This window comes from Coregonus lavaretus (genome assembly GCF_964263955.1).
Source record: "Coregonus lavaretus genome assembly, chromosome: 28".
Lineage (NCBI taxonomy): Eukaryota > Metazoa > Chordata > Actinopteri > Salmoniformes > Salmonidae > Coregonus > Coregonus lavaretus.
In genome coordinates this window covers 3,789,333-3,850,280 of record NC_140015.1, presented here as the reverse complement: position 1 = coordinate 3,850,280, position 60,948 = coordinate 3,789,333, and the positions used below count along the sequence as shown (strand labels likewise).

At 41.6% G+C, this 60,948-nt stretch overlaps 4 protein-coding genes across 4 annotated transcripts; all 4 read right to left on the bottom strand.

The window, feature by feature from the left end:
• Nucleotides 1-10,473: 10,473 nt before the first annotated feature.
• Nucleotides 10,474-15,418, bottom strand: LOC311103679 (synaptotagmin-2-like; the record flags this gene model as incomplete). Its single annotated transcript, XM_084145294.1, has 9 exons — nt 10,474-10,683; nt 10,894-11,027; nt 12,045-12,162; nt 12,290-12,457; nt 12,620-12,787; nt 13,424-13,513; nt 13,713-13,891; nt 15,112-15,126; nt 15,265-15,418. The coding sequence occupies 9 exons, from the start codon at nt 15,416-15,418 to the stop codon at nt 10,474-10,476; spliced, it is 1,236 nt and encodes a 411-aa protein (XP_084001420.1).
• Nucleotides 15,419-23,494: 8,076 nt separating this feature from the next.
• On the bottom strand, nt 23,495-26,384 carry LOC311104078 (ferritin, middle subunit-like). Its single transcript, XM_084145740.1, has 4 exons — nt 26,055-26,384; nt 25,396-25,542; nt 24,315-24,440; nt 23,495-23,971 (listed from the first exon to the last, which is right to left on the bottom strand). Exons 1-4 carry the CDS (start codon nt 26,154-26,156, stop codon nt 23,816-23,818), a joined length of 531 nt encoding a protein of 176 aa, XP_084001866.1. The 5' UTR covers nt 26,157-26,384; the 3' UTR covers nt 23,495-23,815.
• Nucleotides 26,385-34,862: 8,478 nt separating this feature from the next.
• Nucleotides 34,863-37,618, bottom strand: LOC311104076 (ferritin, middle subunit-like). Its single transcript, XM_084145738.1, has 4 exons — nt 37,277-37,618; nt 36,613-36,759; nt 35,701-35,826; nt 34,863-35,357 (listed from the first exon to the last, which is right to left on the bottom strand). The coding sequence occupies exons 1-4, from the start codon at nt 37,376-37,378 to the stop codon at nt 35,202-35,204; spliced, it is 531 nt and encodes a 176-aa protein (XP_084001864.1). The 5' UTR covers nt 37,379-37,618; the 3' UTR covers nt 34,863-35,201.
• A 13,018-nt stretch (nt 37,619-50,636) lies between these two features.
• On the bottom strand, nt 50,637-53,640 carry LOC311104352 (ferritin, middle subunit-like). Its single transcript, XM_084146167.1, has 4 exons — nt 53,146-53,640; nt 52,591-52,737; nt 51,469-51,594; nt 50,637-51,135 (listed from the first exon to the last, which is right to left on the bottom strand). The coding sequence occupies exons 1-4, from the start codon at nt 53,245-53,247 to the stop codon at nt 50,980-50,982; spliced, it is 531 nt and encodes a 176-aa protein (XP_084002293.1). The 5' UTR covers nt 53,248-53,640; the 3' UTR covers nt 50,637-50,979.
• Nucleotides 53,641-60,948: the final 7,308 nt, after the last annotated feature.

The following is a 60,948-nucleotide window of genomic DNA, read 5'->3' as shown; positions in this document are numbered from 1 at the left end:
TTTATTTTGCTCATTTGCACCCCAGTATCTCTATTTGCACATCATCTCTTGCACATCTATCATTCCAGTGTTAATACTAATTGTACATATTTTGCACTATAGCCTATTTATTGCCTTACCTCCATAACTTGCTACATTTGCACACACTGTATATATATTTTCTGTTGTATTTTTGACTTTATGTTTTGTTTTACCCCATATGTAACTCTGTGTTGTTGTTTTTATTGCACTGCTTTGCTTTATCTTGGCCAGTTCGCAGTTGTAAATGAGAACTTGTTGTCAACTGGCTTACCTGGTTAAATAAAGGTTAAATAAAAAATGTAATAAAAAATTATGAAAATATGATATTTCAGTTTTTTATTTGTAATAAATTATCAGCAATTTATAAAAACATGTTTTTGCTTTGTCATTATGGGTTATTGTGTGTAGATTGATGAGGGAAAAAAAAAAACAATTTAATCAATTTTAGAATAATGCTGTAAAGTAACAAAATGTGGAAAAAGTCAGAGGTCTGAATACTTTCCGAATGCGTGGTATTTCTATCTCTCCCCCTAGCTCCTCCTCCCCCCTCCCTCCCTCCTCTCTCTCCCCCTCTCTCTAAATCCCTGCTCACATGTTTGGCTGAGGCCAGTCCAGCGCGTCAGACAGACAGACAGACAGAGAGCAAAGAGGACACAGAAATAATCCAGTCTTTTCGCTCTCCCCTGCAGCCATCCCACAGATTTCGCTCAGCTGCTTAAATTGTAAATACAACTTGACCACTGTGGAAAATTCACCACCCATTTTTAACAAGATAGAAAATACTATAAGATACAGCACTGAACACACTTTCTACATTGTTTTAATGCTGTCATTTTGGTAGCGGTATCCCTCCTTTTTTGATCTGAGTGGGATTACTTGGAGAAATAGAGGAGAAATAGTAATATAATGATGATATGGGATTGGATCAAATGTAAGTTTGAACACCATTTCTATTTCAGTGAGATTAAGAGCTGGGTTCAATCCGTATCGCTGAAGTATCGCGGAAGATCTGTGTTGTAGCTCGATTTAAATTTAAAGGCAATGTTCCCGCATTCATGGAGATTGCATTCATGGTAAAGGCTGCATATGCCGGCATAATATGAAATTATCTTAAAATGTTAACGCGGATCTTCCGCAATACTTCCGCGATATGGATTGAACCATCCATCAAAATTCGGGCTCTATTCAATCCGTATCGCGGGAATTCAGCGTTACAGCGTGATTGACTTTTAAAGGCAATGTTCCCCCGTTAGCGATTGGTCCAATGTCAGTGTAGCGTGTGCATGTGTGGCTGCGGGTGTGCGCGTGTTGTGTGTCCCCTTACAGAAAAACACATGATTTCACATGTGAAAACGTGTTTTTGGAACACTTCACGTGACATTTCACATGTGAAAACATGTTTTTGGAACACTACACATGAAAAAATGTCATTATGATACACACAGTGTTTTCGACTTACACATTTGACATACAGTACCAGTTAAAAGTTTGGACACACCTACTCATTCAGGGTTTTTTTCTTTATTTTTACTATTTTCTACATTGTAGAATAATAGTGAAGACATCAAAACTATGAAATAACACATATGGAATCATGTAGTAACCAAAAAAGTGTTAAACAAATCAAAATATATTTTATATTTGAGATTCTTCAAGCAGCCACCCTTTGCCTTGATGACAGCTTTGCACACTCTTGGCATTCTCTCAACCAGCTTCACCTGGAATGCTTTTCAAACAGTCTTGAAGGAGTTCCCACATATGCTGAGCACTTGTTGGCTGCTTTTCCTTCACTCTGCGGTCCGACTCATCCCAAACCATCTAAATTTGGATGAGGTCGGGGTGTTGTGGAGGCCAGGTCATCTGATCAGGGGCGGTGTGTTCAATAGGGCGATATGGGCGACGCACTGCCAAACGGGAAAAGGAAGGGATTTTTTTTCTAATCAATTATATCACGGCAACAGTAGTTATCAGTGTTGTAATCTAGACGTCTGATCTGCCACAGTGCCACTAAATGTCCAATCAGGCTAAAGTCGTGCTTCAAATGCCCCCCCCCCCCCCCCTTTTGGGGCGATTTCAGTCAGGTTGAAAATCGCCCAGAAGTCTGTCATAGACTCCCATGTAAAATCTATTTTTTTCAAATATCAGAGCTTTCAATACAATCTCTATGGGTTTCTGAGGGCTTGCACTTACGCGCTTTCGTCATACGTAACATAACCATGAACGTAACTAAGAAAAGAGCGGGTAGCCTCATCAATCAATTCACGTACTACTATCAAGATGGCTATAGCGTTCAGTGCAACTCGATTGTCTCTTTGAAATAAGTTACTTTTTGTCGGCGAACAAATGAAGATAAATTGGCAACGAAACAATTAGGACCTCCCAGACCAAATTTAATAATTCAACAGGTTTCTACTAAAGGGGGGAAGTCCTACACCCGAGGATTTTCCAAAAATTGGTACGAACGAAAAACCTGGCTAGCAGGCTGCGATGTAGCTAATGCAGTCTTCTGCTACCCCCTGCTTACTCTTTCACCCTGAAGGCGGCACGGCAGATAGCACCGCTTGGACAGCGACTGGTGTGTAACGGACATGCACCATCTTTCAGGAAAGATTAAGAAACATGAGCTGTCAAAGACCCACATGGATAGCTGTTTGAGATTGTCTGCTTTGGGGAGAGTGAACATTCCCACTCAACTGGATGAGGGATACAGGCTAGCTGTCCGCCGCCACAACGATGAGGTTAGTGTTGATAATCACAAGTTTACTGGAGAACTGAAACTGACAAGGCTGACAAGATAGGACCCTTTTGTCCATTGTTATTGGATAGGAACAGAACTTATAACCAGCTCCTGACCTAAATAGATCTTAGCACAACATTTTACTCAACATATCATATTCCATATTCACTATAACAAATATATTTACTACGACATTAGCAAGAACCGCCACATCCTCAGCCGGCTAATCCAGTGTGTGAAGTTTTGCGGAGTGTTTGAGTTAGCTTTGCGAGGCAAAGATGAAACTGAGGGCTCCACCAACCCTGGTAAGCCAACACTTTTGAGATCAGTCAATAAATGCTTCTGGTATTGACTTATATGCTGCCCCTGTCTTCATGTTGTTGCTGGACATATCTTTTTTAAAATGTGTGTAGGTCACCTAAATCATCAGAAAAATTGCCCCCCCTGAGAATTTTTTCAGGAGCCGCCACTGCATCTGATGCAGCACTCCATCACTCTCCTTCTTGGTCAAAGAGCCCTTACACAGCCTGGAGGTGTATTGGGTCATTGTCCTGTTGAAAAACAAATGATAGCTCCGCTAAGCCCAAACCAGATGGGATGGTGTATCGTTGCAGAATGCTGTGGTAGCCATGCTGGTTAAGTGTGCCTTGAATTCTAAATAAATCACAGACGGTGTCACCAGCAAAGTACCCCCACACCATAACACCTCCTCCTCCATGCTTTACGGTGGGAAATACACATGCGGCGATCATCCGTTCACCCACACCGCGTCTCACAAAGACATGGCGGCTGGAACCAAAAATCTCAAATTTGTGTCCATTGCTCGTGTTTCTTGGCCCAAGCAAGTCTCTTATTCTCATTGGTATCCTTAAGTAGTGGTTACCTTGCAGCAATTCGACCATGAAGACCTGATTCACACAGTCTCCTCTGAACAGTTGATGTTGAGATGTGTCTGTTATTTGAACTCTGTGAAGCATTTATTTGGGCTGCAATTTCTGAGGCTGGTAACTCTAATGAACTTATCCTCTGCAGCAGAGGTATCTCTGGGACTTCCTTTCCTGTGGCGGTCCTCATGAGAGCCAGTTTCATCATAGCGCTTGAGGGTTTTTGCGACTACACTTGAAGAAACTTTCAAAGTTCTTGAAATGTTCCCTATTGACTGACCTTCATGTCTTAAAGTAATGATGAACTGTCGTTTCTCTTTGTTTATTTGTGCTGTTCTTGCCATAATATGGACTTGGTCTTTTACCAGATAGGTCAATCTTCTGTATACCCCCACTACCTTATCACAACACAACTGATTGACTCAAACACATTAAGAAGGAAAGAAATTCCACAAATTAACAAGGCACACCTGTTAATTGAAATGCATTCCAGGTGACTACCTCATGAAGCTGGTTGAGAGAATGCCAAGAGTGTGCAAAGCTGTCATCAAGGCAAAGGGTGGCTACTTTGACGAATCTCAAATATAAAATATATTATGATTTGTTTAACACTTTTTGGGTTACTACATGATTCCATGTGTTATTTCATAGTTTTGATGTCTTCACTATTATTCTACAATGTAAAAAAATACTAAAAATAAAGACAAACCCTTGAATGAGTAGGTGTGTCCAAACTTTTGACTGGTACTGTACAGTCTGATCTTTCTGCTACACCACCACGCCTCTGTTAATAACTCATTACACCTCTATTCCTACACTTTAGGCTTCAAAGTGAATCTCAGCTTTGTTAAAAATAAACTCAAGAAAAACGATTATATTTATCATATTGATTCAGGAGTAACATTTAAACAAAATAATATGCCCCACTGATATTAGACAACTATACAGAAAACTCTCAAATTGCTGAAATAACAAGTAAATGAAATCAATGATGAGAGAATAGTCAGATTAATTGATAACTAAAATAGCAGTGCAGATGGCACACTTTTGCTCAGTTGGTAGAGCATGGCGCTTGCAACGCCAGGGTTGTGGGTTCAGTTCCCATGGGGGTTCAGTTTGAAAAATGTATGCACTCACTAACTGTAAGTCGCTCTGGATAAGAGCGTCTGCTAAATGACTAAAATGTAAATGTATTATATGTAAATTACATATGGTAATGAATGTGTATGGGAATACTACAGAATTTGGGGTGCAGAAGAAAGATCAGTGCACCTCAAATCCTGACGACTGGTAAATCAAATGTCTTGAGCAGCTCTTACAAACATTGTAACATGTTCCTCATCCTTACGGAAACACCACATACATTTTACATGATCACATGTTTTCACATGTGAAGTGATCCAAAACCAAGTTTTCACATGTGAAATGTCACGTGATGTTTCCCAAAAAGACGTTTTCACATGTGAAATATCACATGTGAAGTGTTCCTAAACCACATGTTTTCACATGATTTCAGATGTGAAATGTCACTCGATGTGTTCCAAAACCACATGATTTCACATGTGGAAAATCACATGATTTCACATGTGAAATTTCACGTGAGGTGTTCCAAACCACATTTTCTTATGATTTTACACATGTGAAATCATGTGGTTTTCCACATGTGAAATCATGTGGTTTTGGAACACATCGAGTGATGCCAGCAATCTGAATTTCCTGCTGTGCCACCAGGTCTGTGGCCAGGTCTGTAGCCACAGATTTATTGGCAAGAATACATTTCAGCATTTCTAAAAGTTGCCCAGAATCGACTCAATAATTGTGTGATTATCTGACAACACCAACGAAAATGTAGCAGTGCTCAGGGACACTTGACATTAAGTGTGCCCAAATGTTCTCGGGATTTGAACTTGCAACCTTTTGGTCCAGGCATTAATGTCTCAGCAGTGCCACTAGATGGTTATTTGTTACCAAGAACATATATCCACACACTCTTGAAAATAGGAGCATGGTTAAGGTACAATAAAGTTCCCTGGTTTACAAAAATGTCAAAGGTACACATAAGGTACCTTCAGAGGTACACATAGGGATTCACATGGTACCGGTCGGTACCTTTAAGGATACATGTGCAGATAATCTAGTATAATGGTAAATTTGTCTACACATTATATTAAATATAAGGTACAATCATTACTGAACTTCAAATGTAGGTGAGGGCAATGTGCTGGCATATGTTATATTTTGTGCCAACCGTCAGCTGAAATGTTGTACGAGTTTAAGTGGTTTACCTTTATGTTGATGAAGGTTGAGCACCTCTTTTATACTGTCAGTGCTGCAATCTTTGTAAGAACTTGTGACAATCAAAAGCTGCACTGTTAAGAGGTTACTGTTTATTTTCCAGTAGTTTAATGGCAGCTGATTGAAGGAAAGTTAATGTAAAAAAGTGATTAACTTACTGTAGGTCAGTTACTGTAGAGTTCATAGTAATTTACTGTAGCTAATTTGTCATGATCACTGAATTGAGTGTGTATTACAATGACATGGTGACCAGATATATCGTTCGGCCTTTCTATATCATATGCACTTACATCAGCCTTTGAATTGGCTTGAGAACCTCCACTGTACAAGTCTATTGTTTGACCAGAATACAAGAGATCACATTAACTTGGATGACATTCCCTCTCATGGGAGACCAAAAAGAGCTATCTGGAAGCCACGCCTCCAATAAGATACACCTGCAATATTCTGATAGGCTGCAGCTGCTACAGTATGCTGCCAATTAGCAAGTAATGTTGCATGTTGTCAACAGAATAGTCAGTGAAGGCACAGTAGGTTACTGGCATGTATTGCTAGTGGCACCAAGTTGCTTGTAGGTTACTGGCAACATTTTGCCAGTAAGTTATTGTGAACTACGATCACGGATATCCTACCAACGGGACATTAAAAACTGTAGTACCTTATGTTTCACTGAGTCGTGGCTGAACGACGACATGGATAACATACAACTGGCGGGATATACGCTGCATCGGCAAGATAGAACAGCTGCCTCCGGTAAGACAAGGGGTGGCGGTCTGTGTATATTTGTAAACAACAGCTGGTGCACGAAATCTAATATTAAGGAAGTCTCGAGGTTTTGCTCGCCTGAGGTAGAGTATCTCATGATAAGCTGTAGACCACACTATTTACCAAGAGAGTTTTCATCTATATTTTTCATATATATCTGTCTATTGACCACCACAAACCGATGCTGGCACTAAGACCGCACTCAATGAGCTGTATAAGGCCATAAGCAAACAGGAAAACACTCATCCAGAGGCGGCTCTCCTAGTGGCCGGGGACTTTAATGCAGGGAAACTTAAATCCGTTTTACCTCATTTCTACCAGCATGTTAAATGTGCAACCAGAGGGAAAAAAGTCTAGACCACCTTTACTCCATACATAGAGATGCGTACAAAGCCCTCCCTCATCCTCCATTTGGCAAATCTGACCATAACTCTATCCTCCTGATTCCTGCTTACAAGCAAAAACTAAAGCGGGAAGGACCAGTTACTCGGTCAATAAAGAAGTGGTCAGATGACGCAGATGCTAAGCTACAGGACTGTTTTGCTAGCACAGACTGGAATATGTTCTGTGATTCTTCCGATGGCATTGAGGAGTACACCACATCAGTCACTGGCTTCATCAATGAGGTCATCGATGACGTCGTCCCCACAGTGACCGCAAGTGCATACCCCAACCAGAGGCCATGGATTACAGGTAACATCCGCACTGAGCTAAAGGGTAGAGCGGGACTCTAACCCGGAAGCTTATAAGAAATCTCGCTATGTCCTCTGACGAACCACCAAACAGGCAAAGCGTCAATACAGGATGAAGATTGAATAGTACTACACCGGCTCCGACGCTCGTCAGATATGTCAGGACTTGCAAACTATTACAGACTACAAAGCGAAGCACAGCCGCGAGCTGCCTGGTGACACGAGCCTACCAGACAAGCTAAATTACTTTTATGCATTCTTCGAGGCAAGCAACACTGAAGCATGCATGAGAGCATCAGCTGTTCCGGATGACTGTGTGATCACGCTCTCCGTAGCTGATGTGAGTAAGACCTTTAAACAGGTCAACATTCACAAGGCCGCAGGGCCAGACGGATTACCAGGACGTGTACTCCGAGCATGCGCTGACCAACTGGTAAGTGTCTTCACTGACATTTTCAACCTGTCCCTGACTGAGTCTTTAATAAAAACATGTTTCAAGAAGACCACCATAGTCCCTGTGCCCAAGAACACTAAGGTAACCTGCCTAAATGACTACAGACCCGTAGCACTCACTTCTGTAGCCATGAAGTGCTTTCAAAGGCTGGTCATGGCTCACATCAACACCATTTAGACCCACTAGAAAATTGCATTCCGCCCCAACAGATCCACAGATGATGCAATCTCTATTGCACTCCACGCTGCCCTTTCCCACCTGGACAAAAGGATCACCTACGTGAGAATGCTATTCATTGACTACAGCTCAACGTTCAACACCATAGTGCCCTCAAAGGTCATCACTAAGCTAAGGACCCTGGGACTAAACACCTCCCTCTGCAACTGGATCCTGGACTTCCTGACGGGCTGCCCCCAGGTGGTAAGGGTAGTTAACAACACATCTGCCACGCTGATCCTCAACACGGGGGCCCCTCAGGGGTGCGTGCTCAGTCCCCTCCTGTACTCCCTGTTCACCCATGACTGCATGGCCAGGCACAACTCCAACACCATCATTAAGTTTGCCGACGACTCAACAGTGGTAGGTCTGATCACCGACAACGATGAGACATCCTACAGGGAGGAGGTCAGAGACCTGGCCGTGTGGTGCCAGGATAACAACCTCTCCCTCAACGTGATCAAGACAAAGGAGATGATATTGACTACAGGAAAAAGAGGACTGAGCACGCCCCCTTTCTCATCAATGGGGCTGTAGTGGAGCAGGTTGAGAGCTTCATGTTCCTTGGTGTCCACATCACCAACAAACTATCATGGTCCAAACACACCAAGACAGTCGTGAAGAGTGCACGACAAAGCCTATTCCCCCTCAGGAGACTGAAACGATTTGGCATAGGTCCTCAGATCCTCAAAGAGTTATACAGCTGCACCATCGAGAGCATCCTGACTGGTTGCATCACTGTCTGGTATGGCAACTGCCCGGCCTCCGACCGCAAGCCACTACAGAGGGTAGTGCGTACGGCCCAGTACATCACTGGGGCCAAGCTTCCTGCCATCCAGGACCTCTATACCAGGCGGTGCCAGAGGAAGGCCCTAAAAATGGTCAAAGCCTCCAGCCACCCTAGTCATAGACTGTTCTCTCTGCTACCGCATGGCAAGCGGTACCGGAGTGCCAAGTCTAGGTCCAAAAGACTTCTTAACAGCTTCTACCCCCAAGCCATAAGACTCCCGAACAGCTAATCAAATGGCTACCCAGACTATTTGCATTGTCCCCCCCCCCCCACCCCCTCTTTTACGCTGCTGCTTCTCTCTGTTTATTATCAATGCATAGTCACTTTAACTCTACCTACATGTACATTACCTCAATTACCTCGACTAACCTGTGACTCTGTACATTGACTCTGTACCGGTAACTCCTGTATATAGCCTCGCTATTGTTATTTTACTGCTCTGATCTATTTTTTTACTTAACACTTAGTTTTCTTAAAACTGCATTGTTGGTTAAGGGCTTGTAAGTAAGCATTTCACTGTTCACCTGTTGTATTCGGCGCATGTGACTAATACAAATTGATTTGATTTGAAATGGTTTCCAGTTAAAGAAATTACAAATTCACAGCAACTTCTAGCAACAACTTACCGTTAAATTACTGGAAAATACACATTAACCTCTGCTCTTACAAAGTTTGCAGCACAGACAGTGTCAAAGGATGTGCTCAACTTGCATCGGCATAACCATCAAAAGCTTAAACTCCTACAACACTAAATGATGCCTTTTAATGTAAAATATTCTCAATTACATTTGACATCTGGGTTTTCACATATGCTCAAATGTTACATCCCCATGTTGTCACATTTATTTCAAATGAGATCATCTTTTCACATGTGCTATCGTTTTCACGTTATCACATTAACTTCACCTAAAATCACATGTGATCACGAGATCACATGAGACCACGTGAAATTCATGTGTTTTTTCCGTAAGGGGTGTGTGCGTGACCTTGAGCGTGTGTTCATACTCTTGTGCTTTCCTTTCTTTCTGCTTGCATTTTGTTTTTATATTTTGATGTTTATTTTCTGTCATTTATGTAATTCAGGGCTCGCTCATCTGTAATAAAGGTTAAATAAATAAATACTCAAGCTTCCAAATCTATCTGACAATCCATCTGGTAATTTTTTGAAATATTTATTTAGCTATTTACAACCACTCACATTACATTCAGGAGGTAAAACAGAGAAAGCTTTCATGTACTACGGTTTAACACAAAAAAAAGCAGAAAACAGTCAGCCATACTCATAACTTAACATCAAAATGGACACAATAGTAAAAACATACAGTACAATTAGTTAATAGGCCAAAAAAGATTTTCTATGGAGAATAATAAGGAAGGAGAGAGTACTCAAAAAACGTATCAGAAATGTCATTCCAGCACTGCAGCGATGTACAGGTGGATTGTAGTGTTTGGGCGGTAGTTACATTTTGTTTCCTTGGAGTTTCTACGTGAGTAGTGTGTTGTGTCATGATCAGCACTATTGTGGTCTTCGGGTGGAGCTTATCCACTGTTGTTTAGTTTTCAGGTCTTATGTTGTTTGTTTTAACATGTACAGGAATGTTCAGTGGCTGGGTGTGCGTTTAGCGGATAGGTTTCTTCAGGGCCTCATCCACTTCCTCCTCAGGACACAGGGCGTGCCACTGGGCCACGGGACGTCTTGGATTGGCCAGCATGTCTGACCAATGGCGGAGGCCCACCCCAGAGGCGCCGAAGCCGATCCAAACCTTCCCGATGGCGTCGTTGCTGCCCAGCTTGTCGTAATCGTACACCGTGATCAACACTTGGACTTTCTGCAAGAGGAAAAGGAAGAGTGGAAAAAGCGTCAAGTTAAAAAAGTCAGCTGAAATGTACAGTGCTGTTCAACATACAGCAGGAAATGGCGGGAGAGTGCAATGTTCTAGAGAAACGACGGGAGAGTCCTCAAACACAGGTCGCCCGACCCACAGGAAAACCTGTTATCACGACCCCAAGATGTCTTATGGGAAGTTTGGTGTACATACCTGTATTTGGCCGAAGGGGATCTCGAAGCTGAAGCTTTCGTTGAAGTAGGGGTTCAGAGTGTTCTGTTTGACTGTAGTCTTCTTCTTCTTCAGCCGCTTGCCTTGGTGCTGCAGCACCACTTTAACAAAGGGATCTGGTCGGAGAAGACATGGGGTAGAGAGGAATGTCAGTTACAGAAAACAGAGGTCAAACAGAGTGTGAGCCACTTCGATGAAGAAGATTGCGGTCAAATCTGTACCGTCTGCAACTCTGTAATGCTTCCCAGTGGTTTAAGTTTAATTACTTCAACAAAATGTAGGCAACCAGATGTCATTAATAGGTCACAGCATGGCTAGTATTGACTAGGAGAGTGTAACGCCACAGCATGGCTAGTATTGACCAGGAGAGTGTAATGTCACAGCATGGCTAGTATTGACTAGGAGAGTGTAACGCCACAGCATGGCTAGTATTGACTAGGAGACAGTAATATCACAGCATGGCTAGTATTGACTAGGAGAGTGTAACATCACAGCATGGCTAGTATTAACCAGGAGACAGTAACATCACAGCATGGCTAGTATTGACCAGGAGACAGTAACATCACAGCATGGCTAGTATTGACCAGGAGACAGTAATATCACAGCATGGCTAGTATTGACCAGGAGACAGTAATATCACAGCATGGCTAGTATTGACCAGGAGACAGTAATATCACAGCATGGCTAGTATTGACTAGGAGAGTGTAACATCACAGCATGGCTAGTATTAACCAGGAGACAGTAACATCACAGCATGGCTAGTATTGACCAGGAGACAGTAACATCACAGCATGGCTAGTATTGACCAGGAGACAGTAACATCACAGCATGGCTAGTATTGACCAGGAGACAGTAATATCACAGCATGGCTAGTATTGACCAGGAGACAGTAATATCACAGCATGGCTAGTATTGACTAGGAGAGTGTAATGTCACAGCATGGCTAGTATTGACTAGGAGACAGTAACATCACAGCATGGCTAGTATTGACTAGGAGACAGTAACATCACAGCATGGCTAGTATTGACTAGGAGACAGTAATATCACAGCATGGCTAGTATTGACTAGGAGACAGTAATATCACAGCATGGCTAGTATTGACTAGGAGAGTGTAAGGACTAATAGAGGGTCACCTGACAAGCCTCCACAGTCCATCGCCTTCAGGTGCTTGGCCTCCATGATGTTGATGGTCAATTTACCGGCTGTGGGGACGTAGCGCAGAGAGATACAGATGTCCCCTAGCTTCTCTACCTGTGACCAGACAAACACACAGTTATAGGTTGGTATACAGAGACAGACAGACAGACAGACACAGATAGGTAGATGTAAAAAAAACATGCACCCAAAACCCAAACAGACTGTATTCATCCTTTCTCACCTCCTCTTTCTCTCCTCCAACCAGATCCCTCCATTCGTGGAGTGGCTGAGCCAGGTCCACACTGTTCATGGAGATGGAGATCTGTCCAATCACATCGTGTTTACCAAAGCGATCAAAGTCAAAGACCTGCAGGACCAGAGTCTGACCGCCCAGCTCCTGGTAGGGGATCTGTGGAGGGACACACAGAACAGGGAGATGACGGTCAGGACAGAGAGTTCTCGACTACAGAAACCTCAGTACTGTAAGAGCTTTTCTAAGGCTTTTACATATACACATTAATGAATACCACATCTCACTATCGCCATCTGTTCTCCAGCACCACAGACTGACCTTGAAGATGAAGGTCTCATTGAACACAGGGCAGAGGTTCTTGCGCTGGACTTTGGTTTCAAACTTCTTCTTCTTGTCTGGCAGCATGTAAACCTTGACATAAGGGTCCGAGGTGCCGCCCATGTCCATGGCTGGCAGGTTCTCAGCCTGCAGGATGCCCACGATCAGCTGGAAGAGGGGGCAGAGAAGGGTAAAAGGTCAGAGGTAAGCAATGGCCTTCCAAATATTTTTAACAATGTCCGTAGGAACTGAACGCAGTGATCATTTAGGCAAATGTAGGCCTGGATTCAATCCATATAGGGCTATTGCGATTCTGCTTTTAAAGGGAATGATAAACGCAACAAATGACGTCTCAATCGGAAATTACATTTAAAAGTCAGTTGAAGTGCACTGCGCTATTATGCGGCTTGAATTGAATCCCGGTAAACATTGCATATATGTGACAAATGAGATGTGTACTGCAGCAGCACTCCAAACTCAAGTGCTGTGCCGTTGTTTTGAAGTGTTACGTTTGTGTTTGGTAAAATCTCAGGTATGTTGCGCATCTGCGTTTTAGCAGATAGAAAATGTCCCCTGTAAAGGTCACAGCTTAAAGCTGAGCCATTAAGAGGAAAAGGTCAAAGGTCACTGAAGACACAAATAAGAGGTCAGAGGTTAAAGCTGAGATCTGAGCAGACAAAGAGCAGAGATCAGAGAGCCTTTAGACATGTCAATAGTCAGACACTTCGCATCCAGAAGGTCAAATGTCAGGGAGGACAAGACACACACGCACACGAACGGACACACACACACACACACACACACCTGGTTGTCAGTGAAGTTGTAGTCCAGGGTGAACTCCAGTTTTCCAAAATTCTCTTTTTCTTCCTCCTCTCCTTCCTTACCCTCTCCATCCTTCATGACAGAGAACATCACATCAATCATTAATCACAGGTATCATTACACAGCCACTGCATTAGTCTCTCCCTTCACACAGATACTGTCACTACATCTGGAAATCACTTCAGATCATTTGAAAACCAGTTGCAAATTAGGTACTTGAACCCATTACACCACCCACTATATTGCCCTCCCTCCCTCTGTCTCCTCTCACCTTGCCCTCCTCTCCTTCTCCGCCTCCCTCCTTCTTCCTTCTGCCTCGGCCTCCTTTCCTCTCGCGTACTTTCTTGGGCTTCTTGCCCTTGTTGATGCACTTCTTCCAGATACAGAAACCTAGACAGGCCACCAGAGCCAGCACCACCACCACTATGGCTCCTATTGCCCACATGGGCACTGGGGGAGAGACAGACATAGGCCTTATGTAGCCTTATGACATCTATAATACAACATACATAACAACATACATATAATATACATATCATACTTATGTAGCCTTATGACATATATAATACAACATACATACCAACATACATATAACATATATATAATCCTTATGTAGCCTTATGACATATATAATACAACATACATAACATACATATAACATACATATAATCCTTATGTAGCCTTATGACATCTATAATACAACATACATAACAACATACATATAACATACATATAATACTTATGTAGCCTTATGACATCTATAATACAACATACATAACAACATACATATAACATACATATAATACTTATGTAGCCTTATGACATCTATTATACAACATACATAGGCCTATGTAGCGTTATGACATATATACTGAGTGTACAAAATATTAAGAACACCTTCCTAATATTGAGAACAGCCTCAATTCTTCGGGGCATGGACTCTACAAGGTGTCAAAGACATTCCACAGGGATGCTGGCCCATTTTGACTCCAATGCTTCCCACAGTTGTGTCAAGTTGGCTGGATGTCCTTTGGGTGGTGGACCATTGTTGATACACATGGGAAACTGTTAAGCGTGAAAAACCCAGCAGCGTTGCAGTTCTTGACACAAACCGGTGCGCCTGGCACCTACTACCATACCCCATTCAAAGGCACTTACATCTTTTGTCTTGCTCACTCTCTGAATGGCACACATACACAAGCCATGTCTCAATTGTCTCAAGACTTTAAAATCCTTCTTTAACCTGTCTCCTCCCCTTCATCTACACTGATTTGAAGTGGAATTAACAAGTGACATCAATAAGGGATCATGGCTTATTTTTATTTTTTGGTAAAGCAATTCAAAATGTGCAATATAGAAAAACAAACAAGAGTATACTACAGAGTATCCAAACATTGCAAACAACAGTCAGGGAATACAGACTATACATTATATAAAGACTTTGTAAAACTTACAAACATTCAAAGGGATCATATCTGTCAACTGTATTTCCCTGGACAGTCTATGTCATGGAAAGAGCAGGTGTCCTTAATGTTTTGTACACTTAGTGTATAACACAACATACATAGGCCTTGTGTAGCCTTATGTTATGGAATAATAATATTTGAGATGTTATTTTGAGGAAGGATGGAAAGGAGAGAACAAGCAATGGTAAAACAATATTAACTTACTTTTGAGTTTATGATCTGTGATAAGTGGAGGAAAAGCAGGGGATGAAATGAAAGAGAGTAAATGATGAGAGGACATTATGTGAAATGAAATGACACACACAGAATGTGTGTGTGTGTGTGTGTGTGTGTGTGTTCATTGTGTTCAGGGCTCACTTGGCATGTGGGTGAGTTCGTTGAAGAACTTGCTCTTCATGTTCTTGAACTGGTGGTCAGAGTGGTGGGTGGAGGGAGGGGCGGGGCCTGGGGGCGGCTCTTCTCTCTCCTCAGCCGCCCGACGGGCCCGCGCTTGCACACTGGCCAATCGCATCGCAGCTTAGCTAAAAGGCAGAGGAGACAGAAGAGCAATCACTTTGGAGCAGTGTAAGAAATATTTTAATATGCCATGAATTCTAAACATCCTGGTAAGTAAGTAAACTGGATAGGGTTAGGGTTGCGGCTAACCAACTCAGTGGCCTTGTGGTTTGAGTGTCCGCCCTGAGACTGGAAGGTTGGGAGTTCGATACACTGAAGAAAATAAAGGTTTTTAAATGGTTCTTCCTCAGCTCTTAAGGTTCCTTGGAGAACTTTTGCCCGTTAAAGAACCTTTGAGTCAAGTGTGGGGTCCTTGACCTGGCATCTACAGTTCTTCAGAATTCTGAAAGGTTCTTGAAATGTGTGGAAGCCTGCAGATGTGTCCCATTCACAGCAAATTGGTTAGTGTTAACTAACTGTTTATTTTCCAGTGTAACATTTCTTGTGTTGATTCAAGAGTTAAATTAACACTCATTGGTGTAAAGGAACCCCAGTGTTGGTATTATTATCATATTTCCCAGCATGCTCTATTGCAGGTACATTTTTGCATGAACATTGATAAATTAATTAATCTTATGCTACTCAAATATAAATAACATACATTTTTCTAAACTATTCCATTCTGTTACTTGGACTTATTGCACCCGTTACTGAAATGGTTGTTCCAGTTTAGATGTTTAAGGTAGTCTCATATCTTAGTCTTCCCAACCGTGGCAGTCATTCTGAATGCAGGTTGCGGGTTGGAATGTTGGATATCCCCAGTCTGACTGGATTCCAATAGGAATTACACATCACTTTGCAAGGCAGCATAATGTGTCATGCAGGCCTGATGTGGCCTGAAAACAATGAATTCTAGGCCACTTTATTAGGATAAAACTAGGTCTTCAGAAGAAAACCTTATGAAATACGTATTCTTATGTCTTAAATAATTGTATTTTAATGACAAAATCTTTAACTTAGGATCTCACTTGTTGAAGGCCACAGGATTGAAAATTAATGAATGCAACAACCACGTCTCTGTCACCAGCAAACGGCGTCATAGGTGGTACTGGTAACTACAATTCACTGGAAAGGCACCCTGGGAAATAAGTCTTAAACCCAACAGCAGGGCTATTCAATTCAGGTCCTTGAGGGCTGAAACATTTCTGGTTTTGGATTTTTGTATGATTCTTCAAACAACCATCAAATTCATGGTTCTCTAGAGACCATAAAATAATTCCCCTATGAAATCGCTCTCAATAACCTTATTTGGTTCCAACTTGCACCTTTATTTTAAAGAGTGTACCCTGCTGAGTCATGCCATTTTTCCCGGAACATGGTAAGTAAGTAAGTAAACTGAGTCAGACCAAATGCACCTTTGCTTGGCACTCAGCTTTAAAGAGACAGATTGGTAGGTAAGGCCCTGTGATAGAATAGCGTCCTGTCCAGGGGTTGTACTTGTAACACACTGTAAAAAAGCCAACTTAACCAATTGTTTAATCAGCATTATTCTGTGAGTTTGGTGGACATAAGAAAGACAATAAATTGAGCTAACGTGTGAGTCAAAATACAAATTCATGTTTGTCTTCAATGTAGAAAAACCAACTTAACTTAATCAGCATTATTCTGTGAGTTGGGTGGACAAGAAATGTAGCTAATATGTGAACGTTTGTTCACTCTACAAACGTTTCTATAAGTGAGCTGAATTTGAAAAAGCTTGTTGAGTAAGATTACAAATGTACAGTATGTTTGCTCAAAACCACGACCATCGTTATGTTTTCCAGCATGCTCTATTGCAGGTTGATTTTCAGAATTGTTTGTTTCAATACCTGTGTTTTTGCATATACATTAATTGGTTGATTACCCAAACATAAATAACATACACTGCTCAAAAAAATAAAGGGAACACTTAAACAACACAATGTAACTCCAAGTCAATCACACTTCTGTGAAATCAAACTGTCCACTTAGGAAGCAACACTGATTGACAATAAATGTCACATGCTGTTGTGCAAATGGAATAGACAACAGGTGGAAATTATAGGCAATTAGCAAGACACCCCCAATAAAGGACTGGTTTTGCAGGTGGTGACCACAGACCACTTCTTAGTTCCTATGCTTCCTGGCTGATGTTTTGGTCACTTTTGAATGCTGGCGGTGCTTTCACTGTAGTGGTAGCATGAGACGGAGTCTACAACCCACACAAGTGGCTCAGGTAGTGCAGCTCATCCAGGATGGAACATCAATGCAAGCTGTGGCAAGAAGGTTTGCTGTGTCTGTCAGCGTAGTGTCCAGAGCATGGAGGCGCTACCAGGAGACAGGCCAGTACATCAGGAGACGTGGAGGAGGCCGTAGGAGGGCAACAACCCAGCAGCAGGACTGCTACCTCCGCCTTTGTGCAAGGAGGAGCAGGAGGAGCACTGCCAGAGCCCTGAAAATGACCTCCAGCAGGCCACAAATGTGCATGTGTCTGCTCAAACGGTCAGAAACAGACTCCATGAGGGTGGTATGAGGGCCCGACGTCCACAGGTGGGGGTTGTGCTTACAGCCCAACACCGTGCAGGACGTTTGGCATTTGCCAGAGAACACCAAGATTGGCAAATTCGCCACTGGCACCCTGTGCTCTTCACAGATGAAAGCAGGTTCACACTGAGCACATGTGACAGACGTGACAGAGTCTGGAGATGCCGTGGAGAACGTTCTGCTGCCTGCAACATCCTCCAGCATGACCGGTTTGGCGGTGGGTCAGTCATGGTGTGGGGTGGCATTTCTTTGGGGGGCCGCACAGCCCTCCATGTGCTCGCCAGAGGTAGCCTGACTGCCATTAGGTACCGAGATGAGATCCTCAGACCCCTTGTGAGACCATATGCTGGTGCGGTTGGCCCTGGGTTCCTCCTAATGCAAGACAATGCTAGACCTCATGTGGCTGGAGTGTGTCAGCAGTTCCTGCAAGAGGAAGGCATTGATGCTATGGACTGGCCCGCCCGTTCCCCAGACCTGAATCCAATTGAGCACATCTGGGACATCATGTCTCGCTCCATCCACCAACGCCACGTTGCACCACAGACTGTCCAGGAGTTGGCGGATGCTTTAGTCCAGGTCTGGGAGGAGATCCCTCAGGAGACCATCCGCCACCTCATCAGGAGCATGCCCAGGCGTTGTAGGGAGGTCATACAGGCACGTGGAGGCCACACACACTACTGAGCCTCATTTTGACTTGTTTTAAGGACATTATATCAAAGTTGGATCAGCCTGTAGTGTGGTTTTCCACTTTAATTTTGAGGGTGACTCCAAATCCAGACCTCCATGGGTTGATACATTTGATTTCCATTGATAATTTTTGTGTGATTTTGTTGTCAGCACATTCAACTATGTAAAGAAAAAAGTATTTAATAAGATTATTTCATTCATTCAGATCTAGGATGTGTTATTTGAGTGTTCCCTTTATTTTTTTGAGCAGTGTACATTTTTCTAAACTAATTAAATCTGTTAGTAGTTGGACTTTTTGCACCCGTCACTGAAATGGCTGTTCCAGTTTAGATGATTTCGATAGTGTCAATAATTAATCTTCCTTACCCCGGCAGTCATTCTCAATGTAGGTTGCGGGTGATTAAACATTCCAGTTGTTGGATATCCTCACTCTAGATTTCAATAGGAACTACACATGACTTTGCAAGTCAGCATTGAGGTTTGAATAAATGTACAGTGTAAGGCAACCAGCTGCAATAGGATTGTGTGTTTGCTCAACAAAATGGCATTGAGGTTGATTCAACGTACAATTGTAAGGCAACCATCTCTCGCGCTCGTGTTGTCCCTTCATTTAAAGCAAAGCCTAAGGGATAAGGCTTTGCCTTGGCTTCCAATCTGTCTCCCTCCAGCTCTCTTTCTATCTCTCTCTCGCCTACTATTTGTGTGTATATACTGACATGTATGTGTAACTGATAGATACACACACACACGTCTGGAATGTCTACATGTTAATGGTTTTAAATGTACCTAGATTGTAAAGTATTTTTGTCTGTAATGTCTTTTTCATTATGTGTCAGACCCCAGTAAGTAGGATCCTAAATAAAATCTCCCTCTCTGTCTCTCTCTCCTTCTCTCTCTATGATTTTTTTAGTCTGCGGTCCCCTTTCTTGCAATCCATTATCCAGCTCATCAACATATCTCTCTTTCTCCTCTCTGTTTCCTCATACTCCCTCTCCCTTTACCTCCCAACTTCCTATACACTCTTTCCCCCCTCCGATACTAAACTTCCTACTCATCCCTTTTGAGACTTTCTTCCCCCATCCTCACCCACTGCCTCCCTCTCACTCCACCCCTTTCTCTCACCAGTTACTCTCTCTATCTACTCCCTCGCTCTCCTCCCATCTGTGTCCCCTATCCCCTCCCTCCCTCCATGCCTCCCTCTCACCACCCCTTTCTTTCATCAGTTACGCTCTCTATCGCTCTCCTCCCTTCCATGTCCCTCTATCTCGTTCTCCCTCCCTCTCTCCCTCCCTCCTTCCTCCCTTGGTTCATGGCGTGAGTGTGTCGAGGTACAGTGAAACTCTCCTTCCTGTGCCCACTGTGTCCATCACTAATCCCCCACACACTCCGACCCTGCTACATCTGCTGTCCTCCTCTCACTGTGCACAGACACGTAACAAGATGAATTGCCAAAGGTAATCCCCAAATCCCAGAGCTTAACTAAATTAGGGACAGTTCAGTTCGCTCTCTACTCCCGTCCCTCTCCTATCCCCTACTATCCTTTATCCATCCTAAGCCACTACCATTAACCCCCACAACATCACCTGCTGTCACACAGAGAGATCCCACCTAGTTATCCAACCAACAATCACATTTCCATAACAATATCTAATTTGTGGCTTGTCAAATGAACCTGTTAAATCCCAGCAGATAGAGTGAATAAGCGCAGGATTAGTAAGCACAGCTATGTGACGGTGAGTGAGGGGAGGCAAACATAAGAGACTGCTGGCTAATAGGCTTGTGACTTCACCGGTGAAGGTCACACACACGCGCACGCACGCTAACACACACACGCACAGTGCGGTGAGAGGGGGGCTAGCTTGGTTGAGTAGCATACGGTCGGCCACCACTTCTCACTCACTGTGGTATACCCCCTTAAGCTGATCATGGTGGCAGAATGCAGGGAGTCAGGGCCGGACCTTAATGATTAAATACGGGTTAACTGGTAGATCACTGTGTCAGTGATTTGGGGCTTTCATGCCTGACTGACCACTCTGTTGGAGGGTTCTTTCTTCACTTCCGGTCTTGGCGAAAGTCACTGTTATTCCAAGGGTTTTATGGTCACATACTAGTATAAGCCTTTGCATTGGTTTGTGCTGGCCAAGGTCATTGGAATAGGCCTAGCTAAACAGGTTAATGGTTGATTCTATTGGGCAATAGGCAGTTAAAGTTATTCTGGAATGAAATTCAGATAAAATAATCTCCTTAAGAATTTGGATTGATGAACTCATGTTGGAAAGTGCCTGTCTAGATTCAGCTGTAAATTTGTAGTTCACAAAGGTTAAGGTTTGGATTGGGGATGCGAAGACTGATATTGTGACCAATACCTCACATGACATACTATATATACATACAGTACCAGTCAAAAGTTTGGACACACCTACTCATTCAAGTTTTTTTTATTTTTTTTTACTATTTTTTACATTGTAGAATAATAGTGAAAACATCAGAACTATGAAATAACACATATGGAATCATGTAGTAACCAAAAAAGTGTTAAACAATTCAAAATATATTTTAAAGTATATACTTTACATGTTGTAAATGCTTGATTATGAGTTGATTATTTGAATCAGGTGTGCAGTGTTAGGGCAAAAACTAAAATGTGCACCCCTTGGGGTCCCCAGGACCAGAATTGGGAAACACTGCAGTAGGCCTGTACTGGGCCATCTGTTACAGGTGGTAACATCCTCACCCCTAATAATAGGCACTTACCGACACCTTTCTGCAGACCTGAAAGAATTGGATGGCTATCAGGGATATGGTTAGCCCTCAGGTACCCTGGTCCCCAGGCTACTGCCAGCTGGTATAGGGGATGCTGCTATTGTTTACACCCATCCAGCTGTCTTTTAACTGCAGGGGGAGTGACTAGTTTTGGGATTGGTGATTTGGGTCATATCTCCATGGGAGAACAGACCAGACAATGCCAAACAAGTAGGTACAAACATGGAAACTGAGGACAGAGTAGCCTACTAGTTTTGTTAGAGAGATGACAGGAGAGGTGAACAGCTGGCAGTGGGATTTTGAGAGGGTTCAAGGCTTAGTAGCTATGTGGTGATCTAAGACAGTTCCATTATGGTCAGGATGTTTATGGCTGACTGTATGGCCCTCTCTTTTGTGCAAGTCAGTGAAATAAAATAGAAGTTGACCATCTGAGACTGGAATGCACTGTCTCATCTTCATCATCACCATTGTCATCATCATCAAGCCTGCCTCGTGCACAGCGCATGCATGGTGCAAACTGTATCCAACATCATAGCAGTACATCTCCTCTAATTTGGTGCTTTTGCCCCCACTAACAGATACAACTACAGGATTTAACGGCTTACCAAGCAAACATGGCACAAGACACAAATGTACCCGTCCAAAATTATTAACACCCAAAATAAGCGCCAACTTCAATATTTTATATTGGCTGATTGTCACGCACGCAGGGAGCTTTGGAGGGGGGAGGGGGTGGACATTAGCCCCATGCAGACAGAAAATCAGAGGTGAGGTAGCTACGGTAAAATAATTGTTCAGAGTTGTTTTTCACCTAGTGAAAGTAAACTGGGATAAAAATACATGATCAATCCAATTAAAGAAGTGTCGCCAACTTTGGACCAGTGGAAACGGCTAAGCATATTATGCGTAAAGGCTTGGATAGGCCTATGGCTCAGAATATGGAATAGAATGTGAATGGTAGGCTACTCAAGTATTAATTCAAAGAAGCAGTAGCATATGTCAGTTAAAAATATATATATTAATCAGATATGGCAAATATTGTGCCCATCAATCGGTAACCCCGGACGTCCCATGCGCCATAACCGCTCGCTTGCGGATTTACCGAGCATAGCAAGGGTTTGAATGGCCATCTAATTATACACTTTTAAAATGCAGTGTAGAGTATAGGCTACGCCGCGAACATACACCAACAGAACTCACCCGATTGAAATCCCCAATTTAAACCCAAACGTATTCCTTTTGTTAAAAACGATGAATTGTGGACTCCGTGTTGGAGAGAACTGTTGCGCTGCGCACCACCCACTCTATCGTCGCTCTTTCTCCCTCCCCCTGTCGGTTAATCTCGCCGTGCCAACTACTTACCATCCACGTTATAATCCATTGGTCACCATTGCTCTCCCTCACTTGAAACGCATGTGAAACACCAAAACCCGACTTCACTCAAATTAAGCTTTCCATCCCCATCTGTTTGGCTATTATTTATCGCGTGCAATGCCTGGAAACTACAATCCATTGCTTTGAAAGAGAACAAAACTACTTTAAAGGCCATTTGTCAGTCTGGGCTTTTTTTCCCTTGGTCTATGGTCATCCTTACTGTTTGTCATGGTTCATCTTCAGACTGTGGGAACCAATGAATTGGGTAAAGAGCCCAAGTTATTGATAGCCAATTTCAAAGGATGTCTGGTATCATGTAAATATATAGTTATCAAATTGTTTTATGCATGTAATATACGTTTCCACAGACCACTAGGTGCTCTAGTAAATGTGGTTACCCTAGTTGACGGTTGTTTTATGGGCCCTGTATTAACACACTATGACGATATGTAATGGCGCCCCTCTGTGGTCATCAGAGGGAGTGTCCCTTAAACCTCATGTCAACCTTTCCCCATTATGATCCTCAGTCACTGTAGTAGGCCTACAATTGTCAGTATTTATCATTTCTATGAAGAAAAAAAATGCACACTCATGAAGTACGCTTTGGGCTCATGGCAACCAGCATTTGCATTTGCTTCTACACCTGCATTACTAGCTGTTTGGGGTTTTAGGCTGGGTTTCTGTACAGCACTTCGAGATATTAGCTGATGTAAGAAGGGCTATATAAAATAAAATTGATTGATTGATTGATTAAACGAACAGTCAATCCAGCTCAAAATGTTTTATTCTTCAGATTCAGGGCAGATTGAAATAACCAGTTATACTTAATGAAAAGTACACTTGTGTTGGGTATTAAACAAAGCACCAGAATAAACTGATACAACATCCATTACTCCACAGCAATATTTTTGTGATCTTTTTGCTCATTCATTTCACATGCCTTGCCTCCCAAACATAGTGTAGTCAAATTTAACAGCTGCATTGCTCTGTCCCAGCTCAACACCTTCTCCTCCTTATAGATGCAAAGGCAGCAGAATAGAGCAGAGAAGCCAGGAGTCCTTGTATGAGGCTGTAGCCTGTATGTGGTTTAGCTCTGGCCTCCCAGGGTGTGCTTGTCAAACAGGTACTCGGCCATCTTGTTTTTGACAGCATCCATCTTGGTGAGGTTGGTGACGTGGTCGCCCAGCTTCTTAATGGCCTCCACCTGCTCATTCAGGTAGTGGGACTCCAGGAAGTCACACAGCTAAAGGAGGAAAACACAGGTCAGACAAGAGAATGCCTACAGACACTACTGTAGATGCAGTAACACACAGCCTGGTGGTAATGACATAAGGGCAGATAACTAACTCAATGAGGTGTTTGCAGCTGTCCAACTTATGTATTTGCTGCATTTTTTGTATAGTAGGCATTCTTGTACATCTGTGGGCTATTGTGTTTGGGTGAAGAGGCAGGTCACACAAGCCTGTGTCATTAGTTAGCAGAGCTACAACAACCTGATCAGCTCCTGGGACAGTACAGTAGCTGTATTCTATGTGATGTATACATGTGACGTGTAGTTCCCCCATAAAGAGGGGGACATTACTTACATGGGGGTCAACCTTGTCGGAGGCAATCTTGTGCAGGTCCAGCAGGGCCTGGTTTACATTCTTCTCCAGCTGCAGAGCACACTGCATGGCCTCCAGGCCATTGCCCCACTCATCACGATCTGGCTTCTACACAGGACAGAGGGAACACAGGAGGGTTAGGGACTACTAGCAGACGTTCCTATGTATACCTACTAACAGTCAACAGTTAGCCAGTATATCTGGCACATAGAGATTAAACGAACTGGAAACAATTCAGCAAAAAGTCAAGATGGGGTCAATTTAACACAGTCAATAGGAAAAACCACAAGTCACAGATCCGGTGTGGCTCAGTCGGTAGAGCATGGCACTTTCAACGCCAAAGGTAATTGGTTCACTTCCTGCTGGGGCTACCTATATGTAAAATGTATACACGCATGACTAAGTGGTCCTCTGTAGCTCAGCTGGTAGAGCACGGCGCTTGTAACGCCAAGGTAGTGGGTTCGATCCCCGGGACCACCCATACACAAAAAAATGTATGCACGCATGACTGTAAGTAGCTTTGGATAAAAGCGTCTGCTAAATGGCATATTATATTATTATTATTATTATTATAAGTCACTTTGGAAAAAAGCACCTCTTAAATGGAGTAAGCCTATATATTAACATTGGCAGAGTCATGGATAGTTATACCCCTCAGGCTGTTTTAATTCAGTGGTTATGGAGGCAGTGCGTTTAGACATACGCAGTCAGGCCATTTCTCATCTGAGCACCTTGCTGTAATACCAGGGCAGCTACATAGGGCGTGCCTTACAATGAACTCTGCATTAACACGAATACTCACTCAAAACAATAACGCCAATACATCAAGTCTACAGTATTAGAAAGAAAGTTACATCTAGAGCCATAGAGGGTTCATCAGCTTGTCCCTATAGATTCTAGATTCACCATTTGGTTCCTGGTAAAACCTTTTCAACTGAGATCTTGTTCTTAAAGGATTCTTTCTACCAGAGAGAAGATTTCAGACAACCCTCTATGTAGAAGTTGAAGAACACTTTTTGCCCTTCTAACAGTCTACAATGTAAATTAGTGTTTCAACACTCACCTTGATGTCCTGAAGGACAATGCGTCCACCTCTCTTGTTCTGGAAGGAGAGCAGCTTGTCGGCGTGCTCGCGCTCCTCGTCGCTGTTCTCCTTGAAGAAATGAGCGAAGCCAGGCAGAGCCACATCGTCACGGGAGAAATAGAAAGCCTGGGTGGATCGACATAAAACAGTGTGGTTAGAAAAAAACATGCCAAACATGACTCAGCATTCCGTTCTTGTTGTGGCAACTAAGCATGACTAACACAGCAATACGATCCGAGAAGTCATTAGCCTACTTGGTAACCTGCCAATTAACCTGTCAAGATGTTACACTCCGTCCTAGGATAGATCTCAGTTTAATTTGAATGGATAGGTCTACCTCAAGGTTGATAATTGTCTAGCCAACTAAAACAACCACACAACTTACAAAAAAAAGATGGCACATTTTTAAACTGCAGTAAAATTGCAGTAACTGCTCTCGACTGTGGTATTTTAGACGCAGTAAGAGCAGTGTATTGCACTGCAATCTTTTTTCGTAAGGGTGTACTCCAGAGTTCAGTTTTACTTGGCTATTGCCTAAGCCTACAGAAAGGTAAATAACGTTTAGACCCAGGCGTAATACACAATACTGCGTAGAGCAAGAAAATGGTCCTCTTGGTAGCCTATTGTAGTCTCCTTACCATTGAAGTGTAGGTGTAAGAGGCAAACATCTCCATGTTGATCATCCGGTTGATGGCAGCTTCGCTGTCGCGGTGATAGTTCTGGCGGATCTGAGACTCCATTTTGGCAGATTTTCTTATTTTATATCAAACTGAACGGTACAAAAATAGAGTTTCTTAGACTATGTTGCTATTAGAGTTCAAGTACGTGTTAAGTTATAAATCCGGAATGTTATATAGTGCTGGAGGATGGCAGAAGAGTTCCGTTCAATCACTGTTGAAGCAAGAACTTCTAGATGCGTCTTCCCAGAGTTGTGAAATGGAAGGAGCCTTGTTCGCTCTATTTATTGTTCCAAACGGAATGCGTCAGTGAAATCGAGCCTCACAGAGCGCAGCCAATCACGTTTAGAATTTCAACAGCAAATAGGCGGATCATTTGATGATGATCTCACCCACTCATACACAAATCAATGTTTGTTACAAAGTAACATTTTATTAGTAACATCTAAAACAGTATCAACCAAAAGCAGTGCTACAGTTTAAATACAGCTGTTATTGTTGCAAAATGTGTGTGTATTATATCCTTTGAAGAAAATAGTAGTAATTTGACAGTTATTTCTGATAATAGGCTAATTAATAAATATTTAGGCTATGAAAGGAATTGAACTTGCTCCTCTATGGTTGTGACGCAGTTCTGAAACTTCTGTTTCATTCTGTAATTGCGCATGTTTCAATAGCATATGTAGCTTAATTAGTTACCTTTTTCAGAATGCAGTCAAAATAAAAACTGTAGGGTTTATCACACTTTTTTATATAAACTCAATTTGCAGTATGAAGTATGGGAATACAGTACGTGGACAGGGACAGATATGATGGCTTTTGTATACATTTTATTCGACAATACACCTTTCGGTTTTGAAATGGCATATTGTAGTTGACAAATGGTTTATCAAAGTTGATCACATTAGCCTCCAATAACTACACAAAATTAGTACCATACCAATAACCATACACAGGTTATTAAGCTAAAACGGTGAAGTGGAAAACAGTTATCAGCTAATGAAATAACAGACCACAGTAATAAGGTAACCTTCCTAACAACTTCAGTTCACATGACCTGATCTTCCACAACTGCTGACATGGTGCTTTCACGGTGCTGGGTTATTGCTCAATACAGCCATGTAGTTGCAACATCATTGGGATTCATAAGAACTAGGTCTTCTGGGGCAGTATGCATCAAGCATCTCAGAGTAAGATTGCTGATTTAGGATCAGTTTTGCCTTTTAGATCTTATTGAATAATATCCCTTTCATACATAAACCGAATCCCACTAATTGACCATGTCTGCTCCTTTTTGCCTGATTTTTTGTGAACGGGGTAGGTGGTAAAAAAACAAGGAAAAATAAAACCCACCTAAAGACCTAGTCATGAATCCTGCATTTTCACAGACCCTGTAACCAAAATACAGGTATCAGGTCTGTGTGAATGGTTCTCTGCTTTTTTTGCTGGTAAATTCATTAACATTTCCATTGTGTAATATCTCCCTAATTTGATGCAAACAGCCCCCATGGTTTAACAACACCCCCCTGCTCCCACCCCTCCCAATTTGCCAGTTACCCACTGATATGTATAAAAAGTGTATACCTGCAAGGAAGTGGTAAATAAGGGGCAGTTTGAAATGGAGTCATATAAACATAATATGTTTTACAGGTAATGTACCCAAGAGTACGTGGACAGGGAGGACCTGATCCTAGATCAGCACTCCTACTCTGACAACAGGCTTGCTAAATGTTATACGGACCCTGGTCTGTCCTGGCCTAGTATGTAAGGTAGCAACTCTACTCCAATTGTTTGAGAACAGAACCCCCTTTTTCCTAATATGTAACCCAAAACAGAATCTATCTATCAGGCGCTACTATCTAGGTTTATTGTTTGTTGAAAAATGATAAAGCTGCTTCAAATGGGGTGAGGATCTTTGAACATAGATATCCCTTGAAGTGTGTGCTCTCTGTTTGACAACCTGTTCTAGACTGAACCTCACTTTACGTTTTCATTATTAGTGCAAACAAAGTTTAGGAGGCAATGAGACAAAGCCCCTTCAGACTGTTGGGAGTGACAGTAGACGTATGCTTAAACCGGTGTTACAAAAGGGCTGTGACATACTTGGCATTCCTTTTTTTGCGAATAGTCAAGCATATAGGCCTAGATATAAATCCTTACCCTGACAGTAGGCCTAGTCTATGGGACAGGAAAGACTGTAATCCATGGTTCAGATCAGGAGGATTTTGAGAGTCATTTTCATAGTGTCACAAAAGGACAAATGTCCCTGTCATTTCTGTCATGTCAACTGTTTTTAGTCAGCAGCAACCCTTATGAACTGTTGTTAGTCAGCAGCAACCCTTATGAACTGTTGATAGTCAGCAGCAACCCTCAGTCATTCAAAGTGACCTTGTTTTAGCAGAAGGGCAAACATAGCATTAAAACCCTGGGGACCTGTGTTAAGTTGTTAAAGTCACAACCAGGTCCATCATGTGACCAGCCGCACAAAGTTATAAACAGAAGTGATACCAATACAGTAAATTATTAACCATTACAAAACTCTTTCTATTTCAGTTCTGAAGGGTGACATAATGTTTTTAGTCTGTACTTTTCCCCCCTCTCCCTATTTCTCTCCCTCCATCCCACTATTTTTCCTGTCATAACCTCCTGTTTGTTCTACTACAGTGTGGACTGACTCAGGCTATGCCCTGGCTGTATTTCTGCCTTGTCATTGTGACTCAGCATTCTGGAGTCTCAAGCAGAGACGGAAGAGGAAGCGAAACATCCCACTCCCTAATGTTTTCTGTTTGGTGTCTATGGGACAGCCACCCCCTTAAGCAGACAGCGATAAACGGCCTGAGTGAACTACCTTCATTATCCACCATATTTGGTCTCAAGGCCATTCTATTCTGTTATCACCGTGACAATGGTGGAAGGAGGCTGGGTCTCATGACTGTGCGTAAACCGACTTGAGCGGTGGTGAGTAGGTGGTGAGAGGGTGAAGACCGGCTGAGACCAGATTTGAAGAAATGGAAAAAGGGAAGAAGGGAACAGCAGTTACATATACTATACTATGCAACTTCTATATACTGTGTAAGGCATTTTTTAACAAATAGCTCTGAAATGATTGTTTCTGTTTAATTTTGGAGGGAAAATACATCAACAACTTTCCTGATAATTTGGTCAATATACCACAATCACAACTCAAATACCAATATTTTCTGTATTTCTTAAAACTGTTGGTCTAACTCTAACAATTCAGAAAGTCACCACCAAACTCCTCATTTAACAACATTTAAATGTCAAAACCCAGTTTTCTATTTGTGTCCCCTTCACATTTACCTAGTACATTGTCTTGAAATTAAATGTTTTTTAAAATATATATTTATTAGTATTTTCTCTCTCTTTATTGAGATATAAAGTTATGAATGAGAAGGGGAGACATACAGATATGAGGGCACAGGCAGAATTTGAACCCATGGGCCTCAAAGGGCAATGCGTGGTCTGGAGTCAGCAGCACTACCACAAGACCAGGACCTGGCACAAAATTGCTCATTTCTAATACCCAATTAACTTAAAAGGAGTCGAGGCAATCTAAGTCAACAAACTGTTGACTTGATTACACATTTTAATTACAGTATCAATCCATAAAAAAGTATATGCAGTATATATACATTAGTCATGTAGGAAATCATGTCCAGTCCTGATAGGCTGAAGATTCTATCATGAATAAAATTATACAAGTATTGTGTTGGTCTACCTGGAAACAGAGAAGCTGATTACTTTGTTGTAGTGAAAGTGAACTAGGATAGAAAAACAATATAAATCAAATCGATGCCAACTTTGGACCAGTGGAAAGACAAGGGGAGTGGTCAAAATGTACACAATTGTTACCCGGAGGAAAATGGGAGGGGGTCATGTTTTTCAATTTAAGTGAGGGGGAGGGTTTAGTATTTTTTTATTTAGTCCAGGAGAGGGTCAGGTAATTTGTAATCGATTATCAAACCTAATGCAATGGTACTATAAAGCGCTGGCGGTAGTGCTATAGGTTTGGGGATGTGTCAGAAATATATTTGCTATTTTCACAACCAAAAATGATCGCCGTGATGCCGGCAGTTGCACGAAAGGGCTGAATAAACCAGTTGTGGGTGTGTCGAGGCTTGCCCCTTACTGGCCAATCAGAATGTGCTTCATGGTTAAATATGTGGTTGCTTCAAGTTATGTATTTTCTCTAATTCCAATGTTTCTTCGTTATACACTAAACAAGTATATAAACGCAACATGTAAAGGTTTGGTCTCATGTTTCATGAGCTGAAATAAAAGATCCCAGAAATGTTCCATACCACAAAAACCTTATTTCTCAAAAATGTTGTGCACAAATTTGTTTACATCCCTGTTAGTGAGCATTTCTTATTTGCCAAGATAATCCATCCACCTGACAGGTGTGGCATATCAAGAAGCTGATTAAACAGCATGATCATTACACAGGTGCACCTTGTGCTGGCCATGATAAAAGGCCACTCTAAAATGTGCAGTTTTGTCACACTACACAATGCCACAGATGTCTCAAGTTTTGAGGGAGTGGGCAATTGGCAAGCTGACTGCAGGAATGTCCACCAGAGCTATTGCCAGAGAATTTAATGTTCATTTCTCTACCATAAGCTGCCTCCAACATTGTTTTAGAGAATTTGGCAGTACGTCCAAACGGCCTCACAACCGCTGACCATGTGCATGGCATTGTGTGGGTGAGCGGTTTGCTGATGTCAAAGTTGTGAACAGAGTGCCCCATGATGGCGGTGGGGTTATGGTATTGGGCAGGCATAAGCTACGGACAATGAACACAATTGAATTTCGCAAGACACTGTAGCATTCGCACTTCTATATGGGCTAGGCCTACTGTAAATTACATTATAGCTGAGCATTGACATGCCAAACATTGTCAATAAGCAAGATAACATTCATTATTGATAAGGCCTAAAAAGAGATCGAAAATGTGTTTTAAATAGGCTAAATGTAAATACACTTACAGGCACCATAATTGCTCCCTTTGGGAGTTAAAACAATGTTAAAACAATGCAGACTATGGACGGTTTTAAGCACATCCAAATTAGCTGGACAAAGATCCAATATAAAGAGAAAGGGAGAATGTCCACTCACTGTTATACTGCTTCCAAATATAATGTTTATATAAAAAGTTTGGTTCAATAAAAAAAAAGCAATCTATTATGTTTTTTTTCAACAACAATCAATAAATGTCAAATGTAATGAAATCATAAAATCGCCAGGATAAAAAAGACGCAAGGCATTGATGTTGAACCAGCCTTCATTATAGCAGGCCTAGGGTAAGGGTAGCCTAGGGAGGGATTCATATGAGGCTGGTATTCACCGAGGTTCGCATCTCTCCTTTCATGATGGGCATGGACACATGTAGCCTACATCACCGAGTGGGTTTTACGCACCTCCAAAGCATGGCTAAAATAATGTAGGACTGTCTACAATACATAGATAAAAAGGGAATGTCAGCTCACTGTTTTTCTCCTCTCAAACGTGATCTTTTAATAAAGCTTTGGTGATAAATACTTTTTTCCAAGCGGTCTCACAAGCAAAACCCATTATCGACTGTCTTGACTAGCCTACTTGATTGCATTGGGCAGGACAAAAAGAAAACAGCCTTCATTTAGAGGAGGGGATGCTTGGTTTTTAATCAAATAAAACGAAATGGGGAAAAAAACTAAGTTTTTTATGTTTCTAAATACCAAGTATACAGGCACCAAAAGCACATTACTCTTGTTCCATGCGCATATGGGCAGTGTGCCTCACGGCTGGATAGGCTGCGTTTCCGCTGTCAAAAGTAAGCCAATTCGAGAAGTCCTAATTCATTTAAAGCAAGGTTCTTCAATTCCGGTCCTGGAGGGCCGAAACACCTCTGTTTTTCATCCTCTCCTTCTAATCAGGGGCTAATTCAGACCTGGGACACCAGGTGAGTGCAATTAACTACCAGGTAGAAATAAAAAACAGAAGTGTTTCGGCCCTCCAGGACCGGAATTGAAGAACCCTGATTTAAAGTCTTCATTTTAATTTGACTTTAAGCTACTAACAACAAGAGGGCTTTGTGTTGGAGCCTATTTCTTCCTATTCAATAACAGGCCTACCTGTTTGACAGACAAAATGATAGTCTTAAAACATGTAATGGATCTGATTATATAAAGCTATCTATAAGGACGCCTTTAGTCCAGTATGCTTTATGTTAGAAACAAGTTGTAAAATGCCGGGGAATATGTGATATATTTGGTTTGTCTCTATGACATTCAGAGGCTGCGCTACAACCTTTGCCAAGGAGGCAAAAAAAAATACTTTGCTTGGGAAGTAATGTGTGATTCTGTCACTATCAATTGACATTCAACATTTCAACAGGTTATTACATACTTACTCTAAATCAGTCAGGAGCAAGCCAGGTAGCCTATGAAGGAACCAAAATGAATTATTTAAGCTATATTATTATTATTTCAATTATTTCATTTGTGACAAGCTACAGGCTGGCAGGCGCACTCAGCATTTTAACAACACTTCAACAAAAGCACTTCAACAACATGCCTATACATTTTGCATCTAGGCTGTATAAAACAAAATCTAAAAAAAAGTGTTACTTAGAATTAAATTATAATGAAATTCTTTAGGCTATACAGTCATTGTGCCGAGTTTGGCCAGTCTTTGGTTTGAGGATCATGCAGTGAGCTATGCATGCCTAGTTTGTTAATCATGCTTGAGATGTTTCTACATCTTGGTTGGAGTCCACCTGTGGTAAATTCAATTGATTGGACATTATTTGGAAAGGCACACACCTGTCTATATAAGGTCCCACAGTTGACTACGGGCCCTTTGTAGCTCAGTTGGTAGAGCATGGTGCTTGCAACGCCAGGGTTGTGGGTTCGATTCCCACAGAGGGCCAGTATACACTCACTAACTGTAAGTCGCTCTGGATAAGGCTAAAATGTAAAATGTTGACAGTGCATGTCAGAGCAAAAAAGCCATGAGGTCAAAGGAATTGTCCGTAGAGCTCCGAGACAGGATTGTGTCGATGCACAGATCTGGGGAAGGGTACCAAAACATTTCTGCAGCATTGAAGGTCAACAAGAACATAGTGGCCTCCATCATTCTATAATGGATGACCATTAGACTCTTCCTAGAGCTGGCCGCCCGGCCAAACTGAGCAATTGGGGGAGAAGGACCTTGGTCAGGGAGGTGACCAAGAATCCGACAGAGTTCCTCTGTGGAGATGGGAGAACCTTCCAGAATGACAACCATCTCTGCAGCACTCCACCAATCAGGCCTTTATGGTAGAGTGGCCAGATGGAAGTCACTCCTCAGTAAAAGGCACATGACAGCCCACTTGTAGTTTGCCAAAAGGCACCTAAAGGACTTCTAAAAACCTGTTTTTGCTTTGACATTATGGGGTAGTGTCTAGATTGAAGAAAAACAATTGAATCCATTTTAGAATAAGGCTGTAACGTAACAAAATGTGGAAAAGTTCAAGGGGTCTGAATACTTTCCAAATGCACTGTATTCGTTGTCATGCTCTGTTGTGGTATTAAAATATTCTGCTTGTCTCCAGTTATGCAAAATGTGGAATTGCATGAAATTGCTATTTTTTCTTGGACCGCAAATTAGATAGATTCATGCGGTGCTTTAATTATAAAGGACATCTTTTCACCCCTACCCTTGTCAGCAGTGGAATGTGAATCCACACCCTTCTGGCTACTTTGCCATGTAATGCTTACAGGACGAAGAACTGTTTCTAAAACTGCATATCTATAGGCTCTAGTATGTCCTAGGAGTGAAGGTAAATGGTAGGCATGTTCTCTGCTATCCACTTTGTACTAATTATTATTTTGGGTATAGGGGAGGGTCACTTTTTTTTTTTCAAGCGTTCAGGGAGGGTCGAGTAAAAATATATTTTGCTTAATAATAATAATAATAATAGCCATTTAGCAGACGCTTTTATCCAAAGCGACTTACAGTCATGCGTGCATACATTTTTGTTTTTGTGTATGGGTGGTCCCGGGGATCGAACCCACTACCTTAGCGTTTCAAGCGTCGTGCTCTACCAGCTGAGCTACAGAGGACCACGCTTAAGTGAGGGCTATCCATTTATTTCAAAGCCGTCCAATTTTCTCCAGGTATCCCTCAAATAACATACAGTCCCTAAGCGCCTAATGAATCAAGGCTTGGATAGGCATATGGCTCAGAATATGGAATATAACGTGATGAATAGTCTACTCAAGTATTAATTCAAATAACAAGAAGTAGTGTGTCTGTTAAGAAATATATTCAGAGATAGCAAATATTGTCCTCATCAACCAGTAACCCTGGGACGACCTGTGTGTCATAACCACTTGCTAGTAGATTTACACACGGGTTTGAATGATCTCTAGGCCATTTAATAATCTGCTTTTAAACTGCACAGGCTAAATCGACTAGTGAATGTGGTTACCCAGTTCACTGTTTCAGGCCTAGAGTTGTTGTTTTATGGGACCTGAATAGACATGGCACTATTACAAGATATGGTAATAGCCCTTATAAACCTCATGTCAACCTTTTCCAATTATGACCCTCAAAGTCACTGTAGTAGGCCTACAATTGTCAGAATTTATCATTTCTATGGGGAAATGAGAGAATGAATGCAAAGATGTTGGGCTTTGGGCTCATGGCATATGTACACTGAACAAAAATATAAATGCAACATGTAGTGTTGGTCCCATGTGTTTGAGATATATAGTAACAAACTGTGAATCCAGCTCAAAAAAGGTTTTATTCTTCAGATTCTGTGCAGATTGAAAATGACCAGTTACACCTAGTGAAGAAAACCCTCATTTTAGGTATTGAAATGCTCAGTAAGACAGCACAAAGACAAAGCACCTGAATAGACTAACATCCATTACTACAGCTGGCAACATTTAGAAAACATCAGCAACTTGTGATCTTTTAACAAACTTGTCAAAATTACAGCTGTTGTGCATTGCGCTGTACCAATTCAACACCTTCTCCTCCTTATAGATGCAAAGGCAGCAGAATAGAGCAGAAAATCCAGGAGTCCTTGTATGAGGCTGGAGGTTGTAGCCTGGACGTGGTTTAGCTCTGCCCTCCCAGGGTGTGCTTGTCAAACAGGTACTCGGCCATCTTGTTGTTGACAGCATCCATCTTAGTGAGGTTGGTGACGTGGTTGCCCAGCTTCTTAATGGCCTCCACCTGCTCATTCAGGTAGTGGGACTCCAGGAAGTCACACAGCTAAAGGAGGAAAACACAGGTCAGACAAGAGAATAACTACAGACACTACTGTAGATGCAGTAACACACAGCCTGGTGGTAATGACATAAGGGCAGATAACTAACTCAATGAGGTGTTTGCAGCTGTCCAACTTATGTATTTGCTGCATTTTTTGTATAGTGTGCATTCTTGTACGTCTGTGGGCTATTGTGTTTGGGTGAAGAGGCAGGTCACACAAGCCTGTGTCATTAGTTAGCAGAGCTACAACAACCTGATCAGCTCCTGGGACAGTACAGTAGCTTTATTCTATGTGATGTATACATGTGACGTGTAGTTCCCCCATAAAGAGGGGGACATTACTTACATGGGGGTCGACCTTGTCGGAGGCAATCTTGTGCAGGTCCAGCAGGGCCTGGTTCACATTCTTCTCCAGCTGCAGAGCACACTGCATGGCCTCCAGGCCATTGCCCCACTCATCACGATCTGGCTTCTACACAGGACAGAGGGAACACAGGAGGGTTAGGGACTACTAGCAGACATTCCTATGTATACCTACTAACAGTCAACAGTTACCCAGTATATCTGGCACATAGGGATAAAAGGAACTGGAAACAATTCAGCAAAAAGTCAAGATGGGGTCAATTTAACACAGTCAATAGGAAAAACCCCAAGTCACAGATCCGGTGTGGCTCAGTCGGTAGAGCATGGCACTTTCAACGCCAAAGGTAACTGGTTCACTTCCTGCTGGGGCTACCTATATGTCAAATGTATAGACTCATGACTAAGTCGCTTTGGAAAAAAAGCACCTCTTAAATGGAGTAAGCCTATATATTAACATTGGCAGAGTCTGGATAGTTATACCCATCAGGCTGTTTTAATTCAGTGGTTATGGAGGCAGTGCGTTTAGACATACGCAGTCAGGCCATTTCTCATCTGAGCACCTTGCTGTAATACCAGGGCAGCTACATAGGGCGTGCCTTACAATGAACTCTGCATTAACACGAATACTCACTCAAAACAATGACACCAATACATCAAGTCTACAGTATTAGAAAGAAAGTTACATCTAGAGCCATAGAGGGTTCATCAGCTTGTCCCTATAGATTCTAGATTAACCATTTGGTTCCTGGTAAAACCTTTTCAACTGAGATCTTGTTCTTAAAGGATTCTTTCTACCATAGAGAAGATTTCAGACAACCCTCTTCTATGTAGAAGTTGAAGAACCCTTTTTGCCCTTCTAACAGTCTACAATGCAAATTAGTGTTTCAACACCCACCTTGATGTCCTGGAGGAAAATGCGTCCACCTCTCTTGTTCTGGAAGGAGAGCAGCTTGTCGGCGTGCTCGCGCTCCTCGTCGCTGTTCTCCTTGAAGAAATGAGCGAAGCCAGGCAGAGCCACATCGTCACGGGAGAAATAGAAAGCCTGGGTGGATAGACAAAACAGTGTGGTTAGAAAAAAACATGCCAAACATGACTCAGCATTCTGTTCTTGTTGTGGCAACTAAGCATGACTAACACAGTAATACGATCCGAAAAGTCATTAGCCTACTTGGTAACCTGCCAATTAACCTGTCAATATGTTACACTCCGTCCTAGGATAGATCTCAGTTTAATTTGAATGGATAGGTCCACATCAAGGTTGATAATTGTCTAGCCAACTAAAACAACCACACAACTTACAAAAAAAAGATGGCACATTTTTAAACTGCAGTAAAAGTGCAGTAACTGCTCTCGACTGTGGCATTTTAGACGCAGTAAGAGCAGTGTATTGCACTGCAATCTTTTTTCGTAAGGGTGTACTCCAGAGTTCAGTTTTACTTGGCTATTGCCTAGGCCTACAGACAGGTCAGAATAAAATAACGTTTAGACCCAGGCGCAATACACAATACTGCGTAGAGCAAGAAAATGGTCCTCTTGGTAGCCAATTGCAGTCTCCTTACCATTGAAGTGTAGGTGTAAGAGGCAAACATCTCCATGTTGATCATCCGGTTGATGGCAGCTTCGCAATCGCTGTGGTAGTTCTGGCGGACCTGAGACTCCATTTTGGCAGATGTTCTTATTTTATATCAAACTGAACGGTACAAAAATAGAGTTTCTTAGACTATGTTGCTATTAGAGTTCAAGTACGTGTTAAGTTATAAATCCGGAATGTTATATAGTGCTGGAGGATGGCAGAAGAGTTCCGTTCAATCACTGTTGAAGCAAGAACTTCTAGATGCGTCTTCCCAGAGTTGTGAAATGGAAGGAGCCTTGTTCGCTCTATTTATTGTTCCAAACGGAATGCGTCAGTGAAATCGAGTCTCACAGAGCGCAGCCAATCACGTTTAAGAATTTCAACAGCAAATAGGCGGATCATTTGACGATGATCTCACTCATACACAAATCAATGTTTGTTACAAAGTAACATTTTATTAGTAACAGCTAAAACAGTATCAACCAAAAGCAGTGCTACAGTTTAAATACAGCTGTTATTGTTGCAAAATGTGTGTGTATTATATCCTTTGAAGAAAATAGTAGTAATTTGACAATTATTTCTGATAATAGGCTAATTAATAAATATTTAGGCTATGAAAGGAATTGAACTTGCTCCTCTATGGTTGTGACGCAGTTCTGAAACTTCTGTTTCATTCTGTAATTGCGCATGTTTCAATAGCATATGTAGCTTAATTATTTACCTTTTTCAGAATGCAGTCAAAAGAAAAACTGTAGGGTTTATCACACTTTTTTATATAAACTCAATATGCAGTATGAAGTATGGGAATAAAGTACGTGGACAGGGACATATATGATGGCTTTTGTATACATTTTATTCGACAATACATCTTTCGGTTTTGAAATGGCATATTGTAGTTGACAAATGGTTTATCAAAGTTGATCACATTAGCCTCCAATAACTACACAAAATTAGTACCATACCAATAACCATACACAGGTTATTAAGCTAAAACTGTGAAGTGGAAAACAGTTATCAGCTAATGAAATAACAGACCACAGTAATTAGGTAACCTTCCTAACAACTTCAGTTCACATGACCTGATCTTCCACAACTGCTGACAGGGTGCTTTCACGGTGCTGGGTTATTGCTCAATACAGCCATGTAGTTGCAACATCATTGGGATTCATAAGAACTAGGTCTTCTGGGGCAGTATGCATCAAGCATCTCAGAGTAAGATTGCTGATTTAGGATCAGTTTTGCCTTTTAGATCTTATTGAATAATATCCCTTTCATACATAAACCGAATCCCACTAATTGACCATGCCTGCTCCTTTTTGCCTGATTTTTTGTGAACGGGGTAGGTGGTAAAAAAACAAGGAAAAATAAAACCCACCTAAAGACCTAGTCATGAATCCTGCATTTTCACAGACCCTGTAACCAAAATACAGGTATCAGGTCTGTGTGAATGGTTCTCTGCTTTTTTTGCTGGTAAATTCATTAACATTTCCATTGTTTAATATCTCCCTAATTTGATGCAAACAGCCCCCATGGTTTAACAACACCCCCCTACTCCCACCCCTCCCAATTTGCCAGTTACCCACTGATATGTATAAAAAGTGTATACCTGCAAGGAAGTGGTAAATAAGGGGCAGTTTGAAATGGAGTCATATAAACATAATATTTTTTACAGGTAATGTACCCAAGAGTACGTGGACCGGGAGGACCTGATCCTAGATCAGCACTCCTACTCTGACAACAGGCTTGCTAAATGTTATACGGACCCTGGTCTGTCCTGGCCTAGTATGTAAGGTAGCAACTCTACTCCAATTGTTTGAGAACCCCCCTTTTCCTAGTATGTAACCCAAAACAGGCTCTATCTATCAGGCGCTACTATCTACGTTTATTGTTTGTTGAAAAATGATAAAGCTGCTTCAAATGGGGTGAGGGTCTTTGAACATAGATATTCCTTGAAGTGTGTGCTCTCTGTTTGACAAACTCTTCTAGACTGAACCTCACTTTATGTTTTCATTATGAGCGAAAAAAACGTTTAGGAGACAATGAGACAAAGCCCATTCAGACTGTTGGGAGTGACAGTAGACTTACTGTATGCTTAAACCTGTGTTACAAAAGGGCTGTGACATACTTGGCATTCATTTTTTTGCGAATAGTCAAGCATATAGGCCTAGATATAAATCCTTACCCTGACAGTAGGCCTAGTCTATGGGACAGGAAAGACTGTAATCCATGGTTCAGATCAGGAGGATTTTGAGAGTCATTTTCATAGTGTCACAAAAGCACAAATGTCCCTGTCATTTCTGTCATGTCAACTGATTTTAGTCAGCAGCAAACCTTATGAACTGTTGATAGTCAGCAGCAACCCTCACTCATTCAAAGTGACCTTGTTTTAGCAGAAGGGCCAACATAGCATTAAAACCCTGGGGACCTGTGTTAAGTTGTTAAAGTCACAACCAGGTCCATCATGTGACCAGCCACACAAAGTTATAAACAGAAGTGATACCAATACAGTAAATGATTAACCATTACAAAACTATTTCTATTTCAGTTCTGAAGGGTGACACAACGTTTTTAGTCTGTACTTTTCCCCCCTCTCCCTATTTCTCTCCCTCCATCCCACTCTTTTTCCTGTCATAACCTCCTGTTTGTTCTACTACAGTGTGGACTGACTCAGGCTATGCCCTGGCTGTATTTCTGCCTTGTCATTGTGACTCAGCATTCTGGAGTCTCAAGCAGAGACGGAAGAGGAAGTGAAACATCCCACTCCCTAATGTTTTCTGTTTGGTATCTATGGGACAGCCACCTCCTTAAGCAGACAACGATAAACGGCCTGAGTGAACTACCTTCATTATCCACCATATTTGGTCTCAAGGCCATTCTATTCTGTTATCACCGTGACAATGGTGGAAGGAGGCTGGGTCTCATGACTGTGCGTAAACCGACTTGAGCGGTGGTGAGAGGGTGAAGACCGGCTGAGACCAGATTTGAAGAAATGGAAAAAGGGAAGAAGGGAACAGCAGTTACATATACTATACTATGCAACTTCTATATACTGTGTAAGGCATTTTTTAACAAATAGCTCTGAAATGATTGTTTCTGTTTAATTTTGGAGGGAAAATACATCAACAACTTTCCTGATAATTTGGTCAATATACCACAATCACAACTCAAATACCAATATTTTCTGTATTTCTTAAAACTGTTGGTCTAACTCTAACAATTCAGAAAGTCACCACCAAACTCCTCATTTAACAACATTTAAATGTCAAAACCCAGTTTTCTATTTGTGTCCCCTTCACATTTACCTAGTACATTGTCTTGAAATTAAATGTTTTTTAAAATATATATTTATTAGTATTTTCTCTCTCTTTATTGAGATATAAAGTTATGAATGAGAAGGGGAGACATACAGATATGAGGGCACAGGCAGGATTTGAACCCATGGGCCTCAAAGGGCAATGCTTGGTCTGGAGTCAGCAGCACTACCACAAGACCAGGACCTGGCACAAAATTGCTCATTTCTAATACCCAATTAACTTAAAAGGAGTCGAGGCAATCTAAGTCAACAAACTGTTGACTTGATTACACATTTTAATTACAGTATCAATCCATAAAAAAGTATATGCAGTATATATACATTAGTCATGTAGGAAATCATGTCCAGTCCTGATAGGCTGAAGATTCTATCATGAATAAAATTATACAAGTATTGTGTAGGTCTACCTGGAAACAGAGAAGCTGATTACTTTGTTGTAGTGAAAGTGAACTAGGATAGAAAAACAATATAAATCAAATCGATGCCAACTTTGGACCAGTGGAAAGACAAGGGGAGTGGTCAAAATGTACACAATTGTTACCCGGAGGAAAATGGGAGGGGGTCATGCTTTTTCAATTTCAGTGAGGGGGAGGGTTTAGTATTTTTTTATTTAGTCCAGGAGAGGGTCAGGTAATTTGTAATCGATTATCAAACCTAATGCAATGGTACTATAAAGCGCTGGCGGTAGTGCTATAGGTTTGGGGATGTGTCAGAAATATATTTGCTATTTTCACAACCAAAAATGATCGCCGTGATGCTGGCAGTTGCACGAAAGGGCTGAATAAACCAGTTGTGGGTGTGTCGAGACTTGCCCCTTACTGGCCAATCAGAATGTGCTTCATGGCTAAATATGTGGTTGCTTCAAGTTATGTATTTTCTCTAATTCCAATGTGTGTCCGTTATACACTGAACAAGTATATAAACGCAACATGTAAAGGGTTGGTCTCATGTTTCATGAGCTGAAATAAAAGATCCCAGAAATGTTCCATACCACAAAAACCTTATTTCTCAAAAATGTTGTGCACAAATTTGTTTACATCCCTGTTAGTGAGCATTTCTTCTTTGCCAAGATAATCCATCCACCTGACAGGTGTGGCATATCAAGAAGCTGATTAAACAGCATGATCATTACACAGGTGCACCTTGTGCTGGCCATGATAAAAGGCCACTCTAAAATGTGCAGTTTTGTCACACAACACAATGCCACAGATGTCTCAAGTTTTGAGGGAGTGGGCAATTGGCAAGCTGACTGCAGGAATGTCCACCAGAGCTATTGCCAGAGAATTTAATGTTCATTTCTCTACCATAAGCTGCCTCCAACATTGTTTTAGAGAATTTGGCAGTACGTCCAAACGGCCTCACAACCGCTGACCGTGTGCATGGCATTGTGTGGGTGAGCGGTTTGTTGATGTTAAAGTTGTGAACAGAGTGCCCCATGATGGCGGTGGGGTTATGGTATTGGGCAGGCATAAGCTACGGACAATGAACACAATTGAATTTTATCGATAGTAATTTGAATGCACAAAAACACCGTGATGAGATCCTGTTGCCCACTGTGAGGCCCATTTTGTTAATGTATCTGTGACCAACAGATGCATGGCTTCAATGTGGAAATAAATACATACAGTGCCTTGCAAATGTATTCACCCCCCCTTGGCGTTTTTTCCTATTTTGTTGCATTACAACCTGTAATTTAAATGAAAAAAATAACTTGTTTCAAAAAATTCAAAAAAATAAATAACGGAAAAGTGGTGCGTGCATATGTATTCACCCCCTTGCTATGAAGCCCCTAAATAAGATCTGGTGCAACCAATTACCTTCAGAAGTCACATAATTAGTTAAATAAAGTCCACCTGTGTGCAATCTAAGTGTCACATGATCTGTCACATGATCTCAGTATATATACACCTGTTCTGAAAGGCCCCAGAGTCTGTAACACCACTAAGCAAGGGGCACCACCTAACAAGCGGCACCATGATGTCACGCTCGTTGAAGGACGGGTCAGACCAAGGCGCAGCGTGAAATGCATACATGTTTATTACAAAGATAAACACACGAACAAAAACAACGTAACGTGAAGTCCTCAGGCTAAACACAATACAAGCCTCTACACGGAACAAGATCCCACAACTAATGATTGCCAATAGGCTACTAAAGTATGAGGCAGCTGTCGCTCGTTGTCTCTGATTGGGAATCACACCCGGCCAAACATAGAAACACAAACCTAGAATGAAAACATAGAAATACTGACTCAACATACTAGAGTCCCATAAGTTAGGGCGTGACACATGAAGACCAAGGAGCTCTCCAAACAGATCAGGGACAAAAGTACAGATCAGGGTTGGGTTATAAAAAAATATCAGAAACTTTGAACATCCCACGGAGCACCATTAAATCCATTATTAAAAAATGGAAAGAATATGGCACCACAACAAACCTGCCAATAGAGGGCCGCCCACCAAAACACATGGACCAGGCAAGGAGGGCATCAATCAGAGAGGCAACAAAGAGACCAAAGATAACCCTGAAGGAGCTGCAAAGCTCCACAGCGGAGATTGGAGTATCTGTCCATAGGACCACTTTAGGCTGTACACTCCACAGAGCTGGGATTACAGAAGAGTGGCTAGAAAAAAGCCATTGCTTAAAGAAAAAAATAAGCAAACACGTTTGGTGATGAGACAGATGAGACTAATATTGAGCTTTTTGGCCATCAAGGAAAACGCTATATCTGGCGCAAACCCAACACCTCTCATCACCCCGAGAACACCATTCCCACAGTGAAGCATGGTCGTGGCAGCATCATGCTGTCGGGATGTTTTTCATCTGCAGGGACTGGGAAACTAGTCAGAATTGAAGGAATGATGGATGGCGCTAAATACAGGGAAATTCTTGAGGGAAACCTGTTTCAGTCTTCCAGAGATTTGAGACTGGGACGGAGGTTCACCTTCCAGCAGGACAATGACCATAAGCATACTGCTAAAGCAACACTTGAGTGGTTTAAGGGGAAACATTTAAATGTCTTGGAATGGCCTAGTCAAAGCCCAGACCTCAATCCAATTGAGAATCTGTGGTATGACTTCAATATTGCTGTACTCCAGCGGAATCCATCCAACTAGAAGGAGCTGGAGCAGTTTTGCCTTGAAGAATGGGTAAATATCCCAGTGGCTAGATGTGCCAAGCTTATAGAGACATACCCCAAGAGACTTGCAGCTGTAATTGCTGCGAAAGGTGGCTCTACAAAGTATTGACTTTGGGTGGGTGAACAGTTATGTACGCTCAAGTTTTCACTTTTTTTCTCTTATTTCTTGTTTGTTTCACACACAAAAATTATTTTGCATCTTCAAAGTGGTAGGCATGTTGTGTAAATCAAATGATACAACCCCCCCCAAAAAAACATTTTAATTTCAGGTTGTAAGGCAACAAAATAGGAAAAATGCCAAGGGGGGTGAATACTTTCGCAAGACACTGTAGCATTCGCACTTCTATATGGGCTAGGCCTACTGTAAATTACATTATAGCTGAGCATTGACATGCCAAACATTGTCAATAAGCAAGATAACATTCATTATTGATAAGGCCTAAAAAGAGATCGAAAATTTGTTTTAAATAGGCTAAATGTAAATACACTTACAGGCACCATAATTGCTCCCTTTGGGAGTTAAAACAATGTTAAAACAATGCAGACTATGGACGGTTTTAAGCACATCCAAATTAGCTGGACAAAGATCCAATATAGAGAAAGGGAGAATGTCCACTCACTGTTATACTGCTTCCAAATATAATGTTTATATAAAAAGTTTGGTTCAATTAAAAAAATGCTATCTATTATGTTTTTTTTCAACAACAATCAATAAATGTCAAATGTAATGAAATCATAAAATCGTCACGATAAAAAAGACGCAAGGTGTTAACATATAGACTAATATGTTATAAATTGTGTTCTTACACTGGTACAGTTATGCCCTATGAGAGATGTACAACTGCGCATGTGCGAAAATAAAAAAAATGGCTTTTTTCCCGCGTTCTGGTTGAAACACCAACGATGAACATGTGTGTTTATTCCTCCGTTAAGTAAGCCGGTATTCCTGTCCTGAAGATGACAGCACCAACAGGTTATGGGCCCAGGAGGGAACATGGAAGCCGATGGAATAGATTATGTTTCGACGGAAATGAAAAAAACTACGAGTTATGGGAGACGAAGTTTTTGGGACACTTGCGTTTGCTAGGGCTAAAGGCCACCATATTGAGCGTGGATGAAGATGAAGAAGACGGAGAGAAAAATGAAGAAGCCTACGCCGAATTGATACAGGTTTTGGATGATAAAAGTCTTTCCCTGATAATGAGAGAAGCAGCAGATGATGGGAGAAAAGCGTTGAAGATATTGAGGGAACATCATGCAGGTAAAGGGAAGCCACGTGTGATTAGCCTCTACACTGAGCTAACGTCTCTTCTGAAAGCCAGTGACGAAAGTGTTACGGATTATATCATTCGTGCTGAGACGGCTATTACAGCACTGAGGAATGCTGAAGAGACTTTAAGTGACGGGCTGTTGATTGCAATGATTCTGAAAGGTTTGCCCGAATCATTTAAGCCGTTTGCCATCCACATAACGCAGAGTGACGAGCCGACAACTTATGGCAAGTTCAAAACCAAGTTGAGGAGCTATGAAAGCACCGAGAAGTTTAGCGCCATTTCCACTGACGACAACGTGATGAAGGCAAGTAACATTAAAGTTAGCTGGCCAAGAGGAAGAGATAAAGGGACCGAGATAACCTGCTTCAACTGTGGCCAGAAAGGGCACAAGGCCCGGGAATGTACCGTTACTGGAGAGCACAGAGAACGGAGACAGTGGTGTAGTTTTTGCAAGCGCTCCACTCATACTGACGCAAATTGCAGACGAAAAAGAAGAGACAATGTGAAACAAGCAACAGATGCTGAAGGCCACACATTTGCATTCAAAATAAGTGACTGTCAGGTTCGTGGACTGAAACATAAAGGGCTGATGGTTGATACGGGAGCAACGTCACATATAGTCACGGACATCGGGAAGTTTAAGGAGTTTGACGAGACTTTCAAACCGGAAAAACATTCCGTGGAGCTGGCTGACGGAACAAGAACGAAAGGTGTCGCGGAGAGGAGAGGTGCAGCGGAGGTTTACCTGAGAGACAACACGGGTCGTCGGGTGAAAACAACGCTTTCGTTCTTGTTCCGTCAGCCAGCTCCACGGAATGTTTTTCCGGTTTGAAAGTCTCGTCAAACTCCTTAAACTTCCCGATGTCCGTGACTATATGTGACGTTGCTCCCGTATCAACCATCAGCCCTTTATGTTTCAGTCCACGAACCTGACAGTCACTTCCTGTGGAAACGTACGTGCCGTCGTTTCCACAGGACATTTTCTCTGTTAAAGCAGCGACAGCCAACGGAGCTTCAGTCAACTTTCGACAGGGGTGTAACAAGCTCATCCACAAGAACGGTACCACTTTTGACATCGAGGAGTACGATAGACTTTACTATCTTAACACTGTAAGTGATGAAAATGATGATGGATGTCATGGGTGCTATGATATTCACACATGGCACAAAATTCTTGGCCACTGTAATTTTGAGGATGTGTCAAAGTTAGAAAATGTGACAGAGGGAATGAAAATCACAGGTAAGATTGACAAATCTACCCTCAACTGTGAAATCTGCACACAGGGAAAATTTGTTCAGAGCAGAAACAGAGAGCCTGATGAAAAGGCAAAAGCAGCTCTTGAGCTTGTGCACACTGATTTGGCTGGCCCTATTGAGCCAGAGGCGAAAGATGGGTTCAGATATACTCTAGCATTTACGGATGATTATTCAGGGACAGTTTTTGTGTATTTCCTAAAAGCAAAAAGGTATCGTGAAGTGATAGGCAGCTTGATATATGTTATGACATGTACAAGACCGGATATCAGTTGGATTGTCAGCAAGCTGTCACAATACCTATCAGAACCAAAAGAGCAACACTGGATAACAGCTAAACATGTGTTGAGGTACTTGAAGGGGACAATGAATCAGGAGTTGTGTTACAAAAAGGGGGTGGAAAAACTCTACCTCGTAGCATATAGTGATGCTGATTGGGCAGCAGATCAAAGTGACAGACGAAGCATAACAGGGTATTGTTTTAGTTTAACTAAATGTGGACCTGTTATTTCATGGAGGTCTAAGAAGCAGCCAACAGTAGCTTTATCTACATGTGAAGCAGAGTACATGGCACTGGCTGCTACTACACAAGAAAGTTTGTACCTTGTACAGTTATTGGGCCAGATGGACAGTGAGTGCCAATATGCACCAGTAACAATCTTTGAAGATAACCAAGGTGCAATTGCTCTGTCAAAGAACCCAGTATGTCGTCAGAGATGTAAACATGTTGACATCAGATATCATTTCATTCGATCTGCGCTCAGTGATGGCAAAATAAGTATTGAATATTGTCCAACATGGTTGCAGATGTTTTGACTAAACCTGTAACGAAGTTCAAAAATGAAAAATTCTTGGGTTATATGTTTGGAATGTAAACTGACATTTGTGAGATGTATAACTGTAAGCTAAATGTGTTGATAGTTAGGTTGAATACGACTTGTACAGTATAAGAGCAAGTGGGGGTGTTAACATATAGACTAATATGTTATAAATTGTGTTCTTACACTGGTACAGTTATGCCCTATGAGAGATGTACAACTGCGCATGTGCGAAAATAAAAAAAAAGGGCATTTTTCCTGCGTTCTGGTTGAAACACCAACGATGAACGTGTGTTTATTCCTCCGTTAAGTAAGCCGGTATTCCTGTCCTGAAGATGACAGCACCAACACAAGGCATTGATGTTGAACCAGCCTTCATTATAGCAGGCCTAGGGTAAGGGTAGCCTACAGAAGGATTCTTTTGAGGCTGGTATTCACCGAGGTTCTCATCTCTCCTTTCATGATGGGCATGGACACATGTAGCCTACATCACCGAGTGGGTTTTACGCACCTCCAAAGCATGGCTAAAATAATGTAGGCCTGCCTACAATACATAGATAAAAAGGGAATATCAGCTCACTGTTTTGCTCCTCTCAAACGTGATCTTTTAATAAAGCTTTGGTGATAAAAAATTTTTTCCAAGCGGTCTCACAAGCCAAACCGATTATCGACTGTCTTGACTAGCCTACTTGATTGCATTGGGCAGGACAAAAAGAAAACAGCCTTCATTTAGAGGAGGGAATGCTTGGTTTTTAATCAAATAAAACGAAATGGGAAAAAAACTAAGTTTTTTATGTTTCTAAATACCAAGTATACAGGCACCAAAAGCGCATTACTCTTGTTCCATGCGCATATGGGCAGTGTGCCTCACGGCTGGATAGGCTGCGCTTCCGCTGTCAAAAGTAAGCTAATTCGAGAAGTCCTAATTCATTTAAAGTCTTCATTTTAATTTGACTTTAAGCTACTAACAACAAGAGGGCTTTGTGTTGGAGCCTATTTCTTCCTATTCAAGAACAGGCCTACCTGTTTGACAGACAAAATGATAGTCTTAAAAAATGTAATGGATCTGATTATATAAAGCTATCTATAAGGACGCCTTTAGTCCAGTATGCTTTATGTTAGAAACAAGTTGTAAAATGCCGGGGAACGACGTGACTCCGATGCATATGTGATATATTTGGTTTGTTTCTATGACATTCAGAGGCTGCGCTACAACCTTTGCCAAGGAGGCAAAAAAAATACTTTGCTTGGGAAGTAATGTGTGATTCTGTCACTATCAATTGACATTCAACATTTCAACAGGTTATTACATACTTACTCTAAATCAGTCAGGAGCAAGCCAGGTAGCCTATGAAGGAACAAAAATGAATTATTTAAGCTATATTATTATTATTTCAAGGCTATAGCCTGCCATTTAAGAAAAAATGATGACGCATTTGTGACAAGCTACAGGCTGGCATGCGCGCTAAGCATTTTAACAACACTTCAACAAAAGCACTTCAACAACATGCCTATACATTTTGCATCTAGGCTGTATAAAACAAAATCTAAAAAAATAATTACTTAGAATTAAATTATAATGAAATTCTTTAGGCTATACAGTCATTGTGCCTTTGAATTCACAAAACACGAGTTTGGCCAGTCTTTGGTTTGAGGATCATGCAGTGAGCTATGCATGCCTAGTTTGTTAATCATGCTTGAGATGTTTCTACAACTTGGTTGGAGTCCACCTGTGGTAAATTCAATTGATTGGACATGATTTGGAAAGGCACACACCTGTCTATATAAGGTCTCACAGTTGACTACGGGCCCTTTGTAGCTCAGTTGGTAGAGCATGGCGCTTGCAACGCCAGGGTTGTGGGTTCGATTCCCACAGAGGGCCATTATGCACTTACTAACTGGATAAGACTAAAATGTAAAATGTTGACAGTGCATGTCAGAGGAAAAAAGCCATGAGTTCAAAATAATTGTCCGTAGAGCTCCGAGACAGGATTGTGTCGAGGCACAGATCTGGGGAAGGGTACCAAAACATTTCTGCAGCATTGAAGGTCACCAAGAACATAGTGGCCTCCATCATTCTATAATGGATGACCATTAGACTCTTCCTAGAGCTGGCCGCCCGGCCAAACTGAGCAATCGGGGGAGAAGGACCTTGGTCAGGGAGGTGACCAAGAATCCGACAGAGTTCCTCTGTGGAGATGGGAGAGCCTTCCAGAATGACAACCATCTCTGCAGCACTCCACCAATCAGGCCTTTATGGTAGAGTGGCCAGATGGAAGTCACTCCTCAGTAAAAGGCACATGACAGCCCACTTGTAGTTTGCCAAAAGGCACCTAAAGGACTTCTAAAAACCTGTTTTTGCTTTGACATTATGGGGTAGTGTCTAGATTGAAGAAAAACAATTGAATCCATTTTAGAATAAGGCTGTAACGTAACAAAATGTGGAAAAGTTCAAGGGGTCTGAATACTTTCCAAATGCACTGTATTCGTTGTCATGCTCTGTTGTGGTATTAAAATATTCTGCTTGTCTCCAGTTATGCAAAATGTGGAATTGCATGAAATTGCTATTTTTTCTTGGACCGCAAGTTAGATAGATTCATGCGGTGCTTTAATTATAAAGGACATCTTTTCACCCCTACCCTTGTCAGCAGTGGAATGTGAATCGACAACCTTCAGGCTACTTTGCCATGTGGGCTAATGCTTACAAAACAAAGAACAGCTTCTAAAACTGCATATCTAAAGGCTCTAGAATGTCCTAGGAGTGAAGGTAAATGGTAGGCATGTTCTCTGCTATCCACTTTGTACTAATTATTATTTTGGGTATAGGGGAGGGTCACTTTTTTTTTTTCAAGCGTTCAGGGAGGGTCGAGTAAAAATATATTTTGCTTAAGTGAGGGCTATCCATTTATTTCAGAGCTGTCCAATTTTCTCCAGGTATCCCTCAAATAACATAGTCCCTAAGCGCCTAATGCATCAAGGCTTGGATAGGCATATGGCTCAGAATATGGAATAGAACGTGATGAATAGTCTACTCAAGTATTAATTCAAATAACAAGAAGTAGTGTGTCTGTTAAGAAATATATTCAGAGATAGCAAATATTGTCCTCAACCAGTAACCCTGGGACGACCTGTGTGTCATAACCGCTTGCTAGTAGATTTACGCACGGGTTTGAATTACCTCTAGGCCATTTAATATACTTAAAATGCACAGGCTAAATCGACTAGTGAATGTGGTTACCCAGTTCACCGTTTCAGGCCTAGAGTTGTTTTATGGGACCTGAATAGACATGGCACTATTACAAGATATGGTAATAGCCCTTATAAACCTCATGTCAACCTTTTCCAATTATGACCCTCAAAGTCACTGTAGTAGGCCTACAATTGTCAGAATGTATCATTTCTATGGGGAAATGAGAGAATGAATGCAAATATGTTGGGCTTTGGGCTCATGGCATATGTACACTGAACAAAAATATAAATGCAACATGTAGTGTTGGTCCCATGTGTTTGAGATATATATATAGTCCCATATAGTAACAAACAGTGAATCCAGCTCAAAAAAAGGTTTTATTCTTCAGATTCTGTGCAGATTGAAAATAACCAGTTACACCTAGTGAAGAAAACCCTCATTTTAGGTATTGAAATGCTCAGTAAGACAGCACAAAGACAAAGCACCTGAATAGACTAACATCCATTACTACAGCTGGCAACATTTAGAAAACATCAGCAACAACTTGTGATCTTTTAACAAACTTGTCAACATTACAGTTGTTGTGCATTGCGCTGTACCAATTCAACACCTTCTCCTCCTTATAGATGCAAAGGCAGCAGAATAGAGCAGAAAATCCAGGAGTCCTTGTATGAGGCTGGAGGTTGTAGCCTGGACGTGGTTTAGCTCTGCCCTCCCAGGGTGTGCTTGTCAAACAGGTACTCGGCCATCTTGTTGTTGACAGCATCCATCTTGGTGAGGTTGGTGACGTGGTCGCCCAGCTTCTTAATGGCCTCCACCTGCTCATTCAGGTAGTGGGACTCCAGGAAGTCACACAGCTAAAGGAGGAAAACACAGGTCAGACAAGAGAATGACTACAGACACTACTGTAGATGCAGTAACACACAGGAGCCTGGTGGTAATGACATAAGGGCAGATAACTAACTCAATGAGGTGTTTGCAGCTGTCCAACTTATGTATTTGCTGCATTTTTTGTATAGTGTGCATTCTTGTACGTCTGTGGGCTATTGTGTTTGGGTGAAGAGGCATGTCACACAAGCCTGTGTCATTAGTTAGCAGAGCTACAACAACCTGATCAGCTCCTGGGACAGTACAGTAGCTGTATTCTATGTGACGTGTAGTTCCCCCATAAAGAGGGGGACATTACTTACATGGGGGTCGACCTTGTCGGAGGCAATCTTGTGCAGGTCCAGTAGGGCCTGGTTCACATTCTTCTCCAGCTGCAGAGCACACTGCATGGCCTCCAGGCCATTGCCCCACTCATCACGATCTGGCTTCTACACAGGACAGAGGGAACACAGGAGGGTTAGGGACTACTAGCAGACGTTCCTATGTATACCTACTAACAGTCAACAGTTAGCCAGTATATCTGGCACATAGGGATAAAACAAACTGGAAACAATTCAGCATAAAGTCAAGATGGGGTCAATTTAACACCGTCAATACGAAAAACCACAAATCACAGATCCGGTGTGGCTCAGTCGGTAGAGCATGGCACTTTCAACGCCAAAGGTAACTGGTTCACTTCCTGCTGGGGCAACCTATATGTCAAATGTATGCATGCATGGCTAAGTTGATTTGGAAGAAAGCGTCTGCTAAATTGCATATTTTAACGTTTGGATAGATTGAATCGAGTTCCACCTCTCACGCTTTTTCAGTTCAGGGGTTATAGACGCAGTGTGTTTAGGACTACTCCTGGTTCTCTAGATCAACTTGGCGCTGTAGAGACACTTGAGCCAATTTCCTCCATGGAGTAGAGAGAAATCTTTGCAGTTTTAAAGCCAATGTCCTGCAATTCTACACATTTTGCCATGTAGCAGAGAGAAAATGTATATCTGATTTTAGTGTATACTAAATGCGTTTTTCCATTCTATAAATATATATCTTAAAATACAATCCATATTTTTCCCCCTATTGTTTGGACTTCCTTAGAAAAAGTGATTAGGCAGCCCACCCAATGATTTCAATGGCAGAAAAATCCCTGTACTCATAGGCCTACGCAGTCAGGACATCTCCTTTGGCCACCTTGCTCTAATACCAGGGCAGTCACATAGGGCGTGCCTTTCAAAGAACTACCTCAGCATTAAAGACTACTCATTCAAAACAACTCCCATACTTGAAGTCTACAGTTTAGAACAACAGGTTCCATCTAGAACCATAAAGGGTTATTCGGCTTGTCCCTATAGATTAACCATTTGGGTCCATGTAGAACCTTTTCAACTGAGAACCCTCGTCTATGTAAATGAGTGTTTTTCGACGCTCAGTGGCCCCACCTTGATGTCCTGGAGGAAAATGCGTCCACCTCTCTTGTTCTGGAAGGAAAGCAGCTTGTCGGCGTGCTCGCGCTCCTCGTCGCTGTTCTCCTTGAAGAAATGAGCGAAGCCAGGCAGAGCCACATCGTCACGGGAGAAATAGAAAGCCTGGGTGGATAGACATAAAACAGTGTGGTTAGAAAAAAACATGCCAAAACATGACTCAGCATTCTGTTCTTGTTGTGGCAACTAAGCTTGATGACAAAGGCATGCATCAGTCTAGTACTTAGTCTACTTTATAACCTGCCAATTAACCTGTCAATGAGATGTTACGCGCTTTGTCTTATGTAGGATAGAGTCCCAGCTTCATTTAAAATCTATATCTACCGGAAGGCTCTTAATAGCCTAGCCAAGTAAAACTCAAAGATGTACTTCACGGAATTGAGTTTCTTGGCTATTAATTGCCTAGGCCTACAGAAAAGTCAAGACAAAATAATGGCATTTAGGCCCAGGCATAATAATACACAGGTAGATCAACAAAATGGTCCTCTTAGTAGCCTATTGTAGTCTCCTTACCATTGAAGTGTAGGTGTAAGAGGCAAACATCTCCATGTTGATCATCCGGTTGATGGCAGCTTCGCTGTCGCGGTGATAGTTCTGACGGACCTGAGACTCCATTTTGGCAGATTTTCCTCTTTTATATCAAAATGAACGGTACAAAAATAGAGTTTCTTAGACTATGTTGCTATTAGAGTTCAAGCAAGTGTTACGTTTTCAATCCGGCAGAAGAGTTCCGTTCAATCACTGTTGAAGCAAGAACTTCTTCATGCGTCTTCCCAGAGATGTGGAGGTGAAGAAGCCTTGTTCGCTCTATTTATTGTTCCAAACGGAATGCGTCAGTGAAATCGACCCTCACAGAGCGCAGCCAATCACCTTTAGAATTTCAACAGAAAAGAGGAGGATCATTTGATGACGATCTCACTCATACGCATGACCTAAAGCAAAGATGATGTATTATATTGACAAGATAGCCGAGTGACCGCTCTAACAATGGCAATACATGTCCTCAATGATCGCATACAGGCGAGAGCAGTTGGGACCATTCTAGCAAATGAGAGGGCACGTACGCGTGTGAACAACACGCACAACTAAACAATGTTTTTCTCAAAGTTGCCGGAATGCCACGTTCATCCACATATATCAGTACATTTGTAAAAGCTTAAACATGACACAACTTATATTCGATCAAAATACTCAGGATTTCGACACTCTCTTACATACCTCCACACAAAAATGGGTTTATCTCACTGATTTTGGGCAGAGTAAATCCTCTCGCTTCGATCTCTTCATCATCCTGAAGAAATCAATATTTATTACAAGGTAACATTTTATTGGTAACATCTAAAACAGTAGTATCAACCAAAAGCAGTGTTACAGTGCAGGTCTAACTACAGCGGCTATTTTTGCAAAATGTGTGTGTATTATATCCTGAGATTAATTTGAACATTCATTCTAATAATAGGCTAATTGAGAAATATCCTAGGTCTATATTTTTATTTAGGCTACAAAAGGAATTGAACATTGTGACACAGTTCTGTAAACTTCTGTTTCATTCTCTAAGAGCACATGTTTCAATAGCATATGTAGCTTAATTATTTTCCTTTTCCAGAATGCAGTTAAAATAAAAACTGTACGGTTTATCACACTTTTTTTTATATCAATTCAATTTGCAGTATGAGGTATGGGAATACAGTATGTGGACAGAGACAGAAACTTTGACTTTTGTAGAAATTGTATTTGATGATACACCTTTCGGTTTCAAATGACATATTGTAGTTGACAAAAGGACTATCAAAGTTGCTCACATTAGCCTAGAAATAACTACACAAAATCAGTAGCTACATCTAACCATACACAGGTTATTAAGCTAAAACTGTGAAGTGAAAAACGTTTACAGCTTATGAAAATCAAAGACTACAGTAATAAAGTAACCTTCCTAACAACTTCAGTTCCCATGACCTGATCTTCCACAACTGCTGACAGGGTGCTTTCACGGTGCTGGGTTATTGCTCAATACAGCCATGTAGTTGTAACATCATTGGGATTCATAAGAACTAGGTCTTCTGGGGCAGTATGCATCAAGAGTCTCAGTGTAAGAGTGCTGATTTAGGATCAGTTCAGCCTTTTAGATCACACTGAATAACATTACATGGACAGGGAAGACCTGATCCTAGATCATCACTCCTATTCTGACAACAGGCTTGATACATTTATACCAGTGGAGGCTGGTGGGAGGACGGACTCATTGTAATGGTTGAAATGGAGTAAATGGAATGGAGTCAAACAAGTGGTTTCCATATGTTTGATGGGTTTGATACCGTTCCATTGATTCCATTCCAGCCATTACAATTAGCACGTCCTCCTATGGCTCCTCCCCCCAGCCTCCACTGATTTACATTGTCCCTAGTCCGTCCTGGCCTAGTATGGAAGGAAGCACCTCTACTCCAATTGTTTGAGAACAGAACCCCCTTTTTCCTAATATGTAACCCAAAACAGAATCTATCTATCAGTTTGTCATAGCTTCTATCTAGGTTCATTGTTTGTTGAAAAATTATAAAGCTGCTTCAAATGGGGGTAAGGGTCTTTCAACATAGATAGCCCTTGAAGTGTGTGCACTGCTCTCTGTTACTTTGATCAACTGTTCTAGACTGAACCTCACTTTATAGCGTAATGTTTTAATTATGAGCGCAAACAACGTTTTGGAGACCGGTGTTACAAAATGGCTGTGACATACTTGGCATTCCTTTTTTCTGCAAAAAGTGATGTCACTTTTTGACCAAATGATGTGTCATGCTTAAAGGATACGTTTGGGTGAGCGTATAACGCGAACGTCTAGCATCCCAAAGGTTGCTTGTTTGAAACTCATCACGGACAACTTTAGCATTTTTGCTAATTAGCAACTTTGCAACTATTTACTACTTTCTAGCTACTTTGCAACTACTTAGCATGTTAGTTAACCCTTCCCCTAACCCTAATCGTAACCCTTTAACCTAACTCCTAACCTTAACCCTTAACCCATAGCCTAGCTAACGTTGCACCTAGCCACCGAGCTAACGTTAGCCACAACAAATTGTAATTTGTAACATATCATATGTTTAGCAAATTCCTAACATATTGTAGAAATTGTCATTCGTAACATATTGTACGAATTGCAATTCATAACATATCATATGAAATGGATGATGGACATCCACAAACTAATTGGAGTATCCCGGATTTACTTTTACTATGTTACGTCTACCCCTGAGTCCAGGTTGTTCTAAGTGACCTTCTTTAAGCAGAAGGGCAAACATAGCATTAAAATTGCATCTTACAACACATTTTCTTAATTTTTTTATGCAAATCTTTTCTGTAATGTTCAACCCCGGGAACCTGTGTTAAGTTGTTAAGGTTACAACCGGGTCCATCATGTGACCAGCCGCACAAAGTTATAAACAGTAAGTAATACTGTAAATGGTTAACCATTACAGAACTCTTTCTATTGAAGTTCTGAAGGGTGACACAGTGTTTTTAGTCTGTACTCTTTCGCCCTCCCCGTCTCTTCCTATTGCACCCTCCCTCCCACAATTATTCCCAGGGGCGCAACTTTGGATTTAGAAGTGGGAGGGATATATATATATATATATATATATATATATATACATATATAGTCTTTCTTTTTTTCTCCAGATAAACACTCCAAAAAGTTGCATCCCTGCTTATTCCTGTCATAACCTCCTGTTTGTTCTACTACATTGTGGACTGACTCAGGCTCTGCCCTGGCTGTATTTCTTCCTTGTCATTGTGACTCAGCATTCTGGAGTCTCAAGCAGAGACAGAAGAGGAAGTGACACAGCCGACTCTTCAATAAATAACAGAAAAGTGGTGCGTGCATATGTATTCACCCCCTTTGCTATGAAGCCCCTAAATGAGATCCAAAGTGTTAGGCATGTTCTGTAAATCAAATGATACAAACCACCAAAAAATCTATTTTAATTTCAGGTTGTAAGGCAACAAAATAGGAAAAATGCCAAGGGGGGTGAATATTCTATCCCCCTCCCCCTCTATTCCTATTTCTCTCCCTCCATCCCACTAATTTTCCTGTCATAACCTCCTGTTTGTTCTACTACAGTGTGGACTGACTCAGGCTCTGCCCTGGCTGTATTTCTGCCTTGTCATTGTGACTCAGCATTCTGGAGTCTCAAGCAGAGACGGAAGAGGAAGCAAGATGTTCCACTCTCTCATTGGTTCTGTTTCAATGGAAGTCAATGACTAAGCAGACCACTATCGCATTGGTGTCTATGGAGAGATCCCCCCCTTAAGAAGACAATGGTAAATGGCCTGAGTGAACTATCTTCATTTATCCACCATCTTTGGTCTCAAGGCCATTCTTTCTGTTATCACCGTGACAATGGTGGAAGGAGGCTGGGTCTCATGACCATGGAAACAGACTTGAGCGGTGGTGAGTAGGTGGTGAGAGGGTGAAGAACGGCTGAGACCAGATTTGAAGAAAAGGAAAAAGGGAAGAAGGGAACAGCAGCAACATATACTATACTATGCAACTTATATATACTGTGTAAGGCATTTTTTAACAAATAGCTCTGAAATGATTGTTTCTGTTTAATTTTGGAGGGAAAATACATCAACAACTTTCCTGATAATTTGGCCAATATACTCCAATCACAATTTAAATAACTATATTTTTCTATATTACTTTAAACTGTTGGTCTAACTAACAGTTTAGAAAATCACCACCAAACCCCTTGGTTTTTCACACTCACTGTGTTTCAAGAATGGTCCACCACACAAAGGACATCCAGCCAATTTGACACAACAGTGGGAAGCATTGGAGTCAACATGGGTCAGCATCCCTGTAGAACGCTTTCGATACCTTGTAGAGTCCTTGCCCCAACGAATTGAGCCTGCTTTAGGGAAAAGGGGGCGTTTGCAACTCAGTATTAGGAAGTTGTTCTTAACCTTTTATACACTCAGTGTATATATACAGTGCCGTAAAAAAGTATTTTCCCCCCTTCTGATTTTCTCTATTTTTGCATATTTTTGATACTGAACATTATCAAAAATTCAACCAAAACCTAATAATAGATAAAGGTAACCTGAGTTTACAAATAACAAAAAAATTGATACTTATTTTATTTATTTAATTAACAAAGTTACGCAACACATAAAAGTAATTGCCCCCTTACACTCAATAATTGGTATTGCCACCTTTAGCAGCAATGACTGCAACCAAATTCTTCCTGTAGTGTTTGATCAGTCACTCACATCACTGTGGAGGAATTTGAATTTGTGGGTTTTCAAGCATGAACTGCTTGTTTCAAGTCCTGCCACAACATCTCAATTGAAATTAGGTCTGGACTTTGACTAGGCCATTCCAAAACTTAACAATTATAGCTTTTTAACCATTTTCATGTAGACTTGATTGTGTGGTTTGAATCATTGTCTTGCTGTATGACCTAGCTGCGCTTCAGCTTCAGCTCACAGATGGATGGCCTGACATTCTCCTGTAGTATTCTCTGATACAGAGCAGAATTCATGGTTCCTTCTATTAAGGCAAGTCATCCAGGTCTTGAGGCAGCAAAGCATCCCCAAACCATCACACTACCACCATGCTTGACCGTTGGTATGATGTTCTTACTGTGGAATGCAGTGTTTGGTTTTCGCCAGACATAATGGGACCCAACCGTTGTATAGGAAATCATGTCCAGTCCTAATAGGCTAAAGATTCTATTATGAATAAAAGTATTGTGTTGGTCTACCTGGAAACAGAGAGGCTAATTACTTATTTCCACTGGCACTCAGCCAAGGATGTATAAACACTGAATAATGTAGACCTATCTGTTACAACGGACTCCTGTTACATTTAGCCCTCTGGGGCGATTACCATCTGTTCGGTCTTACTGAACTCACTATAGTTTCCAACCCCTACTGGATTGGCTGTTGATACCTAGCCTGCTGTCAGCTAGCTAACAACCACTTGGCAAGCCACTCTGGACGAAGCTAGCGTGGCTAAGCAATGCATTGCTGTATATGTATACCTCCTGTAACGCCTAAACCAAGCTGCGGCAAAAACTCAGTGTTTGGTTTTCGCCAGCCATAATGGGACCCATCCGTTGTATAGGAAATCATGTCCAGTCCTTATAGGCTGAATATTATGAATAAAAGCATTGTGTTGGTCTACCTGGAAACAGAGAGGCTAATTACTTTGGACTTTTCAGACTGATTTTATTACTTCACAAAAGATTGTTGAACATAAAATGATGCTGACACCATCTAAAATATAATTTTCCCTTCTAGAAATTAGCCCAATACCATATCGGTCCATATTATCAGGCAGGTGTGCTATTTAGCAATAAGCGTGATAACCTGTAGCCTGGGGTTGCATGGGGTTGCCCATCTACATTTACCCCAGTGTGCTAATCATTAGCTAGATCATAAACTCAAAACAGTATCTTGTTGCAAACAACATAGGCTATTGCTGACTTGACTGTCCCAAACTGGCACTCAGCCAAGGATTTATAAACACTGAATAATGGAGGCCTATCTGTTACAATGGACTCCTGTTACATTTAGCCTTTTGGGCGATTACCATTTTTCAACTGGTTGTTCAGCACAATACCGTGTCCGTTGAATTAAATGCTGCCCACTATTCTGTTTTACTGAATGCAACCATGAAGTTTATGCAAATACTCTGCAATATCATGGCGCGATTGAACAATAGAAGCTCACTATAGTTTCCAAAACCTACTGGATTGGCTGTTGATACCTAGCCTGCTGTCAGCTAGCTAACAACCACTTGGCAAGCCACTCTGGACGAAGCTAGCGTGGCTAAGCGATCCATTGCTGTATATGTATACCTCCTGTAACGCCTAAACCAAGCTGTTGCTAAAAACTCAGGTTTTAAAATGGTGCAGTTCACTTATTTTTAAGAGCAGAAATAAATGTAGTAGTAATGGAAAGCTGGGATCTCCCTCTTAACAGAGGCCATCAAAGCTGCTTTCAAAGTGTGTTTTTCCCCTGATTGCATTAAGAAATGTTGTGAAATGACTGTGCACAAGGGCCTCAGGGGGAATTTGTAGGATTTGGGATGTAAATTTGTATCCCTCCATTTGGTATGATATGTAACATTACGTTATGAATGGAATAGCGGTAGTAGAACATCATACGAATTGGAGGACGTAACGTATCATACGTCTTGGAGGAGGTATAGTATTATATGTCCTGCTTTGAGGCCAGGCTGCTTGTAAGCATTTCACTGTAATGTCTGCACCTGTTGTATTCGGCGCATGTGGCCAATCAAATTTGATTTGATTTGATTTGTTGCTTTGTTAGCATTTGTGGCTAACACTAGCGGCTAACGCAGCAGGCTAGGGGAATTTACTTAGCAGATTAAGAGAACTAACACGGAAGGTTAGTAGACTTTATGTAGCAAGTTAGGATAATTAGGATAAGGTTAGGAAAAGGAATACGGTAAGGGTTAGCTAGAAGGCAGAGGCTGAGGTTCCAAAGGTAACCGCTCCGTTCCTCCCCATCCTGTTTTACTTTTTAAATCAAAGCACATTTTGCCTAGTGGAGCACGCTGTTGAGTTTTAGCTGCATGAGAAAAAATGCAACCTTTCAAGCAATCATCTAAAATCTCATAAGAAATTAGATGGTGATTTCTGTCTTACAGTAATGTCATACTATGCTATATTTGGTTCTGTTATGTAGAATACTATCTTTATGTGATCTTTCCGACATTGATTAATCTTTGATCTAACTATTAAAAAAGACCCATTCTTCATTCATCACTGAAATTCGCCAGAGTAGCCTGTTCTCTGGACAGCAGAGCGAGTAGATCAGAGAGAGTAAAGAATCCCACACATGTACAGAAGCTTCGGATCTTTAGCTATTGGGGAGAGGCTTCAGAAGAATTCGGAACCGCTAAAATGTTACAGTGGTCACCGATAGCCAGCGGGTGGAGGGGGACATGTATCAGTGAATTTGACTCAACCCAATTGAACCCTTATGGGAGATTCTGGAGCAGAGCCTAAGACCACCATTTTCCACCATGTCGTGATGTGACTTGCATTAATGTGATGACTGTTATTTATCAAATCAATTAACTATGTTTAATTGTTGCTCGATTAAATTAATCATGTAACAACTAATTCATTAGGAATTTGGGAAACCACGGAAGAAGTTGTTTAACGAGTTACCGTCTCCCGAAATAAACTCTTAGAAGATACACTACCAGTCAAAAGTTTGGACACACCTACTCATTCAATGGTTTTTCTTCATTTGGAATATTTTCTACATTGTAGAATAATAGTGAAGACATCA

Coding starts and splice junctions, on each gene's coding strand:
- LOC311104078 (XM_084145740.1), bottom strand. CDS start 26,156: ATGGAGTCTCAGATCCGCCAGAACTATCACCGCGACAGCGAAGCTGCC. Junction 25,543..26,054: donor CTTACACCTACACTTCAATG/GTAAGGAGACTA, acceptor CGATCCACCCAG/GCTTTCTATTTCTCCCGTGA. Junction 23,972..24,314: donor CCGACAAGGTTGACCCCCAT/GTAAGTAATGTC, acceptor TTCCTCCTTTAG/CTGTGTGACTTCCTGGAGTC.
- LOC311104352 (XM_084146167.1), bottom strand. CDS start 53,247: ATGGAGTCTCAGGTCCGTCAGAACTATCACCGCGACAGCGAAGCTGCC. Junction 52,738..53,145: donor CTTACACCTACACTTCAATG/GTAAGGAGACTA, acceptor CTATCCACCCAG/GCTTTCTATTTCTCCCGTGA. Junction 51,595..52,590: donor TTTTCCTCCAGGACATCAAG/GTGGGGCCACTG, acceptor TGTCCTGTGTAG/AAGCCAGATCGTGATGAGTG.
- LOC311104076 (XM_084145738.1), bottom strand. CDS start 37,378: ATGGAGTCTCAGGTCCGCCAGAACTACCACAGCGATTGCGAAGCTGCC. Junction 36,760..37,276: donor CTTACACCTACACTTCAATG/GTAAGGAGACTG, acceptor CTATCCACCCAG/GCTTTCTATTTCTCCCGTGA. Junction 35,827..36,612: donor TTTTCCTCCAGGACATCAAG/GTGGGTGTTGAA, acceptor TGTCCTGTGTAG/AAGCCAGATCGTGATGAGTG.